This window comes from Rissa tridactyla, chromosome 6, assembly GCF_028500815.1.
Source record: "Rissa tridactyla isolate bRisTri1 chromosome 6, bRisTri1.patW.cur.20221130, whole genome shotgun sequence".
NCBI classification, from domain to species: Eukaryota; Metazoa; Chordata; class Aves; order Charadriiformes; family Laridae; genus Rissa; species Rissa tridactyla.
Window position 1 is genome coordinate 53,655,292 of NC_071471.1, and position 71,580 is coordinate 53,726,871.

General features: G+C 46.0%; 1 protein-coding gene across 3 annotated transcripts; it reads right to left on the reverse strand.

Moving 5' to 3' along the window:
* Positions 1–30,039: 30,039 nt before the first annotated feature.
* On the reverse strand, positions 30,040–48,794 carry CXCL12 (C-X-C motif chemokine ligand 12). Of its 3 annotated transcripts, XM_054206969.1 has the most exons (5): positions 48,635–48,794; positions 43,203–43,320; positions 39,699–39,785; positions 35,929–36,026; positions 30,040–34,128 (listed from the first exon to the last, which is right to left on the reverse strand). In XM_054206969.1, exons 1-5 carry the CDS (start codon positions 48,693–48,695, stop codon positions 34,097–34,099), a joined length of 396 nt encoding a protein of 131 aa, XP_054062944.1. In that variant the 5' UTR covers positions 48,696–48,794; the 3' UTR covers positions 30,040–34,096. The 3 variants fall into 3 exon arrangements, with proteins under 3 accessions (XP_054062944.1, XP_054062945.1, XP_054062946.1); XM_054206970.1 differs by lacking the exon at positions 35,929–36,026; XM_054206971.1 differs by lacking the exons at positions 30,040–34,128; positions 35,929–36,026 and having other exon boundaries at positions 37,364–39,785.
* Between the last annotated feature and the right edge of the window lie 22,786 nt (positions 48,795–71,580).

Here is a 71,580-nt window from a genome sequence, read left to right on the forward strand (position 1 = left end):
CACGAATACAGGGATATTTTATTATTTTTTTATAAAAAACCACCATATTTAAATGCTTTTAATTTTAAACACAGACAGAAAGGTCCCTTAAAGCTTTCATATGTACTTACCCAATTTTTTTCGGTAAGTATAATGAGTTTGGAGAGGAAATATTTTGTTTTCCTGCTAAGTTCCAGGAGTCCCATTTTAATGGCATTTTTCAATTCAGTCAAATATACGTAGTTGTTAGTATGGCCTCTGTAATCTACTCAAGCCATCTAGCTATCTGACATGATGGATGGAAAGCAAGAATACTGTATTTACTTTCCCATTGAAGGGTAAGGGCCAAATTTTTCTCCCATTCACAGCACTGCAAATCCAGCCTACCCCTTGTTATTTTCCTCTTGCTGTACTTGAGAGTGGAATTTGGCCCTTAGGGTTAACGAATGCCAAAGGCAAATCATTTGCTTTGCTAATAAACCAACTAGCTTCCCTTCTTCACAGCTACACAAACAGCAATGACTTCATTACACTTTCAGATAGCTGCATTTTTCTAGAGAAAGAAAATATAATTAAGCATTGTGACTGTAATCGTGCCCTGGAATAGCTCAGCGCTTTTCATAAAATTACCTGTATCTGACACACTTTAAATCGGATTATTCCATTACTGGGTGCTGTGTAGACAAGAGGCCTCTGCCTAAGATCAGGGTTAAGTCAGAAAGTTTCCTAACAAAGACTACTTTATATCTGAAAGCCATATGTATACATATATACATGCATGTGTGTGTATATATATGGCTTCTGAAATATATATATATATATGTATATAAAAGACTGCTTTTGGGTATCATTCATCAAAACAAATTTAGCTGAAAGATTTTTTCTGGAAACTTACATTTTTCTGTTCTTTCACCTTTGCTATATATATTACTTTTCCACCCAAACGAAAGTACACATGCAAACAAAAAAATGGACCAGTTTCAAATCTCTTGATGCAATACATCTTTATTTTGTTGGGCAAGATATATCCCAGTACACTCAGCTAAATCCACGGTCGAGCTTTTCTCAAATACATTATTAAGACGTAGCATTTGGCAGTAAAAATCACTTTTAGACATACAAGACAGTCTTTCTGAATTTCACTGAAGTCTAAGATTGCTTACCACACATGGTATTAAGATCCGAACAATATTTATAGCTAAATATTACTGAGAGCTCCATGCTCCAAATCCCTTTTGGGAAGCATCTTAGCTTAAGTGTCTGATCATTATGAATTCCTGAGCCATTGAAAACCTTCACGCTGCCCTCGCCAGAGCTGACTGCTTTCCAGAGCTCTCTGAAATAAACCCAGTTTTCATAAAGGGACTTTTCAGAGGACAGTTCATATTCTTTAATGAGAGAATCGTTAACTAAGAGAAGGCAGTTCCTTCTATAGGGAAAAATTTCAGAAGCTGGTTTTAACATTTAACTTGGGTGAGAAACTCCAAAATGAAATAGTTCAAAAGTCCTGAAACATTCTTAATTGAATGATACCTGTTCAGGGAAAAAATCATTTTTCTTTTTGAAAATAAATTTTCAGACCGTCTTTTCTTTAAAAACGTATAAAAACATTTTAGGTCTTAAAAAATCAAAATCAAAATGGAATTTTCTGAGTCCTTTTACAAGTAACGCTTAAGCAATCCCCAATTTGTCTTTACTTATTTCATTTTAGAATAGAAATGTTTTTGACATCTCATGCTGAATTCCCCATAAGACACAAAAGCCAGATCCTAACTCATTCACGGACTTAGATCGAACAGTATATGGTTTCTAATGAATGAAATCTAGCTTTTGGCACTGATTCACCAAGAATACTCGAGTGACACAGTGTAATACTAGAAGTTACTTCCTTGAGCTATTTTTTCCTCCGCTAGCACTAGGTATTTTCCTGAAAGAAAACCTCTTTTAATGGAATGCACGCCTGTCTAATCTCATATGTGTTTAAACAGGCAAAGCGCATCTCATTTTCTTACTAACTGAAGACTGTTTTTCTGTCACTTGATCTGTTTTTCGGTAGAGCGATTAAAAAACCACCCCAGATTCTTCATGAAAAAAACTCTCATTCGACTGCTTGCCATGATTATACAGTAGGATCCATCCCTTCAGACAGCGGGGAAAAAAAAAAAAGGATGCCCAGAGACGGGTGCACTGTTTTGCAAGTCTTCGCTGCTCTGGATGGATCGGTGCTCAGCACAGCCCTGTGCCAGCGGCACCCACGTCCCTTCCCGCAGCAAAGCTCCCCGGGGCACAGCTGGAGGGGGGGCTCTGGGAGCCCAGCTGTGCTCCACAGCTGGAGGGGGGGCTCTGGGAGCCCAGCTGTGCTCCACGGCTCTGAATGTGGCCTCTGCGCGGCAGTCGACCTCCAGGTACATCCTCGCCTCAGAGGGCTGTCTGAAGATCACAGGCGTTGGAAGTGTTCAAGTTACGGTCCCCCTCCCTTGCCCTGGGCATTTAGCAGTGCTCAAGGTGTTGAGTGTTATTTCTGGCAGAAGGGGAAAAAAAACAGCGCTGTTTTGAGTTACATTTTTTGCTGCATTTTGCCCATTTGCAAAGAACAAAAGAAACCTCTTTCGCTGAACACGGCAGGATGGAGTCTCTTCACTCACAGCTCCACTCTCCTTCCAAGCCGACCTGTGCATAGGTGGTCCTGCCTTTTTGGCTATTCTCCAGGCCACGACCCAAAGCTTAGGTATTGAGATATATCCTTGTTTTGTTCACTCTCAGCTTCTCTCATTCATTCTCATGCACGTTTATCCACACAACAAAAAGGGCCAGGAGGACCTAACCACGTTGGTGCAAGCTGTGCACTTCAAACAGCACGGCAACACCGAGTAGGTGTACAAAATAATTTCCCCCTGATATTTGCAGCATTTGCCTATGCCCATATAAGAAATGTGGCAATCCCTGGTATAGAGGCAGGAATCCTGTCTCCAGGACTTATCAGTACGTTTCTTCAATACGGCTTTTGCTGCTCAATGTACCCTGCTCACAGGCCCTCTGGTGAAGTAACCAACACGTGTAAGTTACACAGACGGTTACATTCTTCTCCAGACGGCATCACCAAGCTAAACCTGGGCAGCAAGTATGCCTCCATTTCATAAGCGCTGCCTGCAGAGCTCAATCCACGGATCAGGGTGATGCCTTCGCTCCACATGTGTGTGGATTCAGTCCTCGCTGCTGATTACTCATCTAGTAGCATCATATTTGTAGCTGGCCTCGATCCAGCAAAGTACTTAACCACATGCCTAGCTTTAAGTAGACAAGTGACTATTGCTTGTATTACAATTTCAGGCTAAGCACATGCCTCAGTGTTTTGCTGAATTAAAGTCACAGGCAACACTTAGGAGACTCCTATATTTGCTCTCTGCTTTACCCACTGTAACCCCTGCCTCAGATGCTGGCATATGTTCATCTGTTACGGATGTCTGCAGCTTACAGAAAGACCATGAAAGGGCTGTATTTACCCAATGGACTCATGAATGACCAGATTATTTATTCCCTGGAAATGATCCCTCAGAGGTGAAAACAGAAAGGTCAGGTATGGATATGAATTTTTCAAGCGAGCTCTATTGCCCTTGCAATAGTATATGCCTCCTGATTGGCCCTGCTCTCAAGACGAGCAGCATTTTCCAGGTTGGAATAATAAAATGGTTCTCTGTAAAGAAATTCCTGTGCTTAATGACCTTCTTGAAGCTTCCACACCTAGAGCAACAGACATGTCCTGCTATCATCAACAGAAGGATCCTGGTGACCTCCTTTTTATGGTGTGGCTGAGAGAGCAGAACAGAATTGTAATTGCAATTCCATGCTCCTGACAGCTTCCAGATTTCATGTTGCAAAATATTTTTTAGCCATAATTTGTTTTATCTTCACGTCATCCTTGGGAAAGCAAATCTCTGTTTGGCTCTGTGCTGGGGTTAGTATCACTCTTCTCTGAGCAGACCCACCCACGCAAAATCTGCTGTAAATTGCACCCTCATGAGCAGAGCTTGGCTGAGGGGAACTAAAGAGCAAAGTTTTCTGGACTCCAGGAAGGGCCTGATGCAAGGCAGTAACTAAATTTTGTTCTCCATCTACCTCCAGGATACTCTGCCCCTGCCAAGAGGCATCTCAAGACTCTCCCTGGGGATGTGAGAGCAATTAAACACCCATTTGCTCCCTGGGAGCATTTCCCAACAAAGACTGGACAAGGTAATGTAGCATGCCAGCCACACTCCTTCCTAGAAGGGCAGTGGAAAGGATCACGTGTTGACCATGGTTGACTGAGAGCCAAATCCCAAATGAATCCAGCTAAGGGATGGAAACTGTTAGACCTACGCAGCCCTAGCATGAGATCTCACAGACCAAGTCCAGCTGCTGTTAGCGCCCTTAAGTGTGTCACTATCAGCAGTGTAAACATTACCGGATCCTGAGCATCGGGATTTTGCCTTCCTGCCTTTTCCTGAGCAGACCAATATCTCTGTTCTCAAGCTGGCTGGTGGACCCTCCATCACCTCTGTCTGCCCTGTAATCCTTTTCTACCTGGAAGTGGTGAAGAGTCTTCTACAAAGTACATTCAGTGGTTAGGCACTTCCCTGGCTGGCAAAGGAAGGAGAGCCAAAGAAGAAAATAATTGCCCTCTGTTACCTCTCAATAGGAAAGCATTCACGGGGTCAACAGCTCCTGTCTCTCCAGCATCTAATATCCTTAATACAGACAACTCTTTCAGTGATGTTTCTCAGGCTGTTCCCCGTCTGCACCAAAATTCAAGTCCTTCACACATGAAGTGTTAGGAAATCTTCTGGATTTATTTTAGAAGCAGTCATTTATCAGGTCACTTCTTGAAAGGAAAGGCTGTTTTTACATAGACTAGCTACTCAAGTATTTGTCCATATATACAGGGATATATGCATACATAGTGCACTATAAAAAAATCAGGACTATTTTCAGATGTGTCTAAACTGATTACAGTCCTAAGTGTGTAGGAGCTCTGCAGTCTTGAGGTTTGAGGGCAATGCCTGCAGGCACAGCTGGGACCAGCTAGATGAGGGGCTGATGGCAGGGCAGGAACCACACACAGTCTTAAAGCCCAAGAGGCACAAACCTATCCAGGACCTTGTAAAAAAGCTCAAATCTGTTTCCACACTTCAGGTGCCACTGGAATGTAAATATACAGTAACCATCATAGAGTAAAATGCAGGTCATGGCGATGTGAATGGGATCTCCTGAGAAAATCCCAGCTTCCCAAGGAAAGAAAAAGAGATTTGTCTAATCCGTATGACCTCTTGAATGAAAGCAGCTCTGCCTTAAGTCAGGAAATGTCATTCTGGTTTGATTCCGGACAATACAAGCAAAAGCATCATGGAGCTGTCTCTACATATCTTTGCAGTGCATTGTGTGTGACTGTATAGATATAGATATAGATACAGCTGATGTATATGTGCATCTATGCGTGTCTGCCTCTACATATGTCTGTATGTATGTAAATGAATGGGGATATTTCGCAGCAGGTCTGTCTGGAATAAATCTTTCTCTTCCAGGAACCATTTGGATCTCATCCACTGTCTAAATGAAGACAAAAGCGATTTCTTCTCAGAATTCAGATAAAAGAGGTATTCAGACCTTAGGGGGAAAGAAACCCCATGACTTTTAATAGAATTCAAACGGTGACTTAGAGATGACAGCAAGCATGCAAAAATGAATGATATTGTCCCAGGCTAGGGTTGAGGGACAATGGCTGGGAGCCAGCGAGGAGGCGCTTACAGCTTGCAGGGCTGCTGCACCTCTGCTGGAGATGGAGAGGGCTCCAGAGCAGCCACACCGGTGCTGGAGATGTCTGTGAAAAGTGTGATTTAAGTTCTGATGCTCATTCCGTTTGTTTACCATCAGCACAAAAATTAAATGAGGTGCAACAGCAAGGCATCGTAAAAATACCAGTGACGAGTCTCCTAATTTTTCTTCCAAGCAGGCATCTGGATTAGCATGTGTCTCTGCAGAGCGCAAAGCCACGCTGCTTGTGCGTGGGGACTGGGTAATCCCAATACAACTGGCTAGTGACCAGGAATGATGCGGGAATGATTAGAAAACATCTGCTCCCCTGTCGTATCCTGCACTATCTGCATTCCATCTGGTTTGGCTGGACATAACTTTTACTGTAAATGTCTTGTGAATTGGTCCCTTTGGGAGTCAGCTTGGTTTTAAAAGTATATGACAAGTGATGGAGGGAAAATGGATAAATAAATCTGTTGTGGTGATTGCGTTCCGAATTACTAGCACTTCTTGAACCCTTTGGAGGGAAAACATTTCTTTGCTGAGTTACCTTACTGAATGAAATCATTTCATCTGTTTGGGGAATTAAGATTTTTTTATCTCAAATAATGCAAAAGGTCATTCTTCATTGGGCCTATAAACTGGATCATTCTTTTGGCAGCAGCTGCTGCTGAGCTATTAATGTCACTGGTAACATGAGAAAATAAAGAAATAGAAATGTCCTCAAAAAAGGTAGGAGAACTACAGACATGGATGTAAATTAATGTGTGTGAAGATGTAATCTCATCTCCTGCAGCCCAGTCCAGGATTTATACTCCAGTATTCTCAGTGTCCAAGGGTAACAGTCTCACCTGAAACAGGCAGGTCTTCTGCCCAAGCCTCAGGGGATGCCTTAGTGCAAGCAAGCCAGCCTGAGCAGTGCCCTGGGATGCCCACCTTGCAGTTTGTAAATACAGGGGCTCTAACTTGTGCCTGCAAGAGCCCAGGGCTCCTCAGAGCCAGCCCCTGGCCCAGGAGCGCAGGGAACAGGGATGAGCTGACAGCACCGCAAGGCAACTCAAGGTAGAGACAGGGGAGGAAGCAGGAGGCAAAGAGGGGAGGTGAGACTGCTGGGTCTGCAGTCCCAGACCCTGGGGTGGGCTGGGTGGCCGCGCCTCCAGAGGTCTGGCTCTAAGGACAGCGTGGGGAAAGCCCACCAGAGATCAGGGAGCGGGAGGGCTGGAGTGCCACTTGTTTTCCCAGCACAGCAGCACATCTGCTGTGTGAGTTTTAGCAGCAAGCCGTGTATCAGAGCTAATCCCATTAGCCCTCCTCCTTTCCCTATCTTCTCCAAAAGCATGTGTTCGGAGAGGACAGACCCTGCATGGATCAAGTACTTTCCTGCCTCCCTTGCTGCTAGGTAGCTGGGCATGAACACAGCTGCGTGAACTTTCAGATTTCAGAGTTTTATTCTGAATAATATTCTGAATAATCTGAATAATATTTCAGACTATTATTCTGAAATAAACTGTTAGGTAAATACTCCATTCCTTTCCCTTGCCCAGGCAGACGATCAATCTTCTTCAGACGTTTATGCCTGCCTGACTGCCGAGTTTTCCCTTGGGAAGTCTGCACTGATCTGGGAGCTGTACCTTAGCCCAAGGTGATTTCTAAAGAACAGTCCAGAAAAGCTATGTGATTTCTTCAGTGGTGACTGTTGCCTTAGCTCAAGATTGTGTCTACACCTTAGGTTTTTCTGTTTGGAATCAAGACCAAAAATATAGGGAGGTTCAAATACATACTTTTTTCTAGCTAGGTAAAAAGACAAAATGAATGGGAATGCTAAATCCATTCTAAATCTCATATTCAATCCAAACCAAAAATGCCCCATTTGATGAATTGCAAAACCAAACATTTCCAAATAAAAGTTAATCCTTTTGGGAAAGTGAACAAGGAATGTTGCCACATATTCAAAATTTTCTGTGCATTTTTTTAATTGGAAACTTTCCCTCATCTGAAGAAAACTCCTGACTTAATTTTGTTCCCACTGTAAACCTAAAATTTGCCGAATTTAACAGGCTCACCAAAAATCCGTGACACCCCAGCACCCATTCAGAAGCTAACTCCTCCAGCCGCGTCTTCGTTTCTCTCATAAATGTCACCATCTCACACACTTCACAGTGCTATCGGGGAGTGAAATTCAAGAGTGAATACTTCAGTGGCTTACAAGAGGTGATTATCCCAGGCTATCTGTGCTCTTCAGAAGTCACGCTTCCTCAGCTCCCTATCTCGCCAGCTGGGCTGGAAGTCAGGCTGGCTCTGGTGAGCCCCTCCAAGCATCAGCCCCCGGGCGCGAGCAGCAGCCCCAGCTGCCTGCACTCTCACACATAAGAAAATTTTTCTGAATCAACTTTGCTTCTCTCTGTGTTATCAGGAAGCGGGAATGTTTGTGATTATGTCTGGCGAAAACTAGTGCTGGGGGAATAGTGAGGAGTAGGCAGTCTGGGTTTGTTGCAGATAAGCAGGAGGAGTTGTAGTGATTAACCAATGTTTATCCAAGTTATTCCAACTTCTACGGTGAGCAAAATGAAGCTGCAAATCTCTTGAGCCCCGACTTCCTCCAGAGGTTTGGGATTGGTCTGGAAATGTCAAAAGAGAAACCCAGTCTTGGCTAAAACCGAAAACACGTATGAAAATATCCTTCATCTTTCTACAAAACTTAGACTCCACAGTTCATAGTCGCGTGGATGCTGGTTAGAGGGCCCCGGCGCGCTAACACCAGCCTTGGTTGTGTGAGTAAGGAAAGCAGCAACAGATATTGAGAAAATGCAGAGGAGGGAAGACAGAAAACTGAGCATTTTGAACCTTAGCTGACTTATAGGAGTAAATTCAGCAGGGAAGAACCTCAGGCTTGCCAAATTGCCTGAGACATCTGGGCCAATCTCCCAGCTCCGGTTATATTCAAAACCAGGTGCTCCTAAGGAAGAGAGAAACTGCCCGCTGGGGAAGTTGCTTACTAATTTACTTTATTAGCAGTTGTCTGCCAATATGTTTTATAACTTTCCCCAAACTCTTGTTTTTGAAACTGTATTAATACCATTGCGAATATTCCCATGGCTTTGAGGAACGTCCTATTTCACTCTGAACCTCTCTAATCTCCAGGCATCAAAAGCCTCGTATTTATTTGCAACGTGTGGAGAAGCCATTCCTCTAGTTGCATTCAAATGTTATGACTCAGCTTCACGGAGTATCCGTGCACGTCCAGGATATTCCTGCATTAGGAGACACAGCAACAGAAGCTCTGTGATGATCCCGCTTCTATACATCCCCGATAATACTGTCTACTTCCATAACGTCTCTAGTTTTTTATCTCCAGTGTAAAGCAAGTCCCACTATTTTCAGTATCTTCTTGCACAGCATGTTTTCCTAGGCTGTAATCTCTCTTCCTGCGGCTAATCACACTTCTGATTCCAGAGCTTCCTTTTGGGATAGGGTCCCCACTGATACAAGCAATAGCATTATGCTATTGACTGGATTATTCTCCTATCAACAGTGCTGAAAGGAGCAATCCAACAGGCTCTGCAAATCAAGCAGCCCTTTCTTGGCACTGCGTTGGTACTATCTGCATGATAGCTTTCCTTTCACCAGAAGAAATACATTTTGGCCTAAAAGCTTTCCCGCTGTAACTATGGGAGTGAGGAGTGTGAAGCCAGTGTAGCAAAACCCTTGGCACAGGCAAAATTATCAACTAAAAGTGTGCTTTCCCTTTTGGTAGTCTTGCTCCATTCAGAAATGGCTTGAAGGCCTTGGAGGAGACCTCAGAGAATACTAGTTTTTTGTAGCAAAGGTAACTCGGCAGCTCTGTATCCCCACAACAGCTTTGGTCAGGAATATGATTTTTCCACCTGTGGATGAGCTGTGCAACCATCAATGTGAATGAGATTATGTCAAAATAAAGACGCCTTCCTTAGGCCCAGTGTATCCCCATCTGTCTACTGGAATGAACAATCCATCTAGAAGGTGCATTTCAACAAGGAAAGCCATGTCCAGCAATTGCGTGAGATGTGAACTGCTTCCACTTTCTCTTAAAGCAACACCGTTGTATGTAGACAAATCCTGTGCTAAAAAAGGTTTGGTTTATTTCCGTGTTTGGGAGGGTAATGATGGGCAGAGGGATTGGTTGCATGATGCTTGCTGTTTAAACTAGATTTTGACTTTGGGCAAAAATGGATGTGAGTTTCCTTCTCCCCTGAATCCTCTCTCTCCAATATTTCTTTCATTTTTATTTTACTGCTTTAGGGTTGTTTTTTCTTTTTGAAAACTGAAATACCAAACCTGAAACTCTATTTAAAACACTTTTTAAAAAGCACACTAATTTTTTCATTCCCTTTCCACGAATCTTCTTGAAAAACAGAAGAAGGGAAGAAGACTGCAAAATTTTTTTACAAAACCAGTTGATATTTTTATGATACATGATTGACTTTTCCCTGCAGATCCAATGGAATATTTCAAAGACAACAGACAGAGAGGAGAGGGGGGAGCTCTGAAATCTTTTCTAACCATTCAGCAAAGGAACGAGGAGGTCCCAGATCGCGTCATCCCTACATCGTCTATCCACAAGTTACCCCTGACCTGAACTCATCAAACACAGGGAGCAGGGGTGGGGAGTGCAGACCCTGCCAAAGCTGAGTGGTCTCACTTGCCAATCCCTGCATAACTTAACCCTTGCCTTCTGGGGTCACCTACCAGAAATACATGGATAAGTAAAATAAAATAATTTGCAGGGGAAGAAGGAATAGTCTTAAATCAAAGCAGAATTTTGCAGTAAGGAAAAAGAGTACTTCTAGCCTGGGAATCGACATGCTGAAATCAGGCAAAAAAGATTAGGTTAGAGACTGGAAGCAGGATTTGCGTTCTACCCTTGGCTGCAGCTTTTGCTGTGGCCGGTGAAACCCCTCCGAAGGGTGTTTCCAGCCGGCTGGAAGGTGGGTGAAGCCCATGCCGAGGGCAGGGGCTCCCCTGCCGCGGGCAACTGACTCCTTTCAGGTGGCACACCAAGCCAGAGGTCCCCTCACAGGCAGCCACAGCTGGTGGGGTACAGAGTCCACATGCCAGATGAGAGAAGGGGGTTGCAGACAATGTGTGTATCACCCACTCATTCGCGCTGTCACCTCCGTCTGGCTCTGCCGGCTGGAGGGGAAGGCTGCCCTCCGGCACGGTGGGGACTGCAACTGCTTTAAAGTCCTGGTTAAAGGTAACTGTGTCACCACCTGCTTGATTTCCCCAGGGTGTAAAATGATATGCAACCAGCGCAGATTATTTCCATCTGCTGGGGCTGCAGGGAGCAGCAGGCCTTTATGCCTTATTTACAAGCCTGTGTACTGGGGGGGAACAAAGTGGCCGGAGAAGTTCTCCATGAATGGAGATGTTGCGTTGAGTTACAGCTTGTTCCCAGACAGCTCCGTGTCCATTCTCACAAAGACTGAAATGTGGGTTTTTTGCCCAAAAAGTTTTTCCTATCAGAAAATGTGGTTTCAAGTGAAAGCAATATTTGTGGGGACCTGGGGGATCATGACAGATGTTTTTCAATATTCCAGGGAGACGAAATGAAGCAAAAAGAAAACTTGCCTCTACTGGAGCTTTGGAGCAAAATAAAGTTATTTTGTTTCAAAACATTCATTCGAGATGGAAAAAGCTGTTCTCATCAATTTTGATGTTGTTTTTTTAATCTTTGCTGAGAATGCCTCAAAAAATGCTGTTTGCATACTGCTAATTCAATTCTCCTGAAATTCTTTGCCTTTAAAATGGTTTAGTAATTTGGTCTTCTGGTTTTGTTCAAACAGGAAGCAAATTGTAAAGCAATTACATTTCCTGCAACAGAACCAGTCTTCCTCTCAGCCACCACTAGCAGAAGGACATGGAGGTGGGTGGCCCAGGATGAGACAGTGGCTCTAAGAAGACCCTCCAGGTCAAGCTCTGCTGAGGCTCTCCTCTTCTTGGCTCTGGCCTCCAGCTCTTAGCCCTCAGACAGACAAACTAACAAATACCTTGTGTGTTACTTTTAGAGGGTACAAGACAGCCCAGCTCCAAATTGCTCGTGGTCCGTTGCTCTGCCTGCTTTTCATGATAGGAACCAAACTAAACTCCAAGCCCATCTTCAGTCCCGAGCTTCATTTCAGAACTGTTTGGAATTCAAAGTTTGGTTTAGACCTGAATCTAATTTGCAACCTCCGCCTGCTTTATCAGAAATGCCTGCACGTCCCTGCAGCCCCAAGGCAGTCCACTCCTTTCTGGTGCCAGCTAGGAAATCAAACTCAGACCCAGCCCTTGTCAGGGCTTCAGGGATGATGAATGGGCTTGCTATGTGAAACGTGAAAAAGAGAAGGATCTGGGATCATGGAGGCTGACAGGCAGAGCGGAGCAAACCACCTGGAGGATGTGGTAAGGGCCTTGGTAACAGGAAGAGTTCTGTTGCCTTCATTCCCAGATCGAGAAAGAAAAACTATTGGAACAGGTGATGGAGAAGGGAGCAGCTGACGGCCACCGTGGGGAAGTGGTGGAGCCAGCTGCAAAGGAAAGGAGACACTGCTAGTGCTTCTTTGCAAGGAAGCCCAGCCCAGCTCCGGTGGGACAAGGATCCACTATCCATGGAAGAGCTGCACTTGGGAGGAGAGGCAGAGCTCACTCTGTGGGCTGAAAGGGATCCACTCAGCGGCACAAAGTAACTCCCAGCTTTGCTTCTGCTCTCTTGCAAGCATGTGATGAAGTCTGAAAGCTCATTGCACATCTTAGCAGGGGAGGACCCCCGTCTTCTTGTGCTCGGCCCTATGGGGTGGTGACATTAATGTCACTTGGCTGTGATGCTGATGACAAGCACTGCCAGTGAGCTAGTGATACCCTGCCTTTCGCTAGCCATACACCAGTCCCAGTCAGGATCGTCTGTGTACCTTAGTGGTACAAATCCCCCTGCTTGGGAACCTCTGCCCTTGGGCCATGCACAGCCCCTTTGGGACAATGGTGTGGGAAGGGACCTTGGGGGAGGAGAGGGCAGTCAGACTCCCTCCCGGTGCCATCCATCTGCATCCATCTCCATCTGCATCTCCATCACTCACCTGCCTCAGGGAAGAGTGTAGCCTCCTCTGCCCCTGCAATACAAAGGCTTGAAAAGACAGAGTGAAGGAAAGGAGAAGAAAGCAACCTGGACAGGTATTTGTTGTTGCTTGATCTGGTTTCGCTGGCTAGCTGGCTTGAGTGGTTTGGATGCCTGTCCTGTGCTGCGGGAACACCTGTGGAGGCAGATGAGAGGATGCAGTGCTCTGCGGCTGTGCTTCGCACTGTTCATCAGAGGGAAGCCACTCTTGTTCAAATCAGTGTTACCACTGGGAGTAAAACCCAAACCATTTGTATCTCCCAGCTTCCATGGCCCATCTCACCTGTGACTATGGATTATCCAGAGGTGTATCCTTAAATAGAGAATCCTTAAAATCCTGTTGTGTGTCCTTCTCTTACCCCAAACCCTTTCCCATTAAGCATCAGTTTGAAAGCCGTTGCCAGTAGCATTATTTCCCAGCACATTATTTTGCTGGCACTCCAAGTATCAACCAACCACCAGAGCTGGCCGCTAAAGGAACTGTGATTTGTTTTCACCTTCTCCTTCCATAACCAGAATAAAATGAGAAAATGATTGCTCTGAAAGAAGCAGGCAGTGGAAACAGATGCAAAGCTGGAAGTGCTAACTCCTCTGTCAAGTTAATTGTCAGCCTCTTGCAACTCAGTGCAGCTCAGTTTTGAAAGCTTTTATAGAAATCCAATTATGTGTTGGCTGTGGAATTTTTATTGATAAATAACTTACCAGAGCAATGCAAACTGGGGAGAAGGGAGGGTGGTGGAGGGGTGTTATTCCTACAGAAAAGGGGGAAAAAAAGCTTAAAGTCATGATTGATTTTTAGGCTTTCAAAACTACTCCCATGTGAATTTCACTAGTAAACCCTGCCCTGGCAACAAGCCATCAGGAATAAAAGCAGACCCCAGAAAAAGAAAGATATGTACAGATGCAAGCTTTGTGCAGAGCTTTCAGAGAGAACCTGCTTGCTTGTGCAGTGAGTTATTCATTTAACAGGTCCCTGGATACAGGATTTCTTTATGGAGGGCAGTACTAGGCAAAGCTAGTACAGCCTGGTATCTAGAAGCTGAGAGCTCTATGCCCCATCCTGCCTTTTGTACACTTTTAAAAGTCAGTCCATGTTCCGAACAGGATAGCTGAAATCTGAATCTCCCTTTAATTCTGAATTTTGCCGTTTCGTTTCAGTGAAGATGCTGAGGTCAGTAGGAATTACGGATGCTCTGGGAACTCAGGGATCATATGCTCATCTCTGGGCCAGCAATGGAAATCTCTGTGTGGGGAAGGAAAGAAATTCTGTTGGCAAGGCAAACATAAAGGTTTCAACATAAAAAGTACTAAGGCTGCCTAAGAAGAGGAAAAGAAAGGCATCAAATGAAATCAGCAACCGGAAGGAAAAATTAAGTTTAACCCTGATAATTTTATAGCAAATAAAAGGTCACAGAAGATGCATGACAGTTATTTCCGTTTTCCTTTTTGAAAACTGGCATTTTGAAACTGAAACGTTTGGCCAAAATGTATCATCAGGAACTTTTATGTCTAGAAAAACTGCATTGGACCATCTTTCCTTTTCAGTATTTCTTTTCTTCTGCTTGTTTGTTTTGGCTTTTGCTCCATTTCAGAATGCAGAAATAAAAGGAGAATTATGTCTAACCTGGAAAATCTGTCCTCTTCCCACCTATGCTGTAAGCGAAGCTGTGGACTGGGTCGGGGCTACGGCCGCTTTGAGTTCATTTCAGAGGCAGTTTGTCAGGTAAAAAACCCCATCCACAGTTCCCTGAGACTATTTATTTCCATTCCTTATTGTTTCAGCCCTAAGAGACATCATTCAGACAAAAGATAGGGTGTCTTTTCATGTGATGGAGTAGACCTTGCTGAGATCAATTTGCATGAAAGACTTAGCAGATTGGATGATCGTTGGGAATTGATCCAGGTTTCGGGAGTCTGTAAATGAATGCTGGAAGTCTTTCAAACACATCTAGACTTTTTAGCCGCTTCCCCTTCTGGTCTGACTGGTGGGAGCTGAAGAATGACCTCCTTTGCAGTATTTCTGCATTTCTTTTTTCATATCTGGCATACAGACAGAAACTAAGTAGTGCATGAAAATTAAAAGTAAAAAACTAACAAAGTTTTCTCAAGTTCAAGGTCTGGATTTAGTCTGAACCAGAATTGGGTCATGCCCTGGGCTATTTGCATCCAAGTTTTAGCCTTGAATTCATTTGGCATTGGGGCAAAGGTCTGGGCTGGTTCTGAGCACTGCATTTGCATTTAGTCTAATGACGTTCTCCCGGCCTCACCGGCCTCATTAATTCTGAATGTGACATTGTGTCACCCGTGAGCTGACATAAAACAGGGAAACCCTTTCAAATGGGCAGTAAACACAGAGAAAAGAGGGCTTGGATTTCATGTGCTGATAGGAAAATGAGGGTGCCCGTGTCTGAACCCCTCTCAAGTCACTCCCTTTTTCTTGTCTTTCACCCCTGGAAGTGGTGCGTGGTGAGGAGGAGGAGGTGTGGGTGCTGGCGGAGGTGTGCTGGTGGTTGCAGGGGCTCAGGAGAGTCTTGGCAGGGAAGAGCTCTCCCTTAGACACCCTCACTGCCGCGGGGGCACGTGCAGCCCCCTGGCCAGAGGCGTCCCACCACAGCGCCTGCCAGCCAGCTGCGAGGCCACTGAGGCTGAGGGAGAGCCTGCAGGCACTGCAGCCCTGGGCTACCCACAGCAGGCATCCCTGAAGAGTTCCCGTGGCTAGCGGTCATTTTCTGATAAAGCATTTTTATGAATTATTTTTTCTTTTATGGATTTTTCCCCTTCTCCCAAGAAAATAATTATCCAAATTCTATTGAAAATACTACTTACTTTGAAGCTTCCTCTCTACAGTTTCTTCCTGGTGAAGAAAGGGCCACTGAGGGCTAACCAAGCAGGGAAATATTCTGTCTTCTCTCACTGCTATTTACCTTTTTCCACCTCCTTCTCGTTTAAACAAAATTGTCAGAAGAAAAAATTGTTGGGATGGATTTTACCCATCAAAAGGAACAGGAAAAACAAAAGCAAAAATTTAAAAACTGGCTTTGTGCATTTAAAAGACATCCACAGGATTTTCATGTCTTGCTTAATTGGATCTCAGCAGAAGCAGCATCTATTTGAAGTATTCACATGGGCTTTAGCATTCTCACATTAGGACATTTATCTTCCTAATACTTTTGTGAGGTGAGGACATGCTGTCATCCCTATTTTACCCAGGAGGTAAAGAGAAGGACTGCAGAAAGGCCCTGGGAGGCATCCTGGTGTGTACCAGTAGCTGTGGAGTGAGTGAGTGCTGGACACTTGTCTGCACCGGTGGGTGACACCATCACAACTTGCCATATAAGCTCAGCCGCTGCCAGCAGGAGGATAAGCACAGTCCTCCCCAGCCCGCAGGACCGCACTGCAAGTGAGATGCCATTCATCGAGCCAGGAGAGAGTCACTAGTGCCTATTCCCTCCCTGACTGGGAGCACCATTCGCATGGTCATGCCTCTGTTGGAGTGCTTTGTGTCCCACAGCCGGTGGAGAACCTCAGTGGTGGGAGGCTCAGGGGTTTATCTCTCTCTGCTCCTTGAATGCAGATGTGTTTAGACTTCTGCAGGAATAAGCATCCTGCTTCCCAGACAGGAATTGCATTTCTGAGCACAGGGGAAAGCAGAGAGCCTAACACAGCTCATACATCATCTCTGGTCCTGGAGGCAAGTTTAAGACATTCATATGAGGGTATTGGTTCCTCAGGTTTGTAACGATTCCTGACAGCCCAGCAGTGAAATATTTTCCAGAGTGGGAGTACAGATGTGGGGTGATGTGTATCTTATTTCTCACATAGCCCCAATCATGTAAATATGTGGATTGAAATACACCAGGTGATGAAGAGCAGATTACCCAAATAGGAGGCTTGCAAGAGGTTTGGCTGTAAGGAAACCAAGTCTAATAAAAGTGATAGACATAACAGAACGAAGCTGGTTACACATCAGCCACAGGCAAAGTGACCCTTAGCTCTCCCTCTGTAAAGTATCTTGTGGTCTTTCTGGATGAACCATCTCTTCAGGGGAACATAAAACACCTCAGACCCATGTGAAGGTATCGGGGCTGTTCCAGCTTACAGCAGTTGAGGACCTGGTCATTATCATACTCACAATAAAGGACCTTCTGTGAATGACCAGTCCTGAAGACACACTCTGCCCTAGCATGGGCTCTTACACATGCTTGATGTCTGACTTAGAGCAGGGATACTGAAAAGGCTTGAGCCTTAGAAACAATCATTGGAGGAAAGCAAGGAGGTTGATGGTGGAGGAACACATTCATCAAAGAAGGAAAAAAGCGGTCCAGTCATTCAGCCTAGATAAACAGTAAATGGTAAGATCAGGAAGAGGCTGAGCATATGGATGACTGAGACTGAGAGTGTGGATGAAAAGGAGCTGGGAAGAGACTGACTTTTTGGTAGGTGAGTTAGGAAACTTAGGGAAGGAATGAGACAACTGATTTGGACTGAGCTGAACTTCTTTAATAGAACAATAAAAAAAGAGGAAAAGAATGGATTATCAACACAGAATCATTTGTTTGTCTTGAATTATCTTACTGAGTCAATTAACTTTTAGACAAGGAACGTTCCTTTAAAAGGAAAAATCAAAGCACTTTGATTTTAAAATGGCACTGAAATGCTGGAGTACTTTTGAGGCTTGCTTCATTTTTTTCATCTGAAACTGTTGACTGGATTCAGCCAACATGTGGCTAATTTTAATCCCTCTGTGCTTTGGTAGCGTTCATTAAAAAAAAAAAGACAACTGTCACCCTGCAGCACTGAGGGACAGATGTAGAGGGGCTGTTGCCAACACGTAGTGACCCCAGAGGAGAAGAAATCACCGTGACCGGGGGTGACACAGCAGAGCCCTGGCTGTTACACATCATGTCCCAGCCCACTTGGCAGCATCTATACGACAGCAGGTTTGTAAGTATGTGTTACATGCTATAACTCTCTCTCCAGCTCCTTCTCTCCTCCTTTCTCTTGCAGAGCAGTCTGCAGTCCAAAATGGAAGGAGAATGTCAGGGAGATGAAGGGTTTCAGAGCAATTGGGGTGATCCTGTAACAGAGGAAGGATGAAGGAATGGTAGAAAGAGATGGCAAGCAATGCTATTTAGCACACAAGTGGGGCAGGCCAGAGCTGGAAGTAGAATATAGTCTGCTGAGCACCTCTTTGGTCCGGCTGTACTGAAACTGTGCCTGAATCTGGTTCTGCTGGTGTGAACTTCATCAGGATGATCAGGCTAACCTGGGAAACAACAGCTGAGTGCAGCTTAGCCAAAATATGGCAACAACTCAGTAGTTCTTTGCTCACACAGAGTCCTGCTGGTAGGTGGTGCTTGCTCCTTAAACACAAACTATCTCAGAGTCTAATTAGTACATTTGCTAGCAATTCAGGGCTCACGGGTTTGTAAAACAATGGCCTCCTGTAACACCTGTTTATTTCTAAACTAAATAAGTGAGCCTTTCCCCAAAAAATATTCTTGCATGGATAACACAATTCTTCCAAATGCCTTATCAGCTAGAGCCTAACTGAGAAATGCAAACTCCCTCAGGCAATTCTGGTATTTTCCACACTGTTTCATCCACAACCGTGAGGAAAAGCAATGATGGAGAATGAGAGGTCAACTGAAGAGCCCTTTTCAGCAACGGGGAGCTATTTGCTGTTGGCTGACAAGATGCTCTCTGCCTGTTCTGCAGCAAGACCTGGCGGTGATTTGCAGTTCCCCAGCCCCGCTCATACTGAATTCAGTCTCAGGCAGCCTCCCCCTCCCGGTCCGCAGTGTAATCCCCCCGTCACAGCCTCAGCGCAATGTCTCTCGAGAGAGAAAGCTGCGTGAGGCACTGAATGACTGGCGTGGATGGGATACGCCTGCCGATTCCAAGCAAGCCATTTCACTTCACTTTTCCCAAAGGCGAGACGCTGCCAAAATCAATCTGTTTCCTCAAAAGGCTTCGATCTTCACACAACTCCATTTCCCAATGAGAAAAAGCGTTGATTTCCAACAGATCCCTAGCACGGCTCTGCCTGGGCGTTTACAGTCTCCTCTATGCTCCCGCTGGAAGGGCTAATATTCATTTCATGTGTCTCTTCCAAGGACTGGAAACTTCCAAACACTCTCAAATTTCTCTGCAGTGCCATTTCTTGATGAATATTATGGGTAGTACTAGGTAGAGGGTTGATTTACATGCCAAGCTCAATAGCAGATTTAATAAAATTCTCTCTGCTTTCTAGCTGGAGCACCCAGGGTGCAATTTTATTGCCCTGTTAGGTTGCTGGCTGCCTTTTACACACACCTTCTATACACATGTAAAATGGATTATATGTATGACTATATACACGTGCAAATATATGTATACACGCACATTTATGTATGTATGGATACACATATGGCTCTTATACACACATTTTACTTAGGAAAAATGTTTGGCGTAATTATGGCTTCCTGTTTCTTTGCAACTGAGTGGGCAGCAACTGTTGAAGCATGCAGTGGCCTTGTTTAAATTTACATACATATGTGCGAATTTCAGAGCAATAAACTCAGGCCTGCTTCTTGATTAGGTTTGTTTTCTTAACATTCATAGCGTGCCAGCTGGCTGAATCAAGAACGAACTGAACCGAAGCTACAGGGTGACTTGAAAACCGAAGCACCAAATGAAAAGGCAGGTGATTTCAGTTCATGTGTCTGCTTCAACCAGCTCGGCTCTTTGCTCTCCCACTTCTCTCTCATCATCTCCCACTCATGGTGCAGCACCTGCTAACTGGGTTCCCCTCTGAATTTGCTGCAGCTGTCACAGTCTCACCGCTGTGTGGGTTGTGGCTATGTAGGGGAGCAGATGGAAGGGGAGTTTTGGGTGGCTCCTCATCCCAGGTTGGGTCTCAGAGGGAGATGCCTGTTGTGAGAAACTGAGGCACCTGGGCCTGCGCTGAAATCTGCACAGGAACTCGGACCTCACCAGGAACGATCACCAGCACCTGGAAGCCAGATGCAAGTCTTGCAAGTGTTGCTCCCTGCAGACAGTGCAATGGAAGAGGAGGTCCAGAGTCCCCAGGCCTCCACTCATTGCAGTGGGAAGCTTCTCCGCTTTCACTGCTCCTTGTTCTTCTCAGGAAAGTCCAAGCTCTGGGAATTCCTCACCTTTTTGTTTCGTTTTGTTTTGTTTTGCATACCTAAGGTGCTGCTGTATCCTTTGCTCTGCAGTGCTTAGTTTGGGCTCCCTGCAGGGATGCTTGCACTCGTGATAGCAAAGAGAGGGGCTGGCCTCCATTTTTGTGCCCTGGACCCAATCCTGCACCTTTAATTTGCCTCCTGGTTTGAATCTGGGCCCCTTCTGGTATGGCAGCACTTGCAAGCAGGTGACATTACAAATAAATTTTAGCAGAGCAACCAAGCACACTGTTGTAACGTTGTTCAGTTTTTTTGCTGCTTGGAAAAAAAAAAAAAAAACCAACAAAGTTGTAAATATTCCCTGGCTTTCAGCAAGCAGGAAATGGACTGTCCCCAGCTGATGGGCTGTGCTGAGTGTGTCAGTTCCTGACTCGTTTCAAATTCAACAGCCACTTCATAACATAAGCATTTGGGTAGTTCTTTAAAAGGAAAGGGAAGCGTCGTTCCATCCCACTGGAAATAAGTAAAGGAGACTTTCAGAGCTTACTGTGTGGTGACTCAGCAAAGAAAGGAGTCTCGTCAGCTCACCTGGCCCTGCCAGCTAGCTCAACTGACTGCCGCTCCTGCAGCATCACCCTTTTGCAGCAACACCTCTTGGTGACAGGGAACGGTCCAGAAGGAGTTGGTGGGTAAGCCTCCAGTAGGAGACCTCTCTTGGATTGCAGCTGCAATCTGCCCCCTCTGAAGCAGGGTGCTTTGGTCTCTACCAAAGGCAGCTTTGCTGATTTATCTCTGCACAGTTGTGAAGGATCAGCAGAAACCTCGCCAAAAGGCCCTGGCTGCTCCTACCCAGTTCTTGGCCAGCTTCCAGGAGATGACATCTCTGAGGGGAGCACAGTCTTCCGCTGCCCTGCAGCACTGGGGAGTGCTGGTCACTGAAGGGGTCACGCAACACTTCATTTCTATCGGAATTTTCCTAAATAGCTTCCTTAAACAATACTTTAAAGTGATTTGCTCATGCAAGTTTGGACAAAGCATTAGAAAAACAGATCCCATCTTCTCTAGAAACTCTTGTGAGCAGAGCAATAAGGGTAATTAGAATTGATGGGGCAACGCAGAGAGATTTAGCACCTAACTCACCATTTTACTGAAGATGCAGCCTCTGAGAGAAACAGGGTGAGAGCAAAGTGCTCTTGTACATCCCGGATGGCTTGGGCTATCCACCTAAGCAAATTCCATCCCCTCAGAAGTGAGTCTTCTGTAACTGCAGTCCAGCAGCACCTGCCTAGAAATTCCTCCTTTCTATATCAAAATGCTCCCTTATTTAAAAAAAAAAAAAAAAAAAAGAACCGAAACAAAAAAACCCACCAAAATATACAACCTCCCCCCTCACAATCTTCCAGGCATTGGGATATTTTGCTGTACAATCTACCGAGGAAGTTTCAGGACCGAGCACTGCTCCTACTGCTGAGGGGGGTGTGTGGCAGCACATATCTGACCCACGGACAACAGGCACATCTCTGCGTTTGGGAAAGAGCAAGCCTTCCAGCTCTGATGGTTTGGTTTGTTACTCGTTATGGTGTATTAGCATGGGTTTTGTCTCAGCCTTCTCTGCATTTCTGTCCCAAAGGTTGCTCCTCAGTAGGACATTTGCCAAAGTCTGAGCAACTGGGACTGCAGGATGAAAGCTACCAATAATCTAATTTAATTCCTCTGAAGGCAAATGTTCAAAGAGTTAGGATCCACAGGTCCTAAGTAACTAGTAAAATGAAATGATGAGAAGTCCAAGGGGAGGATACTTGGCCAAGTTCTAGTACTGGTTATACAGTAAAAATCCAAAATAACTCCACAGACTTTGTTCTTCATGTTATTAAATCCACATACCTGAAACTATTTAGCCCCCCCTTTTTTAATCTTTTTTTCTAGGTGGACAAAATAACTTGCAGTCATTTGGACCTGATCCTGCTTTTACAGAGACAGGTGTGTGCAATGAGCAAAAGCACACAGTTGTGCTAGAGACAGCTCTCTGTGTTAAAAAGTCAAGAATTAGATTGATTTCTTATACAGATATGACGCTTTCAAAGCAGTTTCACAGATATATCTGATTCAGGAGACAGGTAAGGTAAAAGAATAGATTGTTCTCAGTTTGGAATAAAATTGCATTAAAAACTCTATCTTCACCTTTAGTTGTGGTGAAATTTTGTGCCAGAGATGGGGAAAAAAAAACCCAACCCACCTACCAGGGACTGGAATGTCTGTCTTCTTGCGCAGTACTTGCTTCTGTGGTGGTCTGGGTCCTGATTGTACAGACCAAGAAGGACTAGAGGTCACGGGTGTACTGTGCACATCTGAACATGGACTCCTGCCCCAGACCCAGAGAAAACCAGAAATCGTCTGTCTCATTTTTCGTCTGTAAGATGCTCTTCCTTATTTCTAACATGGACAAGATTTAGAATCTGAGATTTTGCCTTTTTCCTCAGATTAACATCTCTCTGGTCTTTCAGTTCACCCACCACTGAGGCCCCAAATATTGTGCCGGTAGGAAAAGGTCGCACCTTTGCCCTCCTCCCCTGATTCTCCTACTTTTTTTTTGGGTGATGTTGAGGCAGTGCTCTGCACCCCGCACAGCTGCTAAAGCGAAAAAAAAGAGAAAGAGGCAAGCTGCAGAGGTTTAATATGAAACAGGCAGCATGACCAAAAATACCACATTTATAGATTCATATCTTGAGCCTAATTCAAATCCATTGCACAACAGCCCCCAAAGGGAAATGTACATAAAAGACTCGTCCAGGTTGGCTGCTGCACACGCTGCTTTCCACGGTTTTCAGGCACTGATGTTGCCAGAGCATCGTTGTTGGGCACCCCCACACCTCCAGCTTCTAACCACTAAGGCTCCCTGCTGCTGGGGACAGGGGCCAGCAGCACGGCAATGCTATGGTATGGCTGGGTGCAAAAATTCTTCTTCTGCTCCCCTTAAGCTCCTCTCTCCCAAACCAAGGTCTTGAGAGGCTGCTAGGAGCGGGGGAAAAAAAAAAAAAAAAGAAATCTCTTTTTCCTGAGAACTGCTGATGTTTTGCCATTTGTTTCCATTACTGGTTGGCTCAGGGGAAGTAAGAATATCATAACTTCTTGCAGGAAGACCTTTTCCACAAAAATTATTTGATTTGGGATTATATTTAATTTCAAAAAGATAAAACCATCTACTTTTGATGTTGCCCTGTTGTGTTATATTATTAGATCATATTTGAAATAGTGAAGTCAAAACAAGCCATTTTACCTTATCAGGACGACAGGTTTCAATATTAAGAAAATGAAACAATTGAGCACTATTGAGAGTGAATGAAAAAGTCACCTCAGAGCATTTGGACTTTCCCACTAAAGTTTAACCAGCATGGCCACGTTCCCACTGAATGTTTGGATTCCAAGAAAATCAGTCTGACAAAAAAATTTTTATCCAGATCTGTTTGTTAGAGAACCGGCAAGAATAATCCCCCCTCTCCTCTTTCTGCTACCTGCCCTCACAAGGACGGTGGGATTCCTGTTTGGGGTAAGCCTGTGCAGACCCACAGAATAAGCACATGCAGGTGCCGTGGGACAGAGGTGGAAGAGTGGGACGGGCCCCAGGAGTGATTTCTTCATGTGGAGTGTGCACTTCATATGAAGTTTGGGAAGCCCTCCAAGGGGAAGGAGGCGCTTGAGAAGAAATAACGCTGGCAGGACTTGGGATTGTTTATCTCCCGATCAATAGCCGAGAATGATTTCCCAGTGAAGTTGAATAAGCTGAAGAGTGGCAAATAAAATAAGGAATAGCAGCTAAGTGATAACTTGTCAAAAATTTAGAGGCGATTGAGAATTTTCTGCCAGAGTATTTGCGCACTTAAAAGTAGTTTTCATGAAACTGGGTCCATCAAGAAGAGTGTGGCCAGCAGGTCGAGGGAGGTCATCCTCCCCCTCTACTCTGCCTTGGTGAGGCCACACCTGGAGTACTGTGTCCAGCTGTGGGCTCCCCAGTTCAAGAGGGACAGGGAACTGCTGGAGAGGGTGCAGCAGAGAGCTACCAAGATGATTAGGGGACTGGAACACCTCTCTTATGAAGAAAGACTGAGGGATTTGTGTCTCTTCAGTCTGGAAAATAGATGGCTGAAGGGGGACCTTATCAACACTTATAAATACTTAAAGGGTGGGTGTCAGGAGGATGGGGCCAGGCTCCTTTCAGTGGTGCCGAGGACAGGACAAGAGGTAACAGGCACAAACTTGAGCATAGGAAGTTCCACCTAAACATGAGGAGGAACTTCTTTCCTTTGAGGGTGGCAGAGCACTGAACAGGCTGCCCAGAGAGGTGGTGGAGTGTCCAGCTCTGGAGACATTCAAAACCCACCTGGATGCGTTCCTGTGCAACTTGCTCTAGGTGACCCTGCTGTGGCAGGGGGGTTGGACTAGATGATCTCCAGAGGTCCCTTCCAACCCTATGATTCTATGAAACTGAAGTTTTTCAGGGGAAGTTTGCAGAAATTTTTGTACTCTCTGCTGGGGGCAAAAATCCTGATGAAAAGATTTCAACCTGCTCAGTGTTTGTCCAAGTTCCCAGACTCTTCCTCATGCTCTCAGTATCTTTTATAAGTTAGGTGCTATGGAGAAACAATAAACCTCATGAAACCCCTTTGGCTGACATGTTCCAATAAGTCATAGATGGGCCACAACAGCAATGCAGCACAGGAGATGTAGACTAGCCTGGAAAACCCAGGATGGTGTGGACTGCTGGAACTACAACTCCTATGAGTCAGTATGATATGTAAGCAAATCCAAGCCTCTGTCGATTTGAGCAGAACAAATGACTTTGTCATTTCCTGATTGAATCCTTTCCAAACTGTCCATTCCATTAGAAAACATGATATTCAGACTTTTTCTGTCCTGCTTATAATAAAAACAAATGTCAGAGTATTGGGAATCTCTCCCTCTTTCTCCTCATTGAAATTCTAATTCTCAAGCAGCTCTGGGTGCTGGGCAGAGGAGTGTCTGTGCGCGGCATGTGAGCCACACGCTTCCAGTCTGATGCCCTGCTCCGTATGCCTCTCTCTGGCTGTCCTTGTCACGGAGCCATGGTCCCTTCGTGGGTTTCAGAGAGAGGCAGAAAAGGAGTGGAAACGTTGTGCCGTTCGCTTCTGTGCTCTGTGAGGATTTTCTGAAGAGCGTCCAAGTTGCTCATTGCAATCAACTACCCTTTATTCATTGACGTTAAGGGAAAGCAGACATTTGAGATATTCACGTCACGAGCATCGTGTGGCTTTCATGCCTTCTCTTCCAAGGCAGCTAGATTGCTGAAGGCCAGAAGGCACTCTGAGACACACTGCTGTAAATCACGAGCATTTCCCTACTCCCGCAGTGCAGAGCGAGCAGAATCAGGCCCTCCCACTGAAGACGCAGTATTGCTGGGGACATAGCTGGGGACTTTCATTTGTTTGCAATTAGGTGCTGGCACCAGGAAATCCCTGAAGTCACCATGGTCTCTGGGCAACAGATAAAGCTTTTGTCTTTGCACAAACGGAAGGCAGAGCAGGCCAAGCCAACGCACAGTGTGTGAGCACTGGGAAGCCTGATGAAAGGCAGTAAAGAATGTCCAAAGTCAGCAACAAATAATATGGCAGCAGGAAAGAGAAATCTTTAAGTAGTTAAAAGTGAGGAAGGAGGGAGGGGAAGCGGAGGGGAGGGAGAGGAGGAGCCGGGATGGCTGGGTGCCCAAAGCAGTGATACACGGGGTGAGCGCTGCTAAGACTCACATGGGAGCCGGCCACGTGGGAACCGTGCAGAGCGAGCTGCGCAGCTCCGACCTACCCATCTCCTGCCCGCAGAGCATCCCTCTCCGGGCTTCATCTCTTGTAACTGAATGACTGGGAGGCCTTGCTTCTCCTTGTCACTTCTGCATTATCTTTTTACATTACTCCACCCTTCCAAGGAACTGAAATACTTTCTGTTAACCGAATCTTGCATATGGTGAAAGAGGAGAATGTGACATTAGATGATCTGTTCTTCTTTACTTGCTTGACAAGACATCCCGTGTCTGGTGTGATGCTTCTCCAACACCCAATGAAGAGATAGAGATTTGCATTCCTTGCAGCATGTATATTCGCTTCAGAGCCCAGCAGAGCAGATCTTCAACCATGAAATCTATCAGGTAGGGACTTGTCTTTATCACTTTGTGTTTGTGCAACTCCTGCACAGTGGGGCCTTGTCCCAGTGATAATAACGGTGGACAGAGAGAAAATCAAACTGGGAGATGGGATGCAAGAGTAAGGGAGTGCAGGCTTGTACAATAGTTACATTCTGGAAATGCCCCTGAAATCTCCCCCCTTTCTTGGCACCACCAGATGTCTGCTCTGGAGATCCCAAGGGGCTGAGGAGGGTACCAGTCCCTCAGTAACAGGGCTGGGGTAGTTTGCTTAGCAGGCAATAAGGCAGATAGAAGGAATAGTGGGACAACCAAGCTGAGGAAAGCACTGAAAGTTACTATGAGGACCTTAATTTTGAATGTGGGTACTTCGCATGATGGTAGCCACCCAGCTGATTTTGTGGCTGTAGATCTGGCATACAAGGTTTGATTCCTGTTTGCATTCATAGTATTTATCTTTTGAAAGAAAGAAGTATTTCCTCCCTTTTTCCTCCTCCTTTTCGAAATATTTTGTGCAGAACTATTTCACTAGTGCTCTGCCCTGTGGGAAGGCTCATAATTTAGAAAACATGGGCCAGGCTATGCAATGGGGCTTGGCATTTGCTCATGTAAGTAGTCTTCCCTTTGCGTAGGAATTGTACAGCGTAGTCTGAAGTATTTTAAGTGTCTCTCTGGTGCCCAGAGGCAATCAGATAGCGTGTGCTAGATGTTAAACTTATATTGATTTTATGTATTGCTGTGGTACTGTGTATGGAAGGACTTGGCGATTTGGGTTTTGTTACACACTCTGAACCACATCCAGAGAGTCTTTCCTTCAGATTTGCTGTTTTTACAGGCAACGTACAAACACATTTCAGCACAGCCAAAATCTTCTTCCAGGCACTGCAATAAATCACGCGGCATGCTAGGCAGCTGGAAGTGATTGCAGATCTTTAGGGTGGAAGAATCACACACGTTTTGGAGGTTTCAGTCAGCTACAGCAGCATTTTAAACCTCTCTCCTTCTGTTCTTAGGTTGTGTTCTTCCACCTCTCCACAGACTGTGCTAAACTTCAAGCCGTGGTGGTCTGGCTTGGGTTTGCTGAAAGCCTAAAGCACCCTCTTCGTTCTGACAGCTCACAACACCAGCACATGTTTCAGGTCACCCTTTGCTGGCAGTGGGAAGGAAGCAGTAACAGGTCACCGTTTTTCCTCGGCAGCTACGGTGCGGATCAGCTGGCTGTAGAGGGAGGCGCTGGAAGGCATGAGAGCTGAGGACACACTGATGAGCCAAAGGGTGGTGTCGTGTCAGGCAGGGGACGACAGATCAGACTTCACAGGTGGGAATGAGTCCAAGAGCATAAGCCAAAGAGCTCCACAGCAGCATTCAGGCGGCTCCTCTCCTAAAGGGCCCTGGGTCCTGCTCTGATACAGTGGCTGCAAAGGACAGAAAATAAATGTCCTACCACCTCTTTCAGACCCTGGAAATAGACCACTGGCCCTAATCAGAGCGCACCACAAGTGTGAGGAAGCCGGAAGGTGCTGATGACTTGTCACTTGAGCTTTGGCAACTGGGGCTGAGAGGAAAGAGGAGGTCCTCAAAGAGACAGAGGAGAGAATGAGGGACAAATAAGGGTCAGGGTAAAAGGGGACAAAAGAAGCCACTCAGGGAGTTCCTATGAGAAAAGATCACCAGTGTGAGCACTCCTGCCAGAGAGGACCTATGTGAGCAGACACCCCCCTCCAGAGTCAAGGGGGTGCGTGGAGCAGGGACAGGGTTGCAGCCTTCTCTCGCTGCCATGCCTCCGTCCCTCCAACTGAAGGGCAACCTTTGTGACCAGAAATAGAGGCCTTTTACCCCAAATCTGTCTCCTGTGTAACAGCAGGAGCCATCCTCAACCTCGGTCCAAGCAGTGCTGGGATGGCTGATGATGTACTGGTGTTATTAATCACAGATGGACTGAGGAATGCTCCCTTGGAACTGGGGCTTTCTCCATATGGATTGCTGAAGCCAGAGGGATCATTAGCTCATCTCATCTGACCCTATTGGTAACAGAGGAAAGAGAACCTCACCCCACGTCTCCTGAGAGCCCAGCAAGCTGTATGTTGCTAGCACCACGGCGTTCAGCCCCTATCTAAAGACATAGGAAGGATTGGGGCTTTCCCCCCCTCTCTTGGGGAATGTGTTCCAAAGGCTAATCAGTTCCACACTTGGAAATCTGTTTTCAGTTTGAATTTCTCTGGCTTCAGCTTCTAGACCTTGTTAGTTTTGGGGTTTTTTTGTTTTTTTTGTTTTTTTTTTTTTTTTTTTTCATTTTGCCTTTGCTAGTCTCAAAGCTACATATTTGTTTTGTCTGAGGGACTCTCAGGATGACTTGGGAGCAAGTAGCTTTATAAAACAGGAAGATACTCACCAGAAGCTAGTACTGAACCTGGTCTTGTAGCATCACAGCAGCTCCTAGATAACATCCTCAGTGGCAACATCCCCACCCAGTTCCAAGAAGCAGAGGCATTTCCCATACTGTCTTCTGACCTATACCACACCAGGGCCTAATAAATCCAGACCATAATGAGTGTCAGGATGGCTGAGGCCACAAATGCAGCTGATTTCCTTCAGCTTGCTAATATGGGAAAGCTGCCTATGAAGAGAGCCAGATGTGCTAATAAGGTGGGTTCACCTCTAATTCCTAGGTAGTTAGTGGCTACATCACGTTGACGTTTTGCTGAGGAACTAAGAACCCAAACTTTCACATTCCAGAGAAAAGACCTGATGAAAGGAACAGCAAAGTGCTCCAAAGATTATGGGGCCTTTCCTTAATATTAATGTGTAATTTTGTAGCTAATTACTCCCAACGCTTTTCCCAGTGGCCTGGGAATCTCTCACTGACCATCTGCGCTCACAATTACCTGCTCAGTTTTTCATTATCTCTCACTAAATCATTCCTGGATTTGCAAAGGGATCATCAGTCGTCTGGGTTTCCTTTTTTGCAAGTCTTTTGCTTTGCATCAGTTTGGTCAAGCAATATTTATTGAATAAGAAGCTCAGTAAGGCTCAGGCACTGTGTCATTGCTCTGTTAAATTATCCCTAACCTTTGCTCCAGCCAGAGGTCTACGTGGTGCTGGGATTCACCTGTGTTGTGGAAGTGGCTGAAGGGAGGAGGACTGGCATACTGGAGCAGGGCAGCAGTGGAGGGAGCAGGATGATCTGAGGAAATATTTTGCCCCTGCCTTGGGGGCTCGGAGGTGGGGGAAGGCACTAACAAAAGCCAGTTTTCAACTCATGGTTGTGAAACTCACAGCAAATTCCCTACGACGTCATCCAAGTTAGGATTATACCTCCAGGATCTCAGGTCAGTCCCAAAAGCCTCTAAAACCATTCCCCACTCCAAAACTGAGGGAAATGTGTGTGCCCTGGGAAAGCCATCCCCAAGGTGGGTGATGTTCACAACATCTGCTCTTTTGTCAAACGCATCCCCTGACACCCCTCAGGCTCTTCACAGAAACCCTCAGATGATGATGGCATCCCTGTTGCTGGAGCAAAAACAGCTCACGGTTTTCAGTTCCACTGAAGTCAACCTGTTGCAGGAGGTTGACTGTTGGGGAAAAAAAATAATTAAAAAGAAATCTGGGCTTCTGTGTAAGGAGTAAATGGTTAAGCCTTTCCTTTGAAGATGGCACATTTCAATCTGCTGGGCTGCTGCTCCCTGCCAAACCCCGTGGGCACTTTGCCTCGCACTCCCTGCAGAGTCTGAGCCCATGGGGCTACACGGAAGCATCCTTGGAATTGCACACTTAAACTACACCTGGATGTTTTTTCTGATGGGAAGCTTTCAGCTCTTTGTATGTGAGGAAAACAAATTAGAAGCAAATAATAATTTCATTTGGATAGACATTTTTATTAAGAAAATTTTAAGTGCATACAGATTTATGGGAGAAATTACAACAATATAAAAGTGATTCTTTTCAAAATATTCTATGAAAGGAGTAATTTCAAAAGCATAATACAACTCCTCCATAAAAGCTGCCTTACAGGAACACAAATACAAAACCCTTTTCACATTATTTGGGAAGATATTTCTTTTTACTTAATAAAAATATAAAGTACAGTATTTACCACATTCTGACAATACTGAGTTCTTAAGGAGTGGAAGATGGGAGGTTCATGCAGCCCTTTCACAATGATACGTTTTCTTCTCTGTGGCCACCAGAGTTTCATGTTTGCAGACAAAGCTTGTCTTGGTGGGATGTTAATAATGAAAAAATAATGGATTTTAGGTGACGAGTTCTCAGAAAACCCTGGTTATTGTAAATCACGTCACTCAAAACAAGTTGCCAGAGAAAAGAAGGCTCCTCTAGGTGCTAACAAAGAGAAAATAGCAACAAAAACTTCTATAGGAACTGCATTTTCAATGAAATGTGTATATTTAACCTCTAATGTAGCCTTCATTGCAAAACGATCAGTCACCTTTGCTCAAACAACTTAGTTAAAAACACATCAGAAAGTCACCCTTCATCCTTCCTCAGGCAGAATTCAGATAAGATATTCATACATACAAGTCTAAAGCTAGTATAAATAAAAAATTGGCACAGCAATAAATACCATCGATTCTTTAAAAAAAATAATAATCCAACCTTATGATTCAAGAGCTGCACTTTGAAAATACCACACGAGACGATTTCACATTTACGGAAGCTGCTTTTTCAGCACCGGTTCGGCGTCATCTCTTTTCCCGCCTCTTCACGTGTGGTCCCTACATCACTCCCATCTCCCCACACTTCCTTTCCCTGATTTGGTCTTTGGTCAACGGTTAAAGGCAGAAAGGAAAACTGAGTGCTCTCCCCAAGTGGGTTTCTGCTACGTGTGCACAGGAGGAGCAGCGTGTGATGCGCAGGGTGGCACAGGGAGCCTGGGGCAGCCGCGGCATTGATTTCTCTAGTGCCAAGGGCACGGCTGCCCTCCCTGGTGCACCATGCAAATAATGCCAGGCAAAGAGCAATGCTTCCCACTCAAGGTTGAATTTTGGTCTAAAGCAAGAGAAAGCTTTTGTTAGGTTCTCACTTAAGTCCTCAGTTACTCCTGGACAGGCCTGTGCCAACCTTGCGTTCACGCTGTGCTCATCAAGGGAGGGACATGGTGCTGGCCGCCGAGAGCATCCCTGTGCCCTGAGTGGTCACACGAGTAGTGAATCGGCACCAGCGCAGCAGTCTCAGGGCCCAGGCCACAGCGTGAATCTCAAGAAATGTCAGAGGCAGATGGCCCACAAGGCACCCAGACAACCACCACCTGGCTGTAGGTGTTCCCTAGCCTTGCAGGGAGCCCCTTTCCTTCCTGCTGCTACTCACGCATCTCTCCCAGAAGCAAATGCACAGTCTACCCCTGCAACACTCACTAGTTTGCCCTCAGAGAAGGTTGACTGGTGACCCCATTATCTCTTCTTCCTGGATATACTGTCCAGAGCTGGGACCCTGGGGTTTGGCCGGGGTACTCCAGCACTACCCATCTCAGCGCTTCTGGCAAAGTAGTCCATTTGCATTACAGCCCCAGCTGTAATGTGAGGCTGGCATGTGCCCAGAGACCTTTCCCTGCAGGCGCTGACCCCAGATGCACTCCCTGTTAACGAGGACCGCAGCAGAGCACCAACGAGGCTGTACAGTCACATCTACCCACCCCATCTTTTCACTGGAAAGCCTACGTTTCCCCTAGCAACAAAATCTTTATGGCCCCTATCATCATTAGCAAGGTATGCTATTGAATCAAAGCCAGAGGATTGTTTAATTCTTTATTTACTCCAATGGGAAGGAATCAGACAAACTGTCCTTGGATGGGAAGCATGTTTGAAGAATGCACTTTCCTGGGTGAGAAGGGCAAGCTCCATGTCTGTGTCAGAACCAAGATTCTTCCACACTTCCCCCAAAGTCATTCTTGGCTTTGACACTCACATGTCCACCTCTGGCAAACCACTAGTAATTGAGATGTTCATGTGGGGACAGGACACGGATCTTAGGATATAAAGTACTGCCCAGGGAAGATACATGAAGCTCTAGTTTTCTCATAAAAGTTCTATCTTTACCTTTACAACAGAGGATCTGATCCTACTCACATTGAAATCAACACTCCAATTCTCATCAAGTACAGTGGTACCAGCCCTTTCAAAATGGAGATACAATATACTCAAAGCACCAGGTTGGTAAATATAACAATAGAAGGAATGTCAAAATCACACACACATACATTTTAGGCACAGCAGTTGGTTTCTACGTCAAGGTAAATGAGGTGATGTGGTCCCAGCTGAAGCACTCTCTGTAATAGCATTGTTTTGCAGAGAGGAAAATACTTACAAGGTTTTTACTTGAATCCACATGGAAATAAGATAATCCCTGGCTAGCCAAAGTGCCTCTTTGGCACTAAAAGATGCCTGCCACAGAAGGGAGTGCTTAGTAAAACACCGCTCTCGGTGTCCCCGGCACAGGCTGCAGGGAAGAGGGAAGATTTCTTTTGAAGCAACCCGCTCAAAAAAAAAATACATTCTTACAACATTTTTTTGTTTACAATACACACACAGATACATACAAACACAAGCATTGTGCTGCACAAATGTGCTTCCCCCCCGGATCCCAGTGCGCAGCATAACAGTACTGCGTATACAGGTGGGAACCGGGAGAAAGGAATTTCTGGCTGAGAGAGGGTATTGGTGCAACAAGTGGTCCCTGTCTCCGGGTGGACTTTCCAAAGGAAATTCCAGAGATCACCCTGTTCACCAGCAAACCAGGGCCATAACCACTGGTGAACAGCGAGTGTTGGCCTTCATTTCCACACACAAGAAACACCACTCCTTCCACAAACTGGGCAGACCCTCTCGTGCCTCAGGCATCTCTTTTCTCCAAAGATATGGCCAGACATCCTCTTCTAGGTATCTCCGGAGCAATCAAAGATGTTACTGCCCTCAGGTATGTATGATTGTTCAGTAGCCGAGGCTACGGCATCGTTGGTGAAGGGTCATGTGAATGCATCTCCGCCTACTTCAGTGCAAAGCTAGCCAGGCCAGCTGAAGCCACCTCCTGTGGATGGGTGGGAAGAGACACCTGGTGCGTGGCAGCATATCCGACTTCTCCAGCAACTTGCAACATGATCGCGTGGTTAGACACTTAATAACTCGTTGCTTTTTGTGCTAAAATTTGTCATCAGAAACACAGGAACATAGGAAATGCCAGGTGACATCAGATCAGTGTTGCGGCTCCTAACACACACAACTACTACAAACTAAGTACTAGGACCTTGCAATACCAGATGTGCGTTGACCCAGCTGCTCATAGCTGTCACCAAGGTCTCTGATCTTCAGAGAAGAGCTTTAGCCCCGTGGCCCTGAGTTTAATCCCTCACCCAAAACACCTATAAATACCACGCATGGTAATGCTGTTCACTTTCATCAATGTCTGATGCTTTTTAGCCTTCCTATGTTCTTGGCCTCAATGACTGCTGGAGGCAAGAAGTTCCTCCACTACTTACACAACATCATTGCACTGTACAGTTCATGTCCTTCTAGGTTTAAAACTCCAGGAGACTTGCATGAACCAAAAGAAAGTTAAATAAAGCAAGACCTCTACATAGCAAAGGAAATAAAATATTATATAATAACGTAGGGTTAGTTTAAATTCATATCTGCCCTCAGTGCTAGGTAATAAACCAACCTGTATAAAAACATATTTTTCTCAAATAGTTACATCTTACTATATAAAAATAGCACTGTGAAAGCAAGCTAACCTGTGCAAAAAAAAAAAAAAAACACACCAAAAAAAAAAACAAACAAAAAAACCTTTGGAAATGCATGAAGCGTTGCTTTGTGCTGCATGATAACAGTGAAATGTATTCATTCCCTAATACTGGTTATCTGCTCTCTGGGTCCTACAGTAAGAAATCCTGTAGACGGCTTACAATGCTTGACTCTTACATCTTGAACCTCCTGTTGATGAAGAACAGAGTGAAACACTATTAAGGTTTATTTCAATTGCAAAAGCTTTGTTATCAGGCCTAGTCAAACAGCAAATCTGTGTCTGGACTAACTCAAAGGCATTTCTTTTGCAGCCCCTCCAACCAGTGTTTGCCAAACATTCTGGGGGAAGTTCTCCACAAGGAGCTACTGGGACCCAGCAGGGCAAACCCAGCAATGGGAGTTATTTGGGCAGGTTGTGCTCATCACAGTTAGTAAGGTGTTCAGAGCTAACATAGGAGGAAGGCTGGCTAGGAAGCTTGTTCTGGACTTGAAAGCCAGAGGAAAGCATTATCGGTGGGCAAAGAGACTTGACAATAAAAACAGCAGGGAAAGGAGGGATTAATCATTTGTGAGCAGCCCCAGTAGTGGAGCAAGTGGCACTGGGAATGTCTCCTCTACCTGCCCCTACTCCACAGCCCTGCTGAAGATCAGGGACTGCAGCTCCGCAGGGTGCCGGCTCTCTGTGAGGATGGAGGAACACAGAGGGAAGCCCATGCTCTGCTTTTGTTGGTGTTCAGCTCCCACCATGGGGTGGCTGGAGAGCAGAGGCACCCGAGTGTGCTGCCCAGCCAGGAACCACACCCATGGCCTCCCTGCTCCGGGACCCCACCTGCTGTGAGCAGCTGGGCAGCATGTCGCTGCTCGTGGTGACCAGCTGCCCAGTGAAGGTGGGGTGACGGGGAGGGTGAGCAGTGCAGAGGTAGGGAGCTCAGGGTAGGAGACGGAAAAATCAAGTCTCCCATGCTCAGTGTGAGCATGGTACCCAGGAGGAGTGGTGGGTTAGGTATCACAGTAAAGTGCAAGGGTATTGTGTGCAGGGTTCACTCAGAACAAGGAGCAAGTCTGTGCTGGTGGCCTCCAGGTTTTTCTGGTGGCCCCTTCTCCTGCTCCAGGCTGATCATCCTTTTGCAATCTAGGCGAGGTCACTAAGGCTGAGTTACAAGTGCCAGAGGGTAAACACCAGGTATTCAAAAGCCCTGATGTCCCAGCATGTCTTGTCTAGCCTACAGGATCTGAACAAGGTCTGCTGGACAACTGACTGTGTGACCAGAGCTAGAGACACTCTCAGTGAAGGTAGCCTTGGCAAACTCATCCAGGCATAAAGAGGATGACTAAACTATGAGCAAAATTCTTCTCTTTAAAGATGTCTTTTCCAATATCCCACACCAGTAACCCTATTTCTTTTGGTGCAGAAAAGCAGGACATACCTCTCTGATGGGAAAAAAACAACTGGGACATCCAGAGCATTGGCATATGGAACACCGGTCTCTGGGACTTGCCTAGCGTCTCCCATAGGAGAGGTGTCAACCAGTCACCAATGGACCAAATCAGGTTGTCACCACCCAGTGCTGCATTTGTCATTAAAAAATGCCAGTGACAAATTCACAGTGGTTTTTTGTAGTGTAACTCCATCAGTTTAGTATTGGACGAATATGGCCAGCTAAAAGAAATAGGGCTTCCAAACCTTTACCCTGCCTTTGACTTTGGCTTTGTTCAGGGTTACTTTGGCCTCTTTGGATGTCCATTTTGCATCTGTAAAATGGGAAAATTTTCCCACCTCTGTCATGGCCGAACTTTCCCCCTCTTTTAAGAGTTTTATCTATATAAAATGCCTTTGCAGGGAGGGTACAGATGTTATGCTCAGCAAATATGGGGAAAAATGGAGGTCTGTATAACTTAATGTATTTGCTCAAGGTCATATAGGATGGTCAGTGGAAGAGCAGGGACTTGAACCTGAGGTATCCCAGCTCAGAAACTAATGTCTCCTACCATTCTTTCTCCCTGGAGACTTTAGTGGTGTTGCACGGGAAGGGCAGAGTGGGCCCCGTTTCTTCTGTTGCTTTTTTTTATGAGTGCGATGACGTGGTCTAAATTAAAAGAAAAATACAAAAAGACTGCCATAAATTATCCATATACAAAGGCCTTATTCACATTTATTCTATGGTCCCTTCACATCTTGCTGGCAGGGTGCAAATGACGATAACATCCCCTTTCATATATGCTCTGCCTCAGAGGAACGCTAGGCAAATGAAAGTGCCCTGGAGACAGGACATTTGCAAATTCTGAGGCCATAACAACATTTTCCCCCAAAACACTGAAGCCTCCCAGAACTTGTCAGCCAGGAGCCTCACCATCCACACGGTACCACCTGAGGTACAATGAAAGCAGAGGGGAGGGCTGGATCTCTGGCTTCCCACCCAGCATTCCCACTGACATCAACAAGAACCGGTGGCTATTCTGTGGGATTTGTGGGCATTCAGTGCCTTAAAATGAGTCTGTGAAGATGTTCGCCTACGTTGTCCCCCACCACGTGGGTTATTCACCCAGTACACACTTGGTGGAGTACTGGGAGGTAGTTGTTCTGGAGTCTTGTACTTTAGCCCTTATTTACAGATGAGGTCAGAAATTAGGAAGAGCTGCCACACTATGAAGGAAGGCAGCAGCAGGGCTTGGCTCCCATCACAGCCAGCCCCTAGAAGTTGGGAGTTTCCTTTCCTTTCTTCCAGCAGGGCTCAAGGAAAGGTTTTTCCTATTTTGTTATCTTCTCCAGATCCATCATCTCTCTCATCTGTGCCAGCAGTAGTCACTGAGCTTAATGCACTCCAGCACCGAAGGCTGAGGGGAAGTTCTGAGGTGGGACTGTATTAACATGACGGCGGACAAGCAAGGATCGTTCTCTTGTTTCTGTTTACTCTACAAGGGACTGATTTTGCATATCCTCGTGTGAAGGGAGAAGGGAAAGGCAGTCAGTGTACTGTAAATGATGACTGGGATTGCCTGGAAGTGATAAAGGACTTGTTAGCTATTTCAAGAAAGGACGGATTTGCCCCTTGTCTATAAAATGGATGAATGTTGAATGATGTTGGCCACAGCAGCTGCACGAGGATTTTTAAAGCCAGTTAAGGAATTTGGTTTCCTGACAGCCTGAATGTATTTTACTGATGTTTCATAAGTGTGTATATTACATGGAGATGTGATGAATATAAAGCAATAATAAAGGCTAAGCAGAAGTCGTGAGCAAAATAATTCCCTACCAAAAAACATCTCTGGTTTTACAATGAACTGCGTTGGACTACTGTATTCTATGAACTTTTCCTTGCCTTTTGCTGCAGATTTTAACATAGAAGATACGCTTATATTGAAGTGCTTGTATAGATTAAGATGGTTGACACTTTGGATTTTTCTTAAGCAATTACAAGAGCCCTTTCTACAAAACGTATTGATTTTATTCCAGAAAAATAAATTCCCATGTACAATTGGGTTTTCATAACATGAAACAATTAGCCATTTTATTGCTAGTGCATATAGGGTAATGTCACATTTCATACAATTTCAGTACAAGTGAAAAAATATAATATATGGCTGATTGAAATTGATAGCTACATTAACATTTATAGATCTATATAGATTTATTTTACAAGCTGTTAGTAGTTTAGAGGGATATCGGTGTTTTAAACTACCAACATTCATATGGCTCCAATTCAAATATATGAATTGTTTGATGCGCTATAAATATATTCCAAAGTACATTTCATTGAAGAAGTCAAAGCTGTGCACTAAAATATATCAAAAACATGCCTTGTGAAAATGCTACAGACAGAACCCTGACTGTCTGTGGAGCACGAAAATGCCACTGGTGCTAGCATTACTAGTTGGAAAATTAAAATAATGCCATGATTACAGGATTACGTGATGGAGATATATGCATTCTGTCATCTTATTTCATAGAGCTGGGACCAAATTCTCTTCTGTTGCTCAGTCTAAACCAGGATGAAATCCACCAAATTAGCAGAATAGCTTCTGGATTAGTGCTAGGTAAACAAAACCCAGAATCTGGCTAGAGATCGGGCACAAGCTTTACTGGTTTCAGTAGAGCTGGCCCCGGATCTTCACCAATGGAAGTGAGAGCAGATCGTGTTCCAGCTGAGTTGTTCCCCTAAATCAGGCAGGCAGGATCTGAGCACATAATCATACTTGCCCAAACCCTACAAATTTCTTCAGTGTCTCCTAAGTTTCAGGTCTTATGAAGAGCACCAAGGGCTTCACTGGGGATGACAGCAAACGGAAACTTAGGCAGGGGCTTGAGAATTTTCCCGAGTTGGAAAACAAACTACCACAAGCCCCTAGGATAGTCAGCATGGGCCACATCTTACTCTTAGGTTCAGTTGTGCCTAAATCCAAAGCCATCCTGGCAGCGTTAACCTGGATTACCTCTGCAGAGAATTTGCCCAGAGGACAAGAGGGCTGAGTGGTGGCAGCAAAGAAGGCACTGAGCATCGGATGAGATGGGAAGAGCTGTCAGGGCTGGAATCACAGTCAGTTTGTTAGCTAGCTTCCTCCCCTCCTCCTCCTCACTCTTGGCCCACTGGGGTCCCAAAAAGACCGCATGGAGGAATCTCTCTACCTCTGGCAGCATTTCTCCCCTTGCTAATTGTAAAAATTCAGGGGAACAAAGACTTTTTCTTTCTAACTCTACCCCTTGTTTGGCAGATGCCTTTGCAAAGCAAACAGTGGAGAGCATTCAGCTACCTGTACTGCCTCACATCTGCCCTGGGGCCATACCCTTCCCAACATTTCTCCAAGAACGGATCGCTTTTGCAAATGACTGGATTCCAGCCCTGCCTTTACCCTACAGATGCAAGGGGGGGGGAAGGTTCAGCACGGTTACAGCGGTTACTGAGGGGTGGGAATGTGGTGGCGAGGGTGGGAGGGATACTGAGTGCACAGGTAGGCTTGCTGGCCAAAATGCCACTGCTGGATCAATCTGGATCAATCGCAGGGGCCTGGGCAAACAAGGAAATGCTTTGTACCATCATTTGCCTCATCTTCCAGCCCAGGAAGGCTGGAGACCCTCCCTTGCAACTCAGCACAGATACGTTCTCTGTGCTGCTCTTGCTCACCATAAATACGAACTGAAATAGTGTGTGTCCATCTCAGGGTAGCCATGATCACCCGCTTTCAAGGGGAATAAAAATAGATTTAAAAAGTCTGAATTTGCCAAGTATGGCTGTTTTTTTCTTGGCCTTTTGGGAGAACCTTATTCATGGCAGCGCATCTCGCTTTGGCTGATATTAATAGCACTCCACACTGGCCAGCAGAGAAACAATTTTTAACACCAAGACCTCCTAGGCCTCAGCTGCCTGTGCAAACAGACCCCAGTGTGACATGGAAAAGGGGCTCCAAAGAAACTGGAACAATATAGATTTTGAAGTAACTGTAGTTTGGCTTGGGGAAGTAGGGGCATAAAGGAAGCATTTTCCTTGGGAGAACGGCTTTTTTTAAAAAGGATGAGTTGGGGACCCCAGAACAGACTCATTAGGATAGATTTTGCCTCAAACCCTGGCAAAACTCTCAGTTTAACATTTAGGATATACTAGAAGGTGTTGTTTTAATACAGACTAGGTCAACTCCAAACCCATCTTCAAAACAATATCTGATTCCACGAGTACTTTGTCCACATGGTAAAAGCCAGCCCTTAATGTTCTACCCTTTAATAACTCAGGATGTTAGCTGTTAAGTCCATTTGTCTCTTGCCTTACTTGTTTAAAGCTTTCTCCAGATATTCCTGGATCCACTTTAACTTGGGATCGATGCACACTTGCTTGCTGTTGCTCTTGAGCCTTGCACTGCCAAAGGAGAAAAGTCAGAGTGAGTCTAGTGCGAGACGCTCCTCAGCCCACCCCCACATGCCTTATTTCGCACAGGGGTTTGCGATTCCACTACGGGCAGTACCTCGGGTGCCAGTGCTGCTCTCAGTTAAACCAGGAAGAGGATGGGTTATCCCTGCCATCCTCAAGGCAGCTATTATAAATATCCCCGGGCTCAAAGCGCAATTTGTCTCCTCTGATGCTGATTCTTGTGGTCTGTACTGGTACGCATGTGGGGGTGGGACAGATACAGGATTTAAGTCGAAGTTTTCCAACTCATACCTGTGCTGCTATGAGTTCAGTGCTGGGAACAGCTAAATTTCATTTGGAAATAATGGTATGGTCATTTTTGCAAGGAAGTAATTAAGAACAGCTTTCAGATTCAATGCAAAATTGAAATTTCATGTGTTTTGAGGGCAGACACCAAACCGTACCTCTTGGATGTTCTGAAAGGGTCTGCTCACTCATTAGCTTTTTGTTGTGTACAAGACTGGACAAACAGGTGGCAGGCAGGAAGACAACTGGAAGTACCATAGTGCCAGAGGAAAGTTTTCCCTCATGTGTTCACTCAGCATTGGAAACAAAAGCAGAAACCTCCTGAGGGGTTTCTCCTGGATGTCCAAGCTGCACTTTCCAAACCAGACTGCTTAGCTAATCTGAATTCCCTGGGAATTTGGCATTTGGGCTATCTGCACCTTTCATACAAAAGCAGTACAAATAACTTTTCACCCGCATCAGCGGGTCTCGCCCTGCCTCCAGGGATCTTGGGGCCTCTCGAGAGCACTGTGATCACCCAGGTCCCCCAAGGCGCCCTGCCTCTGTCCCAGCTGCCCAGAAATTTCCCCTTAAACAGCCTGCCTGCCACGCAAAAGTGCCAAGAACAGCAATTTCATGGAAATGCCCATAGGAATAAGTTCAGTACTTGTTTAAGCATTTTGCTGGATGGAAGCCAAAATGTCCCCTGCTCTATAAAATGAAATGTGCAGGATATAAAACTATGGTGTAAGAAATAACAGGTCAAAAAGGCTCCTCGGTCTGAAGTTATGCAACAGCATAGTTGTAACATAAACACATCAAAGATCCAGTCTTGCAAGCCCTGCGCCAATAAAGAGATGAATGGGCCTAATTCATATTTCCCTTATAGCGGTGCCAAGCTGGAGTATTTCCAGCAAAGTGATACCAACAGAGAGTAAGAATGGATTTGCTGATGCTAGCAATGCCTGGGAACTCTTGGTCTGTCCTCGCAGGGTACAGAAGCAAGCGCACATGTAAACAGCCTCCAGGCACATGCAATTCAGTTCCTCTCACCTAATATTAAGACATTGATTTTTTAGACTTTTATTTCTCAGCCCGTCAGCCCCTGCTCCTTGTACAGTCATGGCAGAGACCTAGGCAATGGTATGGAGTGTTAACCTAAACTGGTTTAGGTGTCTACTTTAGAATGCAATTACTTGCATGCTAAAAATGCCTATTTCCCTGTACTGAAAAGCAAGGAATTTAGGATGGGCTTTGCAGAAGTAGACACTGACAGAGGAGATTTCTGGATTTGGGGAGATGACTTCCCACAGAACCAAAGACAAAAGCCTGCCCTTAGGCCTTTCGTTCAGGTACAACTCCGCTCAGCCATAAAGGGGGAAAAAATACAAGATCTTTCCTTGAAATGTTGTGATTTCACTGAGGTTCTCTATTCCTGGAAATGGTAGCTTTTAAGTTACTCACACCGTCACTGTATAATGCATATTCGCTAAATTCAGAGTGTGGATAAAACCACCAAGATGAGAAATTTATGTGTTAGTTTTGATTCGGTTTCAGCTTCTGCTGCAATAAAGACCTAGTTCGTACTCATGATGTTTCAGGGGTATTTGGAGGCAAGTTTTTAAGTACCTTGCTTTTTAAACAAAAGATAGTGAACTACAGGTTCATGTGTTCTGTGTGCCACTGAATCACATTTAAACAAACACATTTAGGTCAAGAATGGACAAGAACATGAGTTGTTTGTGTTTCTGCATTTCACGCTCTTATCTACCTCTAATGACTATGATCCCACTTTAATTAAGAGATAAATGTATACTCTATCCTGTCTTAAATGCCTGTCGTTTTCTTGAAACTACTCCAGAAAATTCCTAATCCTTTACAAAGCCCTAGTGCTGGGACCCTTCTGACATCCACTGACAGTCCCAGAGCACAAATCCATACACTATTGTGTTTTGGATGCTTGCCTCCAAAATTGTTTATAGGTAGAGATCACAGCTGGTTTTGCCATTTTTGTGAAAGGAAATTATTTCTCAGCTGAGGCTTACATTTTTCTCACTGTCCTCCAGCAAATCCTGAGGCAGAGGCACACATGAGAACATGTGTAAGATCTACCCAGAGTGGTTTAAGAAAGGAAAAAAAAAAAACTATGAATAAAAAATGGTTCATGAATGGATACAGGCTTTTCAATATATCTGTACGTTCCTGAGAAATCTCATGAAAACACATTAATTTTCTGAGTGCAGAAATGTTTTGGATGACAAAAGAATGGGCTTCTACAGCATTTAAGTTGCAACTGGAGAAGCTCAACATGGATCGAAGACAGAACTGGTGATGGAAGCACGGCACAGAAACCCTGTCTAGTGACTGAGACCTTCTTACAGATGTCAACAGATGTCGATGGTAGTAGGGCTTCATTGCAATGAAAAGATGAATGGTAATTTTCTTCTTTTGAAGATTTTGAATTTTGGGAGAGGAGGGAGGAGGTCACTCATGAACAAATGAACCAAAAAGACCTTCCTAAAAACACACATGCACACACAGATCTACAACCCCATTTTTCCCGAAAATCAGTGTTTCTTTTTCAGCAAAAATGAAGAGGTTATTTTCCATTGGGATCCCACCATCTCTGTCCTGCTGTGATCTGTGGTTTACCAGAGTCAGTCACTGCCTGGCGTGTCCCTAGCTCAGACCAGCACATGTTTAGGGTCTTTACCTCCTATGGAGGCTACACGAAATCCAGGAATTCCTTTTGCTTGTTTAGCTCCTCTCTGTGGATAAGTGGAGCATTAGAAAACTCAGAACACTGCAAAGTCTTTTCCCCAAGGTGTGAAGCTCCACAGCCAAGGCAATGGACAGCCTGTCTGATGTTCCTGCTCACACACCCATGGGCAAACAGGACATGGGATCACAGAGTCACAGGGCAATCAAAGGGGTAAAACACAGCTGGGAAACATCTACCTGTAACTTTGTGTGGGGTAAAGAAGGTTCCAGCTGTACCTCACACATGGGGTGAAGAGATGAATTGGAAATCACGGTGTGAAACACAGACCAAACTGCAGCCACCAAAGCACGAACCAGCTCTGTGACTCTTCTTTTTGACACCTGAGACTTGCACCCAGCTGAAAAGAGTAAGAGACTTACACAATCTGAAGTGAGCAGTTGGGTGTGGACAGGATTTTGAGGTGCTTAATGTTTGCTCTTGCCACGTTGCTCTCGTAGAATCGACAGGGGCATCGGTAAGTCAGGCTGACGGGTTTCTCTGCGGGACACAGGGAGAGAAAGGACACGTTACTCCCTCTTGCTCCCGGTCGGCAGCACAGATACACAGAGCAGGGCTGACAGAAACTCCCTCCAAATATGCAGGTGAAAAAAAAAGCAGTAGAAAAGCTATAGCTTTGGGAGTGCATTTGCCCACAGCTCACAGCACAATCCTTTTACCCCAGTATCCAGCCTTTCAATCCTGGTGCGTGGGATTTTGGAAGACAAAAGAAGAAGGAGAGAAAATGGAGATAAGTAAAGAAGAAGAGATTAGAATAAGGAGCGGCTCCATTGTGCAGGGATGCTCCTGGTAATTAGACAAGATAAAGGCCAAAAGAGGGGGCACTTGTCCTCAGTGTTGTTCTTGCCAAATGATTTTGACCTGGGGCCAAATTAGAAGGTAGCCAGAAGAAAGCGATGAATTCCAAAGAGTTCAGATCAAAACGGCTGGGCTCAGGTGCAGGCTTTTCACGGGGGACTTACTGGCTAGAGAAAAAAACCGAGTCTTTCAGGCTTTCCCAGGGCCCAGCAGCTGACCTTTCCCCACTACAGCCAACCGCTACTCCCAGTTGAGATATTCACACGAGGAGGTGCGACTCGGAGACGCGAGATCACAGCGGTTTTGCGGGAGAGATTTGGAGTCTTTTCAATTCCCAGCCTGTGGCGAAGTAACGGCAATCCAGGAGACAGTTACCAGGCAGTGTGCTCCCCATATACTAATCAGGGACCACCAGACTGGATGGGAGTCTTGACACTGGCATCAATAGGGACAGAATTAAGTTTAGCCCCCTAGGCTAAAAATTAGCAATGAATATGCATGCAGAACTGAGAAAAGCAGCCTGGCTCTCACTACAGCCTCTGACGCCGTCCTTCTGCTACCTAATTTCTCCACAGAAGAGCTTAATTACTGGCAAACAAGTGCACATAAATAAGGTCCTCACTCTGTGTGTAAGCTTCAAAGCTCCATGCATGCAAAAATACAAAACACAGAAGCCTTGCCTGGAAGTCTAGAAGGCGCTACCTAGTATTTTAAAAAATTTCCCTACTGGAGCACTTTTCAGCCTCTGGGAAGAATTAAATTCAGCCACCTAACCCATAAGGTCTGGCCCACAGTGTAGATCTATATCTGACAGGGCTTTAGATGCCACATGGCAATCTGCTGCCCTGTTTATTTAGCCACACAGGAGCACTCGCATCACACAAACCCGGTTCCCTTAAAGGCAGATGGAGAGCTAAGGAGCAGAGAAAGGCTTGGAATCCCTAAACCGCCGTCTAGAAAGGTGAGAAAAGAGACAGCTTTTCAAAGCGCAGCTGATCTGCATATATTGCTTATTTACCAGTGCCTGTCTCTAGCACATATAACCACAGGCAAGACAGTGAAATTACCCTGGCCTCAGGAGGGAAAACCCTTTTTTCCAAGTGCCTCTACCAAGAGATGAGCCAGAATCAGATCCCACAGGCAGATGGGCAAATGGAGAGGAATTCACCAGTAGGAGCACAGTTCCTCCAGGTTCACCCCAGGACCTGGACTATAGGTTAACAAAATTGGAGGACACTTTCTATCAGTTTTATGCCAGACCAAGCAGTGATATCATCTATGAGTTAATAAGCAGGAGGAGAAGCTCCCATCTGGAGGGGGAAGAGGAAGGAGGGCTGCAGGGTGAGCCTCAAGAACATGCACTAGAGCGACTAGTGCTAATGTGGAAGGGAGGGAGAAAGGCAGGAGGATTTCCCACTGCAAGTCTGTGCCTGATAGCTACACATCAGTGAGTTTGTACTGGAAAGGGAGGCTGAAATTGAATGCAGTCACACAACAACGCTCAGCACAGCTGCAGTGGAAGCATCTCCGCAAGCTTGTACCAATGAAGTTTAAGCAAGCTTTATCCAAAACAACCCACAAGAGACGAACTGTTCAGATGTAAGATTTGAGAGTGCAATCATGACCTCTCTGAGAATGGGAGAGGGACTTTCAATCCCATCCCACTTGAAATCAGGAGCAGAGAAAGCTTAACCATGTCCATAAGTTCCAAAGTTGTTTCCTGCCCAAGAAAGGGCATTCAGCCCAGCAAGGAGGAGGGTAAACCCCAGCATTCGGTGTTCTTCTGTCACCCCAATGCAAAGCAGAATGACAACTCCCCTCCCAGCAGAAGGATCCCTTTGGCAATTCTGTGCCCCTTGCTTGGTGATCCACTACAGGCACCGAGCACCAGGGAGCAGCAGCACAGACAGCGGGTCAGCTCTTAGCATCACTAACAGGGAACCAACATCTCCTGCCACTGCCCCTCCAGTGCTCTGGCTCTGAGAGCTTGGCTGTGGCTCCCTCTGCTCTCAGGAAGGCTGAAAACCAGGGAAAACTAATGCACGTGGCATTTCCCGACACGTGAACCCCTATCATCCTGAAGGAGGAGGGGGAAGGGGCCATAATTTGGGAAGGGAAGATTGCTGGTCTCACCCCGAGGCTGACAAATACATCTTCCTTATCACATTTCAAAATTTGAAACAAATTGTTCCATGCACAGTACAGCTGATTTAGCCAGTTATTCTACAGGTTTACACTGCAAAAGTGGATGCTCTGTGGATTCTCTGATGTCTAATAGACACTGAGCGCAAGCCGAAGCCATTCTCTCGGTAAAACAAATCAGTACAGTCTATTAATTGCACAGTTCCATGAAAATACCAGTTTTCATGAAACTGATCATACATAAAGCTTTTGAGACCTTTATCTGGCACATTTGGTTAAAACGGTTGAATATAGTCAAAAGTTACAGAAGGGCCAGACGCTATTCAGATATTTGATAGCCCAATATGCCATTCCTTCTGCCTTATTTCCTTAGACAAAAAGAAAAAGAAAACATATATTCTGGTCGCAACTAGAAGGGTTCTTGAGTTTGGGTGTTGATTTTTCTTTAATGATAAATAGTTTTACTGTTTTCTAACTCAAAGCTAATTTTTGCTGGCTCTGAACACCCACTTCTGCTCGCATATACAGACAAAGCACTTACAAAAATCTCCCTCACAGAGTGGCCACTAGTCAAGGTTGGACAGTAGCTATTTCACCCCGTAGGGATCTGCCTTGCCTCACATGCACTGGAACTGGACATTAAGGGAACAAATGAGTTGCCAGTTCTGCTGCAAAGTTATCATCAGTGACTTGCTGTATGGGCTGGAAAGCTCTGGGCGCTTGAACAGAGAGGGAAGCTATATCCAGGCAAGCAGGCTGGCCATGAACAGGCAAAATATTTGATAGAAGCACAATTTTATTCCTATTCATCCAAAGGTGCATTTGTGAATATCGGGAGAGGGCTGGTGACTTTTTAAGACAAGAACAGCTCCATTTCCCTGGGGAGTGAGGCTGTGATATGTGACAGGCAGATAGAGCTTTACCAGGGTGGCTCGGAAGAATTCAGAGCTCACCTGCCCTCCAGGACAAGGAAGCCATGCAAGCCCTCATCTGGATCAGGGTTGAGAGCACTACATGACATGCAAAGAAGTAGGAAAAAAAACTTTGTTCTTATCAATGCAAGGTTGGGGCACTTTCTCCTTCTGCTAGTTTTTCTCCAACCCTTTAAAGCCGCTTCCTTACACAAGTAGCCAGGTCCCGGACAGGCTTACACTGCCATAAAGACACCCGCTGCAGTTTGCTGCCAGCTAAGGAGCGCTGCCGGGCAGAGAGAAAAGCGAGGTGCAGCCGGGCAGCTCTGCCACCGCCCCCAGCCCTGTGCTAAGCGGGAAGGCGAGGAGATGGAGAGCCCCTGAGCCCCTGGTGGTCCCCAGTCCCCCACTCCCGCGCCTCCCGTCCGGGTTGCAGCCCCGGTGTGGGCCGGCAGCGCTCCCCCAGCTCGCTCAGACCCACCCTGGAGGGCGAGGGGAGCCGCTCCGGGTACCCGGGCACCGGCCGGGGGCGAGGGGCTAGCCCCACCACCCGCGGCCCCCGGGGTTTGCCTTCGCTACCTTCGCACTCGCTTCCCAGCCCGCAGCCCCAGCGCGGCGGGTCCCGGCGTGAGCGGCGGGGGCCGGAGCCCACCCGGCCGGGTCTGCCTGCTGGAGTCTCCCTGGGGCAGCGCTTGCTCCGTGCTGGCTTTTTAAAACGTGCCTCGAAGGGACGGGGTTGCTGCTGGGACAGTACTGTGGAAAAGGCATCGGCGAAATTCTCGGGAGCAATTACCTCTCTCAGGCTAAACAAAGAGGGCACCGGAGGGCAGCCTCTGCCGCCCTGGGTGGAGAACACCCAAGTTTCGGTCAGTAGAATGGGAGAATGAGAGGGGAGCGGAGGACTGAAAGGGCGCTCGTTACCTAGCCTGCAAGCTTTCGATGAGGGGACAAAAGGTGACAAATCTCTGCCAGGCGAGCAGCCAGCCGCGGGAGGAGCGCCCGGGAGATGCCCAGAGGCTACGGGCTCCCCTCGCCCCGGCACGCGTGGGGAATGCGGCTGTCCCGAGCGATCCCCGCTGCCCGCGGCACCGGGCTCCCCGCTGCCCGCGGGATGCGCGGCAAGAGGCGCAGGTTGCCGCCGTCTCCGGGGCTGTCCGCAGCCGGCGGCTGCCACGGCGGGCAGCTGGCGAGAGCAAGCCGGCCAGCTGCCGCTGGGCTCCGGTGGTGACACGCGGGACGCGGCGTGGGGCGGGCTGGCTGCGGGACGGCGCTGCGGCGCCGTGCGGTGAGGACAGCCGCCGTGTCGCTTGCCTTGGCGACAAATGCTCGCCGGCTGTCAGACCCCGTTCCCCCAGACCTCTCGTCAGCGCACCTCCCCGCGCCCCCCCCCCCGCCCCCGAAACCTCTCCGTGCACCCTCGCCGCGGGTGCGGTGAATTCCTGCTGAGTGACCACTTTGGCTCAGCTCTGCTCTGATGGAGGGAAGATAGATCACGACAGAGGACAGAAAAGGAACCGAACAAACGTCTGTTTCTCATTTCTTCTAACTTTTAGGGTTGGTTTTGTTGGGTTTTTTTAAAGGGGAAATCGATATGCATATTTTGCAAGCAAACCACCTCCCTGCAGACCCAGCGCTGTTGAAAGTCTTCCCCCAGCCGATTTCAATCTGGGATAAGTTTGGCAACGAGGGACCGCTTTGACCAGACGCCTTTTGAAAAAAGCGAGCCACGGAGGGGGTCGACCCTGCCGTCTTCCAGCTCACCACAGCTATCGCTCGGGGCTCGCCAGACGCCCACATCTGAGCTGCGGCAGCAGCCAGAGAGAGCGGGCGAGCTGCGGGAGAAGGGGGAAGCGCGGGGATTTCGGCGGGACCGTAACTCCCGACCGGGCTCCCCGGCGCCGGCAGCAGGAGCGGTGCGAGTGGCGAGTAGGCAGCTCACTTACCCTCCGAGAGGGAGATGATCGCCAGGGCGAAGGCGAGCAGAGCAAGGGCTCGGAGGTCCATGCTGGGGCGGCTGGCGGGGCGCGGGGCGGGCGCTGGAGTGCTCGTCCCGGCGGCTGCGGCTCTCTGCTGGAGTCCCCTCCTCCCCTCCCTCTATAGAGGGGCCGGGACCGCCGGGGCTGGGGGAGGGGAGCCAGGGGGAGTAGCTAGCCTATGATTTATTGCCCGTGGCATGTTATTACATCCTTCCTCTGTTAAAAATGCTTGGAAAGGAACCAAAAGAACGAGGGCTCCTCTCTTCGCTCCGTCAGCCCGGCAGTCTTCCCCCAGGCAAAGCGCTTGCCCCAGCAGCCCCGAGTCCCCCGTGGGGCGGCACCGGCGGTGCGCTCCCCCCGAGGGTCCTGTCCGCAACGCTGCCCGGGGCTGCGGCGGGGAGCCGGGGTCGCGGTCACCCCATCCAGCCCGGGCCGCCGGGGAAGCGGGATCACGGTCACCCCATCCGGCCTGGGCCGGGGGGAGAAAGTTTTGTCCCCAAAGTATGCCAGCCCCGGCCCCTTCTGGGCACCCCGGCCCCACTGCTCTTGAACCAGAGCTGGGACAGCTGCGGGGACGCATTCCAGCATTCCCACCGGGAAGAGGAGAAAAATCCCCCTTCACTCCCGTGGGCGTGAATTTAGGTTTACACCGGCGCCCAGGGCATCAGATCCAGCGCCTCGTACGAAACATCTTCCCAGAAGTATATCTGGGGAATTTTGAGGGAGGAAAGCGAGAGAGGGAGGCTTTCCGCTTTTGCCTCCGCATGCTTGGCTCGAAACACCACCTTTTCCCCCCTATTAGCTGAACCCAGTTGTACGTTTGCTGCCACATTTCACCTCCTTTGTATTGCAGATGCCGCTGGGCTCCCTGGCACCTCGGCTGAAAGCCCCGCTAGCGCTGCAGAGCCGGGAGGTCTAAGGGTGCCGCTTACCCTCAGCTATTACAGCATTGTCAAGTGTAATTGACTTAAGCATGTCCTCGCAGTCTGCAGTCCAAGCCCACAGGGCCCTGTTTGTTGCCATTCAATACTTTAAATAAACATCGAGGCTTTGATTGAATTTGGACCCCTCGGCTGCATTTAAAACAGGCGCCCTCGGTAAGGTTGGGACAGAGAGGGGGGCAAGTGGGTAAAGCTAATCCTGGTCAGGAGGTATTTAAACCACGATGATGTCCACGATGCCACCAAAGACAACAGCACGGTCCGTTTATACAGTGGGTAACTTCAAACTCTCCCAGCCACAGCTCATGAGGTTGGAAACAGGGGCCCAAATCCTGCTCCTGTGGATGTTTCATTCAGGGGATCTTGTTTCTGACAGTGGGGGAAACGCTGACACCGACACTGGGCCATGAATTGGCAAAGTTTATTCTCACATCCAGCCCTCCTAAATCTAGTTATTTGTGTTTCTTTGCCCCTGCTTATCAATTTCTTTAGCCTGGTCTTGCTCTCCCTCCTTTCTCTTAGGTAAGCTAGCACAGTAGCGCAGGAACTTGATGCACTGAAAGTGCCAGTAATTGTAACTAGTGCCGTAAACCTGGCTACAACTGCTATGACTGTTGTGACACCCTGCAGGGATGGGAGAAGTGAATCTTAATCCCACTGCAAACATTGCTAGGAGCGCTGCTAGGAGTGCTCCGGCTGGCACATGGGGACATCCACACTGCCCTTCACATAAAAGACACACTATTGTGCGTCTTTCTGTTGCTACAGGCACAGAGAAAAGCAGTCCAAGGATCTAATCAAAGCGACTGGATGGATGCAGAATGAGATCAGAGTTAAATCTGAGAAGCAGTCTCCCCCTCGGCATCCTCAGATACGCACACGTGTTGTAACTGAAGGGGAAAACTGGTCGGATCCCAGGAAACGCCTGGACAGGCTTTCAGAGCTGACTGGAAGAGATGCGGCACGTAGATACGAGGGCTCTCCCTACACCTCTGGATAAGCGAGTGCAGCCAGCTTCAAACGGGGCTTGCACCCTCCTCCTCACGGCAGGAGGATGCCTCTGCTCCCCGTGCCTCTCGGCTGTCCCTCCCCTCTGCCACAGACGCCTCTGCGTGGGAGATCAAGTCTCCCGAGGAGAAGGGAGCAGGAGTACGCGGGACACCGCATCCGGCAGCATCCCTCTATCGCCTTCACGACCCTCCCCGGCAGCGAGGGCCGGGGCCGGCTCCTCTGAGTCCCGGCAGCGGCGCGATGCGGCGGCGCGGAGCTGCTTCCCGCCCCGGGAGGGGGGACCACGGCGAGGAAGGGGGGGTCCCGGGGCGGGGGGGGTCCCGGGGCTCGGTTGGCGGCGGGGTGCCACCTCCAGGCCCCGGGAGGGGAGACCCCGGCGGGGAGGTCCCGGGGTTCCGCCGCTGCCAGCGTCCGGGTGCCGGGCAAAGTCCCCGGGGAGGGGACAAGGCGACCCCGCGGTGCTGGACTGCCCGCTTCGACGGCTGCCGGGCGAACCGCCTGTATTTTGCGTTCTGTTTCCCTCCTCCCCACGCACGCACACACCCGCACACCCCCATAGGTATCTTCTCTAGTGGGTTATTTTGCCAGGGCAATTTTACCGGAGCAGCCCGGCCTCCGTGCCCAGAACTTCCCCCGCTGGGCATCCTCAAGCGGAGGAGTTTTGCTTCGGGTCAGAGCGAAGCCAAGCGCCGAGAGGGGCTGCGGGGCGAGAGAGGGACGGGAGACCTGACCGACATACAGCCTTGTACCGTGGGGCTGCCTTCACGGCTTCCCTGGCGTGTTCCCGCTACTGGGATGAAGAATTATTCATACAATAACGGAGCTCATCTGAACACCGAGCAATTTTTATGAAGTGCGATTTTTTTTTTTCTGCCAAGAGCAAATTGCTGCCTACGGTACGACGACTCTGAGCTTAAGATTTAAACAGCAACAAAACAACAAAGCAAGTCAAAACAAGGAGAAAACCCTCAACGGGGGTCTTATGGTTTGGCCCCCCAAATCTAGAATTATGAACTCATGGAAATCTGAACTAACTGTACATTTAAAGGAAAGTCGAATGACTAGGCAAGTGTTAAATTCCATGAAAAGTTCGTTTCAGCTTAATGTTAACTCCCACAGAATTGACCAGTGTTTATCTGAATGCTCAAAAAATCCAGCCTGCACCCCTCGATGAGCTGGGTGGCTGATCCCCCACCCCCAGCAACCAGCTGCAGCCAGAACTCCTTAATAGCCAGTACATTTAATCTTTTATCTGAATGCTGACAAAGAAAGGATGAATTCAGAAAACTTAAACAGACCTACTGTTGATTTCAACACAGCTTGAGACAGCCTTTTTTAATAATGCAATATTCCAAATTTTTAGTGTGTTTGTATCAAATTACATTTCCTCTTAAATGGGGAGATGGCAACATTTCTGTTGCTTAAAATTTTAGATTGGCATAACCCAGCAATGAAATCATTATTATCTGAAGTTGTTTTAAATCCCCACAGATTATGACTAAAGTAAGCGATTTCTGGCCAGTACAACACAACTCATTGTTATTAAGAAACTTTTTTTGTGAGTTAAGAATTAAAGTAAATGTCTCCGCTCGGGAAAATAATACCCCTGTTTAATCTTGTTCTCACTAATAGTATTTGACTGTGATCTTCCTTAATATTTCCTGGAATACTTATCTGTAACTAAACGCATCATTTTTTGGATGGCCACAGTGTTCACGCAGAATCTATATTTAAGTGGAGTTAAGATTCACAGTGCATCTCAGCAATCTGGAGTAAAATACATTACAAACCAAGCGTGTTAACACCAGGAAAATCAGTGATCTAGAGTTAAGGATAATTAGATTCAGGAAATCTATATGTATTAGGCTGTGGGACTGCACAACTAAGACACCAAATCGACCTTATCTCTGCCTTGTTGTAACATCATCCATTAGCCCACATGATAATGACTACAGCAGTTTAATATCTCTGTCTCTAGGTGCAGGTCTTTTCTTTTTTTTTTTTTAAAGATATGTTTTTTAAAGCGTGCTTAAGCTGCTTATTTCCACATAGTATGATGCTGTGATGGGAAGGAAATGAAAGAAGCTAAGACGTTAAAATCAACATTAACTATTGCATGGTATCCTTAGGGTGCAGGGTTAAGAGAGATTTTAAGAGATTTTGAGTGTTCCAATATTCTTATGTATTTATATTCTTTTGTAACTTAACTCTGAAATTCTTTGATTTATCATACTTTCAAAATAATATTAATAAAGGCATCCATAAAAAGTTCTTCTTTCTTCAATTACTGACCATATGCCCTTAGATTTACCTCCATATTACTGTTATTCTTGTTTTGCTTAAGAATTTTTTTTTTAATAGTAGTCTTATTCTTGAGATATTCCTACATTATCCCCCCCCCCAAGACTTAATCAGGTGAAAGCTTGAAGGCTTTGCAGTCTTGCTGAGCATCCAAGCAGCAGCTAGAAGAGGACAACCCTAAAGTGGTTTGAAGATCATTCTTGACTCCTGGCTTTGACCTTCTTGTTTCAAGCACTAAGACTATTTTCCCTCCTTATTGCCATGTCCAAGTTCCAAGCTCATCCTTTACATATGTAGTGAACAGGACTTTTGGCATTAAGTATTTGCAACAAAGCAGTATAAACTAAGAGAAGTGTCTTGTTGTATTTGTCTGCTCTGTGAAAGGAAAAAAATAATCTCCCCAAATAAGCAGGTTACAGATAGAATTGCAAGAGGTCTGTTCTCGTTACAGTAAAATAGCCTCAAATGTTCATGTGCACAGAGATATCCATAATGTGTGTTGGCCCTGAAAGATTCCTTGGAGGGCAGAGGGAGAGATCAAATAGAGGTCAGGTGAGTAACTGTTTATAGATGGTTAACTAGAGTGACAGAGAGCTGTGGTAGCTGCTTTTCTAACAGTGTTTAAAGGTTTTAAGCTTGCTTCCCTGGGAGTTTTGCATGCGATTCCAATGGATGTGAAATTGGCCCTTAAGGGCAGAATCCATCTCTCCTCTTATCCCAGCAGAGAACATCCCGAGTTGGTCTAACCTTTCATGAAGAAACTCAAAACGTGATAAATTTTGCTTGGGTTTAAGTTTTGTTATGAACATAGCTCTTGGCCTCCCTGTGAGGGGTTTCCTGAAAGCTTGGGGGAAAGCAGAGCCAAGTTTGGCGTGTTCTGCCTCTCTCCCTGAGCACTAAGCTGACGCTGTGGAGGGGATTTTATTCCAAGAGTGTTTAAAACTGTGTGGCTTTGCTTGGGTTTTGCTTGGAGTGTTCAGGTTCATTGACCTTGCAGGCCACTTCAAGGAACCTAGACCTCAACAATAAAGGTTCACTATTCCAAGCAAGAAGAGGCACCTCAGAGGCTTGGCCAGGGCCAAGCTCAGCCCTGCCTTTGCACTCCCTCCATGGGAAACAGACGCACAGGAGACCAAAGCACCAGAACTGAACAGACTTGAGTCTGCAGGGAAAAGATCTAGCCTGATGGCCAGGTCAAGATGGTCAGAGCTCCTTATAGCACCCATCTCATTTCTTTCAGGCTTTCCTTTGACTAATTGAGTCACATGTCTCTTGGGATCTTTTTTTATTATTATTTGCTTTTAAGATAGGCACAAATGAAGCAGCATAACCCAAATATCTATACACTTTGGGGATTTACAGGCTCTGAAACAAACTTTCCATCTGCCTTCTCCCTCAGCAAAGTCTAGGGGCCTCATGGCTTTTTCTATATTAGCAACTTGCGCCGTGAAGAGCAGATCTATAGAGCAAAGCGGTTATTCCATCCCATTTCAAGAGTTCCCTTTAGTCTAGCTGCAGTCTTGTCCTAAGGACTGAATTCCTCTTTAGCAACTGGAGTACCTGCCCTTCTGGAGTTCATTTTACGACTTTGTTTCCCCTCAAAGCAATCTAATTCACACATTCAGAGCCAGCTCTGCGATGCAAAGTAAATAGGGATAGGCCTTCAAGAAGCGCACTCCAAAAGCACATCCCTGATCCCAATTAAAACCCTGAGGTATGTGCAACCTCAGAGACACAAAAGCCAGGTCCGTACCCGCCCCCCCCCGGTATGGCCCCGTAACCCCCCCCGCAAGGGGACCTGAAGGCGAGGGAGGAGGCAGCGGCCGGTTCGGTGTATTGGGGGGCCCTCTAGTGACCGGAGCCCGGGCACCGGCTGAAAGTCAAACGCCGTGAGAGCCTCTCCTCGAACTTTCTTTGTTATTTGCTTTTGGTTTTCAAATGTCTTTTTTTTGTAAAAAAGAAACAAACAAACAAACAAAAAAACCCTTTCTGTGAATATTCGGGAAGTTTGAAAATTGGAATTTTTTAAACGCGTTTTTATAATTTGAGAAGTTATAGAATCACAGAATGGTTCGGGTTGGAAGGGACCTTAAAGATCATCTAGTTCCAGCCCCCCTGCCCTGGGCAGGGACACCTCCCACTAGACCAGGCTGCTCGAAGTTCATTACGTTAGTGTTGTTTTGAGTCCTAATGTCAATTAAAACCATGAATATAGCCATTTTAGAAAAGAGTAACCACGGACTTACATCACATAAAAGCCCAGAGTAACAGGTAGGATAAAAAGGAGCACAAAATCCCCAAAACAATCAGGTGGGAGGCTTTGTCTGGGGGAGGGGAAGGATAGCATGCTGTGTGCCAGAGCAGGCATTACTGCCTGGGCAGCATGTACTCTGAATACACGGAGGACTGAAGAGGCAGATAATGTAAACTAAATCTAGTTTGTATTGACAGATTTGTTCTCTGGGCGTCAGGCAGCTGTATTAATCTCACATTGACACAAGATCCAACAAACAGCTTATTTATGGTGATGGAAACATTTCTTTTGCTGGAACTGTTCTGACATTCGTCATCTAAAGTTGCCAGATGGTAAAAATGTTTAGTTTGCAATAAACAATCATTAACATCACTTAACATATATGTCACTCACACAACAAGGACATGTGTATTACAGGACCAGACCTAACTGGGATACAGGAGACTGGGACGTGCCAAATCCTACCATTAGCTTACTTGCCGGAGTTGTGTTTTACTCAGAGCCTTACTGGATCTTATAATCAACTGCTGATTGCATAAACCAAGGTTTTCAAAGCCAGCTCCTAAGACTTTGCTCATTTAGAGGGAAATACTAGGCCACAAATGAGTCCCTGAAGTACACACCCGTGACCTGTCACTCCCCCAGTATGTTAGCAGAAGTATCAGCTCCTCATTTCTCCTTTTTTGAGTAGGTCTGGCCTTGTGTCTGTAGCTATTCTTCCTAACTTCTGCTTCAGAATTTGGGTGTGAGCGTATGTTTCAGGAGATTATCACCATACATGCTGAAACACAGAGAGAATGAGACCAGTTGGTACTCCCACAGTATCTTTCAACCTAATGGATCCCCAGCTGCTTATAAAACTTCAACAGTCCACAAAGAGCATCAGAGAGTCATTCAGTTACAAGACATGGAGAATTACAGTAAAGCCATCTAGCCCTTTTTTTTTCTCACAGTGCAGGGCCATTTCTGATTGAAGTTTTATTGCTTTTGTATTCAATCTCTGCTTCAAAGTTTTTAGAGACTCAGCTTCTATTTCTTCCCTCAAGAAGCCTTTCTATAGTCCAATACGTCTTATCATCAGAAATCTTTTTTTCTTAATGTCTCTATTTTTAACTCCTCCCTTCTGGAGTGTAAAAATTCTACTTATACTTATATACCACTTTACAGTACTCCTCTCTGGAGATGGTTTCTATTTCCTCTTTGATCCACATAACCAAATGATAAATGCCCATATTTTTTCACTGTCCTATATCGTAAGTCCCAAAAATGTTGCTCTCCTCATATTTCAGTTCACAAATAGGGACTGACATTTGCTGATGTGCAGGGGACTTTATATTTTTAAGCATTTGTGGCTTTGCTTGCTCACCAAAGGCAGTTTGGCATGTTATTTTCAACCTGCCATACAGGTAAGGGACTCATCCAGACTGAATTTCTTTTCAAGAAGTTCAGCCATGATTTTAATTGACCAGACTGGAACACAGTTGTGCAAACGGTAAACATTTGACGAGACCATGAGAGAAGGGTTTGTAATCTTGATTTCAGGAGTTGCTCAAAATTACTGACCTCAGAAAAAATAGTATATTCGTAACTTTATGTCTGCAGGAATTCGTTCCTCAAGAATTTCTTCATTGAGTAAAAAACACTGAGATCTAAACTACAAGGCAACTTAGAAGAAAACACATGAGACAGTTTTGCATTTCTCCTCATTTACAGTGATTGCTCACATTTTCAGGAAAGACACCTTGCTCAAAATGCCTGTATGTATGTAAATCCCCGCACCTTCTCTCTCATGAGAAATGTGAGAGTTGTCTTGTTTCGTGACATATACATTAAGCTAAGCTCTAGGAACATCAGCCTCACACAAAGAAATAAAATAGGTGTTTAAATTTGGCACAGTCACCCCCTTCACACTTGCATACAGTCAATTCCCCAACATCTGTAGTGCAGTTAACTTACAGCTTTTTTTGGTGTGTGTTAATTTAGTGCGTATACGAAGCAGCGACAGCATATTCCAGGCTGAGGGCCCGATCCTTGGCCCTGCTCCCGCTCCACAGAGCAAACACAGCACAGAGGTGTTGACATTTGTTAGAGCTTTGCAGCTGGAAATTCCCCATGTGCAATGAAGTGCCCAACACAAGCCCACCCAGTGGATTAGATCTCATCCTGCCCTGATGCAGCTCCCTTGGTGGTGTCTGGGGACAGTACTGGTGTTGGACCCGAGCTTGGTGTGTTACAGAGGGGGAGGACTTCACTCTCAGAGCACAACCAGCTAACAGGCACTATGACATTTACAAATGCAAAGAATCCAGAGGAAGATGCATGAGAGCAGCACAAAGGCCTCATTATTTCAGATCAAAGGTCTACGTAACCCAGAATCCTCTCTCCAGCCATGGTCAAGAGCTGATGCTCAAGGGTGGAGGGCAAGCATGGCTGACACTTCCTACAGCATGCCCTCTCGGCATGTTGCCAAGAGTCTGGGCTCAGCTCCAACAAGGATGTGGAGCTCCTAACTTCCCACTGATCTCAGCAGTTCCAAGCACATCTCACATCATTTGATTTTAGCAGGGAACCAGAAACTTCAGTAGAAATAAAGAACTGTAGGATATAGACTCTACTTTTTAAAAATCTTGCACCACTCTCCCTGAAAAACAAAACACAGCTTCATTCCTCACCCCACCCCTGATTATAAAGAGGTTTTTCCAGCTCCTGAAAAGTATGAAAAACTGCAGATGGAATTTATGGAACAGTAAATGTCTACCCTGAAGATAAAGTCAAGAATACTTGGAAACAAGAGTAATATTGAACCTTCCTCTTCCAGCAGGAGCTGACTGCAGTATCCCTGTGCAATAAAATACCTATCAATAACCTCATGGGAAAAGCCAAAATGGTAGAAATGCCAGGACAGCATGCGCCAGGAAGCCAGAGAATTCAGAGTAAAGAGGGGTCCCAGGATTGGTCCTAGAATGCTAAATCTAGGACGTTATCATGGACTTTCTTCCTATGTCCACCTAGCAGATTATAGCTAACTAGTTTTTCTTATGAGGAAGAACAAAATGCATTTCTGTAGCGTATCCATCTAAGGACATAAACGTTTTTTCTCGCAATCCCCTTTCCCAGAACAACACCACAGCAAACATCCCCTGCTCCTGTAACTGGGAAGGAGGGGAAGGAATGTGCCTGGACCAAGCCACTCTGCACGAGAGGCCAGTATCTGATGTGCGGGCTCATAAACGACACAGGAAGATTTTCTCTGGATTTACAGCTGCGTCAATTCCACGGGGGCCATAGTTTTCCCTTTTACGTTTCTTGGAGGTGTTGCGTGCACTCTCAAACAAGAGATCCGATGTGGAAACAAAAGCCCTTCAGATCTCTCACAGAAGGTAGCTTTTTCCTTCCAGCAAACACCCTGACCAGGTGGACTGCCTGCAGCTGGGATGCAGGAGCAAGTTGTTTAAAGGTCGTAAAAACCCTTGGGCTTAGCTTTTATTTGTGGAAGAAAAACCCAGGTGGCAGAGGGTTCCCTGCACTCCTCCTAACATGTGCCAGTGAGAGCAAACCTGCCTGAGAGCTGTCTACAGTACAGGTGAAGAAGAAATCAGCTGGGTTGGCTGTATAAAATATGTCTTTATGTAGACATTTCTGCGGAGTTCTTTATGGGAATGTCTTAGCACCTCGTAGACCTTAAGAAAGGGAGGGTCAGTTCCCTGAATGTAGACATCTGGTCATTGTAGGTCTGTGGGGTATCTGCCTGGCCTCCAACTGCCATCTCAGAAATACATGGGTCTATAAGCTTCTTATCATCACCTGGCAGGCATGATGCATACCCAAGGTGTTCCAAAAAGCACTAGGAACCCATACCTAGGCACCCAAATCCACCCAAAGGGTTCTGTCCTGGCTTTTTATTCCTATTTTAAAGTTGGAGGAACCAAGGTGAAGTGTTATTCTGGACAATGGCTGCAAGAGTATCCTCTTGTTCTGGATGAAGCGGCTTCTGGGAGGCCAAACCTTGTTTAAGAAGATGCTGAATGCTGCCAGCTCCAGCTGACCTCAATGCCTGATGTGAATGTTCTGGCCTTTGGAAAACAGCTGCTGAAGGAGTGCTATGGCACTGAGACCTATTTATGGAATTTGGGATTACACAGAAAGTCTGTATTAAAGACAAGGCTAAGCCTGGGCTCTTAAGCAGTGCAGTTTACTGCTATAGCTGCAGTGATCCGCAGCTACAATGGCTCCTTGTGAAAGCTGAGGGAATTGCAGACATTGCCAGAGATAATTAATATTCTTTGCCTTCCATTTACCTACTCCAAGTCATGGAACTGACCCCAAGCTTCACATGGGACACAGCACATGCCTGCTCTTGCACCCTGCACTGAATTGCCCTGGACATTTCTGTGCTGCCTTTAACCCCCACGAACACGTACACACTTACACATAGAGCACCCCAAGCACCACTTAACTGCTCTGTACCTTCATCTCTGCCTAAGCCCAGCTTGATTTTAGTTCCATGCTTGGAGCAGGTGGTAAGGGATGTTGCAATGATCTATGCAGCTTACAGCCAATGGCTCTGGGAAAGTATCTTGGGTGTCTATGGGGAAGCCTAGAATTTCTGGCACGTACATATGCAAGGCAGCAGCAACATAAACAAAAGCAGATGAAGCGCATGGTATGGCATCTTCTGTCTTGATTGACACAATGACAGTTGTATCAAAGCATTGATTGAGAAAATAAGGAATGATTTGGCTGATCTGTATTGCCCCTGCTTTGCCGCCTGGGGCCTCAGGAGGAAATTGCTGGGAAGAGATCAGCACTAAAAAGCAGCAAGCGCAGTTCCAGGCATGGAGAGTTCAAGGCTATCAGATCCTTGGTGGCCTGGGACTGCTGCCTCTAGAAGGGTCAATACAGAAAGGATTAACTCTCTGGCAAAGGGCCCAGTGAACGTGGGGCTTCCTTCCAAAACCTCCCAGCCTGAAGGGCTTTATTCAGCCCTAGCTCCAGATGCTACAAAACAAGGGAAACAGGAATTTCCCAAACATTTACTCTACCAGGGTTGTGAAGCTGGAAGAGAGAGGGGGAGGGTCATGGTCATCAGGGAAAACAGCCCAGATCAGCAAGGCAGGACACTGCAGTGAAGCAGGGGCACAGACAGGTGAACAAGAGCTACCTGGGAGCTGACTCAGAGATGTGAGCTTCCTTAACTTCCACTGCCTGCAAGCCCAGAGATTGCTTAGGGCATGCTCAGCAGCTGGCCTTTCCATTCAGTCTCCCCTATTTCTTATTTATGCCACCCTCTATCCCCCTTCCCATCCCTCAGCCTGCCTCACACATTTATACTTTGTTGATGTCTGTATATTTTATTTTTGCTCCTCCAGCTCTCCACTTCCCCTTGCCTTTTCTCTCTTTCTTGTTCTGCTCTCCCTCTGTTCTGCCTTTCCTTTTTCTCATCTGTAGCCTGCCCTTCCCAGATCCTCCGCTCCATTGGAAGCATCTACTAGGAAAGGGGGTCTCAGGTGGCCCATTAGAGGTGCGTAAGCACTGGCATTGCCCTTGGCCACATAGAACCTGCGTCCTTACAAGAGGCAGCCCAAGACGTCCCATGAGGTCCTTCCTGAGCGATGGCCCTGCATTCAGGAAAGAGGGCTCAGAAATATCTGCCATCCATGTCCTCGGCTCTGTGGGAGTGTCTCTGTCCCATCAGACAGTTCTTTCAGCATCCCTGCACGACCTTCAGACAATACTAGCTCCTCTCTAACATTCTCTTAGAAAACGTGTGATCTATAAGAGCTATAAAGTTGTGGAGGTTAAAAAGTACATCAAGGTTTGTGGCCTCTAAGGTTACACAGTACAGGGAAGGATATTCTGGGCTGAATCCAGACCCTGTTATCACACAAATAACCCTCTGATTCTGCACCTCTTTCATCCAGTCTGCTGGCAGGCTCTTCCGAAGCCTGTCTGCTTAAATAGTTAAGGACTTTCACCTAATTGCTGCCTCAATTTACTCTTCATTTATCCCTAATTTGCTCTTGCATGATACAGTCTGTGGTGTAATGAATCTCTTCTCCCTCACTTAGAGACAAAACTATTAGCTAGTCTTTTGGGGAGTTTTTGCAGATTTAGCAATGACAAACATTTTGATGCTTGTATGTCCAGTGCAGTTTGTATAGAAGCCACGAGCAGGACTATCAGCTACGGCCCCATCATGCAACCTTCAGTGTCATCCTTCATCTATTTCTACTTGAATGGGGTTATCTAGCTGGTGCCATCTAACTCTGGAAGGTTACACTTCATTTAGATGTATTGAGTAAATTCTCAGCTCCACTGATACTCCATCTTCCAACGGCAGGGCTAAAAGGGCACAGGATTGTTTATGTTGGTTTCAGGCTCAATCATAATGTAGGGTTTTGTCTGAGTGGAAGTGTAGAATTGGAGCAGCTGGCAGAATTCAGAAAAACTATAGGATTCCCTTCAGATCAAAGGCAGACACTTTCTTCTTCATTCCCACAACCGATGTTAAGGAACTCTGCTGTATGCTTCAAAAAAGAAAAAAGAGTCATGGTTTCATGGTTTCCTCCCCCATGTCTTCTCTTTTTTTCATTGGATCTGATTGAAAATTTCTCATCAAAGGATTTTAAGTGGACATTTGAGCTCTTGATGAAGAGAAAAAAGGTTTCAGTGCCCTTGGAAACGTTTAATTTTTCACTGAGTAAACAAACCAAATTATTTTTAGATAAGAGCAGCAGAGTCAGGGGAGAAGAGCAGGAGGATACTGGGTCTCAGTGGAAAGGCAGTATGTTTTGTGTCAAAATGGAATATTTTTCAACAAGCTGTACAAGCTCATCAAAAGTTCCTTAATTTCAACTTCTGAAAACCCCTAATGTCAACCCAAAAAAGTGCTGAAAAATAACAATTAGTGTTTGCTTGCCAGGCTGTTAACTCCATCGCTCTTAGTCATAAGACAGGCTTCTGAGTGGGGACTTGTATCTGTCTGAAGTTGAGATACATGCTTTTACCTGTGTTCCAGAGTTAAAGTTTTGTTTCAAGGAATCCCAATTTGATCCCATTTTTTGACATCATACGGGTTTTGTTAGATGGCCATTTGCCTATTACCTATCAGAGCAGTCATATGCAATATTAGGAGGAAGGACTCCTTTCTCTTCAAAAAGCTCCCAATCCAAGGAGAAACCTCCCTCTTCTCACAGATGGCTGACAGCAGAATATTGTGCTGAGGAGCTGAGAGCCCATGTGGTGCATAAACCTGACTCTTCCTCCAAGATCTGGGAATTATCTGGTGTCTGGATAATCTTTTTTCAGAAATAGGGGTCTTGAGCCCTTATAAATACAGAATTGTCACCAGGGCAGAAGCAAGAGTGCTCTGCAGCTGAGCAGACTCAGCAGCAAGAAGCAGCTTGAACCTGCCTAAACAATCCTGGCATCCAGCAGCTGGCAGTACTCATGGTCAGACTCCCAGATACTGGAGATACCGACACATTCATGCCGCAGGCTGGAGGAGCACAGTTATATCAAAAGTTGGGTATTTTTCTAAAAGCCACCCAGAGGAAACGAGGGCCGCCAAATCCCAGTGACCTGAATAAGAGCCATAGTTCAACTTCCCACCCTGGATTCAGCTTCCCACCCTGGATTCAGTTTCGTACGGGCTGTGAAAAGAGGAATAACCTGGAGAACAAAGCCAGGTGAAGTCTGTATGGAAACGCAATGCAGGTCTGGTGCCAGGGCTTTGAGGCAGATGGGATTATTGTAGGAGTTTCATTTTGATGTCAGGCTGCTCTCCTTAGCAAGAGCCAGTCATGAATTTTGCACTGCTGAGTTATGCTGTCCTATGTGACTGTAGCTCTGTTTATTTTGAAATCTTGCTGTGGTGGAGGGAATTTACAAGCCAGCAATATTTCTACTTTATGGCACTTCCTTCGTCCACATTCCTTCGTCTGGTCATTTATACGGGCCGGGCCCACGAGGAGAGGTCAGGGGGGCACCCAAGTGGTATCTAGAGGCTCAGAATGGAAACATGTTTTCTCACGCAAAAATAAATAAGGGAGAAATGTTTCCATTGCAGAAGAGAAACAAAGGCTGGGATCGCAGCAGAAACCAACCAGGGAACAGCAGGCTGCCCAGCCAAGGCAATTAACAGCATTTAACAACAAGCACACACTGTACATAATGTGTCTATTCCAGTGACACCCTCTTTGGCTTTGGTGCATTTTAAGTTTGATTGCTTTAAACAGTCAGTAGCTGAAATGCAAAATACAGATGCAATTATAAGTGAATCTGAATGAACAGCCAAGCAACTACCCAAGGGGCACGCACTTGTCTCCCCTGGGCTGCTTCTGAACATTAAACAGCAGCTCCCCTTGGATGACAGCTGAGGATCTTACATTTGAAGGGACAACAGATAAAAAATAAGTTCTCCAAACTGATTCCCCATTGCTGCCCTTCTCAAGACTTGAATGAGCATCCCAGCTGGGAATGGTGTTCATCTAGAGCTGCCTGAAATCTGAATCCTACCTAATTTCCTCATTTAAAACTCTGCAGCAAAATGAGGAGGAGATCTGCAAATTGTAAGCGTATAAACACCCAGACTATCCCACCAAAAGATCAAACAACCACCGAAGCCTGAGAGATCTACAAGATCAGCACAACCTTCCTAACATACCAGGACGCCCAAAAGAGCAATGGGACTAGCGTCATGGCCGGGGTAGTTCTGATTGGGCTCTGATTTCCAGCTGGGTCAGCAAGGTGCCACAGAGTGGTGTACACCCAGGAGAAGCTCTGTCACCAATGCTTCTCATCCAGCAGAAAGGACTGAGCTCTGCTGATGTTATTTGGCCGTGTATATTATTTGACCGTGTGTATCTGCACTGCATGTCTGACCGTCACTGCAGAGGACTTCCCTCCTCCACATGCGTGCAGGACACCACCTGCAGTGAAGGAAGGGCCTCAGCCACTTTAGTACTTTCCACATATTTGTTACAAGTCCAGTTGGTCTTACTTCTGCCTTCCCACCCCAAGGTGGTTGTATTTCTGCTTTAGATTAAACAAGGAATTCCCACGCAGGCAATTTGTTAAGTGTCCTACAATGACAGACAATACCTTAGAAAGGCACAAAGCGTTGATTTATCTGAGGTTACTGGCTACAGCACGTGGTTTAAATCAGATCCTGGTCCATGACAGTGATATAAGGGAGAACCCCACTTAATGGTAGTGAAGGGAGCACATCTCCCTTCCTTAATCACACACAGATTTCCAATTGGGTAGAGGCTGGACTGCCTATTTGTCCTTCATTATATAAACCATAAACACACGCTTGGATACACAGAGCTCGTCCACTCTAATCATCTATCAAGAATTCCAGATTCCTTCTGTGCAATCCAAAGACTTCTTTATTATCACATCCTTTCCTAAAAAAGTATACAAACTAACTTCTGTTCTCATCCCATTCTCATCTTTTCCAGCTGAACTGAAAAGATCAGGTTCCCAAGGAAGCTGGTTCTGAGGCTTTATGCAGTTGTTCTCATCTGGATAAGTGCAGCAGAGTCACTTGCAGAGATTTTAACATTCAGCAGGCTCGATTCTGTGGAATCCTCTTCTACTCTATTGCTAAAATAGCCCATGTAAGTGCCACTCATCAACTCAAGTGCAAAGCCAGCCAGATTAGCTTGTGCCATCTCTGAGCAGCAGCTTAGTATTGCACTGAAAGACATGAAGAGTGCTCATCCAAACCTGTTTCACAGCTGGATGGTTGTGAGCTAATCTCTTCTTACTGAAAGAGGTTCAATGACAAATGGTTGGACAACAGTGTTATCTTACGTTGCCATGCCATTTTAACAGCTATGTCAAAATCTAAATCAGATGGGACATTTATAAAGGCACAAACAGAATTAAGTGCCTGTTTCTCAGTGCCTCTCATGAGGAGCTGGACACCTCATAGATATTTGTGGCTTTGAAGAGAGAATCCAAATACCGGTCATTTGGGTCTTGCCTGAAATATCCTTGCTAAGTTTTTTTTGGCAAAGCCAATTCTGCCAGAAAGATTCAGAGAAAGCTTTTGAAATTCCATTTACCATCGGATGTAACTCAGACACGACATTTGTAATGTCATCAGAGAAGGACTGCTGACGTGAACAAGAGTGTTGGCAGCGACTTCCATGGGACCAGGATTGGGTCCAGTTTTCACATTTCCTAGGCATTCTTTGCTAAACATTATTTTACATAAAGAAGCATTTGTTTGGACTCCAGATGTTGAAGTAACCTCCTGTCACTTTTTGTCTGCATCTCAGCTCTCCCATCTGTGATCTGAAGTGTTACAGGGAAAAAGTGGAGGGATTTATTTTGATCTCCCTTCCATCTGTTTTGCACTCCACTGACTCCCCTCTTGATTTGTACCAGGGTTTGAGAACAGGGCTGAAGCATAGCGGGTGCAACTCTGCACTGCTCATACCACTGTAAATCCAGAAGACAGAGCATTCACTCTGAACTGACCTTAGGCAATTATTTGCAGAGTTATTTGGGATAAACAGTTCTGATTCAGGAAATCAGCAAACCCTGTGCGGGCACTTGTTCAGGGAGAGGAACATCTGCTATGAAACACTTCAATTGTTACCAGTGCTTAACAGATGGGCACTGCTGAGGCTAATGATTGTGAAATATGAACTTTACGATGTTTCTGAGCAACCCACAGTAAAGTTACTGCAGCACGTCCAGTGCTGACATCTCTTTATTTACTCACAGAGTGCTCTGAAGGCAACACTGACCCAGAAGCCCTGGGGCTTTTGCGTAGGTGCCAGCCTTGGTTACAGGATAGGAAACTTATGAATACTTCCCTTAATGACTGTGCTTACAATCAAACTCATAAGACAACCTGATTTGGGCCAGAATGTCCCCTGGTCGTTGATGGCAAATGCTCCTTATGAGTGTCAAAAAAGCTGTATATGCTGGGGAGGGTGTCTTCCCCCTCTAGTTGTTAGGAAATGCTCCTCTGCTCCAGGGCCTGCACCAGAATTGTCCATGGCTGATGTGGAGAGGGGATGTCTGAGGGCAGAGAACGGTCCTCACTAGCTTGAAACCTGCCAAAAACAAGTGTCAGGGAAGGCTGTGTGGGCACCTAAGATGAATCTAGACTTTGCACCAGCTTCCACAGTTCAGGTATTTATCTGACACTGCTGAGTGGGTGAAGATGCTTCTGGAGGCAGTTAGAGACTCCTGATTCCAGCATTTGATTCTGTAAGCACTTTGTGCTGCAGAATCCCAGCTGGAGGGAGCGGGATCACCAGCATATGAAACAGGGAGGTTTGAATTCCAAATGGGTAAAAGGTATCCAAAAACCATACAGAGGAAAGCAAATCAAAACAAAAAAAACCCCACCACTGTCCAAGAAATTCAGAATGACAAAAACCTTCTGCTTCCATCTTCACTCTGGCTCTGCAGAAATGGGAAGCAGATCCAAAGTAGTGGGGGTGGTTTTTTATCCCCTTACACTGCGAGAAAAAATTCTCAGAGCACTTTGTCGGAAAGAAATAATTAACACAGGAAACAAGAATTAACAGAGACTGCAATAATCCTTGCTACAAATGAGATGGACCCATTTTGCCTCCCAGCTGTATCATTGGAAATCCACCAAGGGAAGCTTTCTGGACACAAAGATTCTCCAGGGCCTGGTGCAAAAACCATGTCACAAAGATTACAGGAAGTCGCCTGCAATGTAGCATTAACTTTTTTTTACAGGAGACCTGAAAAATTCCATGCCTGGTCCAGAACAGAATCCCTTGATGCTCGGCTATCCTGTTCCTCCCCAGGCCTGGCTGCTGGACCAATCCTAACACAGCCAGCAGCCCAAGGTGATATCACTTGCTAAGTATGAAGTTTGGCATTAAAATGCCTTGCTCTTTCTCATTTTGCTTGCCAGCACTATCCCTCAGCTCCAGTCAGGGCCTCTTATTTGCCTGAGAACTAAATTTAACCGAAATAGTAATAAAGATACTTTGCATGCTCATCTGACACTAAGAGAGAAGAATTGGTGGACAGATTATTGGCATGTGGAATGATCTCTTTTCGGACTTTCTGTAATACTGTGGCTATTAAACTAAAAGATCGTTAATAATCCACCATTTAGCTTGTTTTTGAAGGGTGGAGGAAGAACTGAGAATATACGGATGAAGAGACCGAGGAGAAGAAGCTGGAAGCTTTACGTCCTCCTGGCAGCAGGCAGGGAGACAAACCCCAGCTGTGCATGTAGCACACTTTGATGTATTTGTAAGGAGTTGCAATAGCACAGTCATTTCCAAATGTATTTACTCACGGTGGTAGTCCAGCCAGCTGGTGTGTCTGTGTGCTAGTCAGATATCCAGCCTGGGAAAGATCCCTGGTCAGCAAAAGAAGATGATACTGGAACTGGGGCTGTGAAGAAGCCTGGCTGTTTCCTTCAGAGAGTGTCTCCTGGTGAAAATGTGAGGGTTTGCTTTTAAATTTTGCTTTTATGACAGGAAAATCCAACATGGGCTTGGGGGATGTAACATTCTGCCGCTTCTCTTTCTTGCACTAAGAAAGGAGCGTGAGAGCTGAGATACTCTCTGCTCACTTAAGCACAAAATTACAATCTTCAGGTTTCTCTCTTTCTCTTTGTGCTCTTTTTTATTATCATAAGAAAGATAATCCCTCACCTCTGAAACTGAAACGGTATATCAAAGGGAAGAAGTGTACAACAATAGCAAGTAGAAGACAGAGTTCAAGCTTCCCCCCTCCCACCAAGCGAGAAATTAATTTTGGGAAAGTACCTCACAGAGCCTTCCAAATCTTTCAAAGCCCTCTAAATCCACAATACTGGATTTAGAAATGCGGTACGAATGGGGGCTGCTCAGAACCTGGGCTCTCAACTCTGTTATGCATCACAATCAATTTATCTCATACTGTTTCTCTGCTGCCCGATAATTAGTGCACGTGAGCTGCAGTGGGGCTGGGAGTGATCCCCAGCTGTTTTTAGTAACAAAGGGGAGCCTTTGGTCTAACTGGAGACCCACGAAGGCACCCATGAAGTTACCACTCCATAAAGGTAGTCACTTCATGCCGTAGCTCTTGATTTCCTGGGTAATTGGTTGTCTTTGTGGACTCTCTTACACAATGTTTAATGCTGTGCCAGGCACAGGAGGAGCTCGTAAGACCATTTGACACTGTTCAGCCCTGGGACAGGTGAAGGTGCTGGTTCTCACCTGACAGATGCAACAATCTCTACTACATTCACGTTCTCCACATCTTCCCTCACACTCTGCCTGGACTGCCCTGATGCAACTGAAGGCTATGGATGTATCGTACCCAAGGGAGTAGCTCTTATTCATGCAGGTGATTCAAGAAAAGTGCTGGCTACCTCTTTACAGCATTGAGAAGACTGTACTTGGTCAGGATCAGCCAGGTCACCCCCCTCGTTGGTGCTCAGCAGCAGCCTGTGGCATTGTGCCTGTAACAGGGTGGCTGCTCTGGCGTCACCCAGCAAACTCTCACCCAGCTGGCAGAGAGCACCAAAGGGATTTGGTAATTATCTGCTAAAGCCTCAGGCTCTCAGCAGGTGCCACCTGCTGTGGCCAGCACTGCCACGTTCAAAAAAGGCCACTTCGCTCCCCATCAGGTTTGACGCTCTTTTTATATGCCATTGCTCTTCTCAGATAGGCAACCAGTGCCACCGCAGGTTGGAGAGGGAGAGCCCTGCAGTGGGAATGCATGCTGCTTTCTTTAAAAATCCATTCTATGAAAGACTGACCCTGGAAAGGTATTTTTGCCTTTGGCTCAAGATCCCCTGTGCCTGGACAAGTCATCTCAGCAGACAGAGAGTGCACTGAAGTAGAAATAATGGGAAGAGTGAGAGTGCCTTCGTCTAGCAGGCAGGACTGACGCTGCCGGAGCGGCGGGCTCTTCCCTTGCTGCATGAGAACACGGCGCGTCTCATGGGAAACTGCAGCCCTGTAACCCTGACGTGCGAGTGCCCAGCCTCACGAACGGGTTGTGAGGGGCTGACACATCTTCACAGCTTCTCTCCTGACTGCTGCCCTTTCGTACCTCATTATTCATGTTTATTCTGAGGGATATGTTTTGGCTGGGTGGGAGAAGATGGGGTTTTTTTCTTTACAATTTTTTCTCTCTAGAGAGTGATCAGAGCTCCCATTCCTCCTGTAGGCCAAATTCAAAGACTGATGTACAAGACACTGTAAGATGGACATCTTATGCTTCCTTATCACCTACCTACATCTCCAGGCAGATGTGTAAAACACTCTAATTACATACCTGGGGCAGAAACAAGCATCATTTCAATTAGAAAACTTGTCTCTGGCATCTTTTTGCACTCCGCCCCCCCCCCTTTTTTTTTTTTTTTTTTTTTTTTTTTACTTTTTACTTCTCAGCCACGGCAGCGATCAATTACAGCAAGGTACAAATGATACCTTAACTTCACAGATAATTCAGGTCAAATTCAGAGGTGATAAAAAGGAATCAAAGTGGAATTAATAACGGAAGAGTCTGGAGCGACTTGCTCCCACGTCATGTGCTGTCAGGAGCCTAGAGGAAGGTGTGACACATACAAATCTAAACTTCCTCTTTGACTTTTCTTTACCAACACATCTTTGTAAAACAGCTCAACAGACAAAGACAGACAATACTTTTTCATACAAAGGCTTTGCAATAGTTATACTCCTGCCATAAGCTATTGATGAAATTGTTCAGAATGGAATTATCATTGATTTGCTGCCTACAGTCAAGCAAAGACAAAATACCCTCACAATAAGGCATCAACGTTTTGGAAAAAGTAGTAAGACAGCCCTCTCCTTGCGATAACTGGCATGGCTGTAGCATTGCTGATTTTGCACCGTTTGCATTGCATTCACCCCAGAGACTTCCAGAATGGACCCGGGTGCTACTAAGTTCAGTTCTGCACCCACACACAGAGCAGGCAGTTCCTAGCCCTATAGAACTTTCAGGATTAAGTCAATTTTAATTTCTGTAGCTCTTTCTCATGCCACCCAGAAGAATCCCTGCTGCTGAAGGTCAGTCAAATATCATCTTTTTTTTTTTTTTTGCCTTTTTTTTTTTTTTTTTTTTTTTCAATGGGCTGCATTGGTTTGTGAGCAGCAATACTGTTTATAGCTGTGCAGGTAAGAGAGGGTTAAACAAGTTTTATGTTCAGAGCACCTAAAAGGGTCAAGGGGTCACTTCCTTCACGTGTAACCATTTGACCAGGTGCAACTGTGGAATTTTCCCTTCCTCAAAAGCCTCAAGGTACAGACTATTTCCCAGAGGTGCATAATTAGATTTAATGGCCCAATATTCTTTGGATATGGCAAACTTAAAAATATTGAGCAGACAGTGGCTGGAGAAGAATGCAGAGATTTGCTTGACAAATACCACCATCAGCTGTAGCCTCACTTTTACGTGAATCGTCATTTAGGATTAGAGAGGAAACAGAAAGGGAAATGCTCTGTCTGAATCCCACTGAAGTGTGTGAGTTCAGCACTGATTTCCATGAGCTATTTCTGCATTACCCTTTTAAGGCATCTGCTCTTTCCCTTGGCGTTTCAGTGATCCAATGCCCGAGAGTAAATGTTAAAAGCGCACCAACTTTCAGTGTCCTGGAACCCCACTCTTCTAACAAGAAGCAGGTAACATCTTTAAAGCATTCTAGTGAATCCCATTGCTTAGGAATAACCCGAGGAAAAAAAACCATATGATATATATTCTTTTTTGGTTCTTTATTATGGATGCAGTAGACCTGAAAGTTTGTCTGACTTAAATATATATTTCTCCATTTTGTTTCTATGTAGGGAATGACATACACACCTCGCTGGAGCCAAAGGGAAAATTTCTCTTTTCTTCAGGAGGACTGGGATTGCATGCCGCAAATAGGAATTCTGGATAAGAATTTCAAGACCATGCAAGTCAAGAGCACCAGCCCAGATGTTGAAAGACTCCACTAGACACTGCAGGGCCTAATGCACATTCTTGCAACTGTTACAGTCCTAGGTCCTGAGTGGTGCTGAGGTAACGTGGGCAGTCAATATTTCCTAAACTCCGCTGAAAACAAATAGAATCAAAGCTCCAATGTAAGTTAACTGCTGGTGAATGAAAGACCTACACCTCACTTAGCTTGAGGTTCAGCCATGCAAAATCTAGATATCTAAAAATAAGGCATCCAGTAGAAGCATGTTTTCCTAAGCTGCCTGTGTCTGCTGTCGAAGGTGATTTATTTCCCCTGACTTAGGTTGCCTTTTGGCCCTGTCAGTCTCCCTCTACATCCATTGTAAGGATTAAGACAACCAGATCCAGTAAGAGCTTGGCTGTTGCCTGCCTGGTTAGATAAAAGGTATGCCTGTTCTACTACTTTTCAAATGTTGCCCCTTTTCCATCTCAGAATTTCATGT

Excerpts from the sequence above, each read along its gene's own strand:
- CXCL12 (XM_054206969.1), bottom strand. The coding sequence starts at position 48,695 with ATGGACCTCCGAGCCCTTGCTCTGCTCGCCTTCGCCCTGGCGATCATC. Across the intron at positions 43,321-48,634 it reads GATCATCTCCCTCTCGGAGG|AGAAACCCGTCAGCCTGACT; the intron begins GTAAGTGAGCTG and ends TGTGTCCCGCAG. Across the intron at positions 34,129-35,928 it reads GTCTCCAGGGAGAAAGAATG|GAGGTTCAAGATGTAAGAGT; the intron begins GTAGGAGACATT and ends CTTCATCAACAG.